The sequence below is a fragment of the Dermochelys coriacea genome, chromosome 8 (genome assembly GCF_009764565.3).
Source record: "Dermochelys coriacea isolate rDerCor1 chromosome 8, rDerCor1.pri.v4, whole genome shotgun sequence".
In the NCBI taxonomy this organism is placed as follows: Eukaryota; Metazoa; Chordata; order Testudines; family Dermochelyidae; genus Dermochelys; species Dermochelys coriacea.
The window spans coordinates 79,765,295-79,824,394 of record NC_050075.1 but is presented as its reverse complement, the minus strand read 5'-3'; the positions used below and the strand labels follow the sequence as shown (position 1 = coordinate 79,824,394).

General features: G+C 40.6%; 2 protein-coding genes across 2 annotated transcripts; both read right to left on the bottom strand.

The window, feature by feature from the left end:
• Positions 1-1,282: 1,282 nt before the first annotated feature.
• On the bottom strand, positions 1,283-12,501 carry CTBS (chitobiase). Its single transcript, XM_038414182.2, has 7 exons — positions 12,051-12,501; positions 10,629-10,767; positions 9,486-9,694; positions 8,418-8,589; positions 6,007-6,104; positions 4,213-4,374; positions 1,283-3,003 (listed from the first exon to the last, which is right to left on the bottom strand). Exons 1-7 carry the CDS (start codon positions 12,198-12,200, stop codon positions 2,818-2,820), a joined length of 1,116 nt encoding a protein of 371 aa, XP_038270110.1. The 5' UTR covers positions 12,201-12,501; the 3' UTR covers positions 1,283-2,817.
• An 872-nt stretch (positions 12,502-13,373) lies between these two features.
• On the bottom strand, positions 13,374-47,817 carry LOC119860517 (vitellogenin-2-like). Its single transcript, XM_043491456.1, has 35 exons — positions 47,778-47,817; positions 47,520-47,540; positions 47,179-47,330; positions 44,492-44,743; positions 44,158-44,319; positions 43,840-43,988; positions 42,905-43,055; positions 42,627-42,784; positions 42,375-42,540; positions 39,935-40,060; positions 38,587-38,805; positions 36,916-37,133; positions 36,701-36,798; positions 36,122-36,246; positions 35,464-35,565; positions 34,822-34,941; positions 34,527-34,716; positions 34,024-34,117; positions 32,880-33,065; positions 31,423-31,567; positions 30,571-30,799; positions 30,308-30,483; positions 27,453-27,842; positions 26,640-26,690; positions 26,368-26,469; positions 24,728-24,940; positions 24,481-24,623; positions 22,508-22,646; positions 21,530-21,665; positions 20,028-20,214; positions 17,458-17,552; positions 15,806-15,903; positions 15,562-15,721; positions 14,332-14,493; positions 13,374-13,626 (listed from the first exon to the last, which is right to left on the bottom strand). Exons 1-35 carry the CDS (start codon positions 47,815-47,817, stop codon positions 13,508-13,510), a joined length of 5,274 nt encoding a protein of 1,757 aa, XP_043347391.1. The 3' UTR covers positions 13,374-13,507.
• Positions 47,818-59,100: the final 11,283 nt, after the last annotated feature.

The window sequence follows — 59,100 nt, the reverse complement described above, 5'->3', positions numbered from 1 at the left end:
TTCATACAAAACATCCAATTTACTTCTTAGTTTTCAGCACTCTACCAATGCTTACTTTGTTGGTGTTTTGCATAATCACAGGTTTCAGAGTAGCAGCTGTGTTAGTCTGTATTCGCAAAAAGAAAAGGAGTACTTGTGGCACCTTAGAGACTAACAAATTTATTAGAGCATAAGCTTTCGTGAGCTACAGCTCACTTCATCCGATGAAGTGAGCTGTAGCTCACGAAAGCTTATGCTCTAATAAATTTGTTAGTCTCTAAGGTGCCACAAGTACTCCTTTTCTTTTTGTTGGTGTTGTGCATTGAGTTTTCCTAATACAATTCTGCAGCAAGCAGTCCACACAAACCTGTTTAAGCTATACTGTGTTCAACAGTTAAGTTTTATACACCCCCAGCAGTGTCCATTTGCACTTCTCCAACAGTTATAAAACAGTTTTTAAAGGTTTTATGATGGACACTATGTTAAGCACTTTTCAACTAGTAGAGAAAGTACACTAGAACCTCAGAGTTACAAATTGACCAGTCAGTCAACCACACACCTCATTTGGAACCAGAAGTATGCAATCAGGCAGCAGCAAAGACCAAAAAAAAAAAAAAAAAAAAGCAAATATAGTACAGTACTGTGTTAAACAAACTACTAAAAAAAAAACCAAAGGGGAAGTTTAAAAAAAGATTTGATAAGGGATCATTTGAATTAAGATGGTTAAAAGCAGCATTTTTCTTCTGCATAATAAAGTTTCAAAGCTATATTAAGTTAATGTTAAGTTGTAAAATTTTGAAAGAAAATCCATGTTTTGTTCAGTTATGAACATTTCAGAGTTACAACCTCCATTCCCAAGGTGTTCATAACTCTGAGGTTCTACTGTAACATCAGTTGCAAGTTATAGCATAGTCAGGGCCAAACTTGACAGTGTTAGGTATTTAATCCAAAATCCTGATAAAGGAGGGGGGAATGTCAGACTCCTATTATTTTACTGTGTCCACATATTCAATAAGACAATATCAACATTTAAAAAACAAACCCACACTTAGTATATCAACTTAAGTGCATACCCGAGTAGTCCCACTGACTTCAATGGGAATACTCACAGCATATAAAATTAAACAGATGTGTAAATGTCCACAGGATATGGGCCTATCTTTGTAACAAATACACAGCAGGACTAGAAAACAGTTTTCCTTTCTTCTTTCACTGCAGTATGTTCAAAGACAAACCATAGACTCAGAAGATTTGGATTACACCTCACTTTTAAAATGTTATATACAGAAAATGTCTCCAAAACTGTTTAGTAAATAATTTATTTATGAAATAATCCTTGAAACATTAACACAAATATTGTATTTTGCTTCTAGGAAGATGAAAGTGCCATGAATGGTTCTTTTCCCTCAGCCTTAATATTTCCTTTCCATTTTAAGGAAACTTCACTGACATATGCGCGCACATGCACACTCACTCTCTATAAATGTTTGCAAACATCTTAATATTTCATTCAAAGTTCTCCTGGCACAATGAATTATCATCAGAAAATATTAGGACTAACCTGAGATTTTCTCCTTCTGAATATTTTCACATTTTATAAGCAACTAGAAATGAATATAGGGTCCTTTTATTCAGGCTGAGTTGTGTGTAAAGAAATGTGAAAAACACCATGCTAGATCAAGGAATCTATCCTCTTAGTTGTCAGGAATCACAGCATTTAAAGACAAAAAACATCTATTAGATTATCCAGTCCATCTCTCTACTGATACAGGATTGTTCTCTCCGCAAGATCTACATAAAATTGATCTAAAGACAGATTTTTTCAGGGTACCATGTTATAGCCAAATTCTAACCTCACTTTTATCCATACAACTCCATAACTTGAACAGAAACATGATTTATCCACACAGGCAAGATCAAACCACAATATAGCACAAATGAAGCACTAGCACTAATAAATACTGTGCCCCAAAACAGATTCCAATGTGTAGATGGGCACCTTTTCTGCAAAAAAAGTGTTAAACTAGCCAATGTGTGTGCACGTTTCCCATAGCTAGTAGTACCAGTTACTGACATGAAGGAGGAGGCAAATAAACCTCTAAATACTTAGAGAACAACATCTATTCCTCTGATTATGAATTAAAAGCACCATGTAGACTTTACACTAGCATCAGAAATTACGGCAGTATGGTGACTACAATTATCTAGTTCAAAAATGTAGACACCTAAAAATGCTAATTATGAAATCAATGTGTTCAGACAGGTCATAAGAAATTCTTATCATATACACTTTAGAATGCTGCTTTGAGAAAAATGGGCTCTCTTTGAAGCCCAAGGTTTTCTGGCTTTTGAAGTTGTAAAAAACCTCAATGTTATGTAAACATAAAAAGAATATTTAATTCTTCAGTTTCATTGGCAACAAAGCTAAATGCTACAAATAATTAAAACCTTCACAACCTTTACAGAATAAAGAACAGTAACTGGTTATGATAAATCATTTATGCTGAGCAGAGCACCTCATTCTCATATGCTCTCTTTTAAATGGTTCAACATACATATGTTGTTAATATATATTATGAGTGTCGAGTTCAAGATCTGATGCAATTATGAAAGTTGTGAAAATGAGAATAACCAGAACCTGTTAAAACAGTGTTAATGCAATGTTAAATGCTTTCTAAGGTATAAAAATACTGCCTTAAGCACAGACTGACAAGATGAAGTTTTGCTTGTAACCAGTGCATGCTTGCAAGACATAAGATAGTATATTAGCCATAACAACTACCAATTAATCTTCTACATTCTAAATCCAAAGGTAGTGTTCACTATCTTATATAGTTGCTATGGTCTCAAGGCTCGCCACATTGCTTCAGTCTGCTGCTCTGCTACAGGACTTCTGGAGTAGTCAAGACAATTTCCATTCCACATGCCAATACCCCTTAAACCACGTTTCTTTGCAAACATTGCCTTCAGGGAAATGCTCTGCGGATTATCGTACCATACTTGATGAAAATGACCAAGAGAGTCCTATAAAAAGTTCATCAGACATTTGTGTTAGCATATAAAAAACACTGTATACAGAGAGGTTAAATGCAATGAATCAAAACTATAATTATAAATGAAGTAAAAACTCAGATGAATAAAATGTGTACAGTGCTTTTCCAGACTTACATTTAAAAGCTCTGCAAACAAGACAATCTAAAATTTCCTTTCCAAAAGTGCAAAGAAGCTTCTGAAAAGGGTGTGTGTGTGTGTGTGTGTGTTTTAAAACAAAAACAAAAAAACCCCACAACTCCAGCTATCTTTCTTCTACAATGCACAGACCAGTAAACATCTCTACTTTCTTACTAGTATTTTTCTCTGATCTCCAGACAAGCAACCACAAATTAGTTGCAAAGATGTTTGTATTAATTTTGGTTAAATTAGATGACTACATCTGTGTGTATTTTAATGATAAATTTAATTTAAAAAGCTGATAATATCAAAGGCTTGGTCTAAGATTTCAATCATGCAGTCTAATATAAATGAAATTCAGTCAGAGTATGTGGTTTTGTTCCTAGCAATAAACATAGGTTTAGAGAAAGTTATGGAATTTTGCTAAATAAAAATTATATTGCTTTCAACTGGTGATGACTTTTAAGAGCTTTTAGTCACCAGTGCACTAAAGTTATACAAAATTTAATACCAGGTAACTGACAATCCATCACCAACAGAACCATAAGAAATATTTACAGCTTTAGAAGTGCACACCAATAATATATGGGCTCAGTCTTCCACTGCATCCAGATGGAGTTTGGACACAGTGAAGAGGGGACGCCAAAGGGAGACAGTTGAAGCTCCCTGATCTTATGCCACCCTGCACCAGCCAAAATTAAGAGCAGCTGGGAGCCTGTTTTAACTTAGATCACTGGCATAAGATTCCTTAGGGGCCTTACGACAAGGGAGGATAGGCATAGTGGAACTCTGTCCTACCAAACCCCCTTCCTGGCATTATATGCATCCTCCCTCTCAATGAGGAGGTGGTAGGTTAGTGCAGGAGCCAGCTCTGCCCCTTCTGCCAGCCTTATGTCAATGGAGAGTTCCCCTGCACAAGTTAAGCTGGAATCCATTCACTCTGCAACACATGAGCATCCAAAGTGGACAGATCACACCTGAGAATCTAGCTTTATGAGAACAGAACTAAGGTTCATGTACATTTAGTCCACAGCTCAAATGTTTGTCTAGGAAACTGCTTACCTTATATTCATAATATGGAGCCTTCTGCTCCTCATCCCACAGGCTCCCAGAAATAGAACTATTCACCTGCTTCATTATTGTTCCATAGGTGACCTGACGCCCTGCAGCATCACTGCATGGAGCCCCTCGGAAAGGAATATTTGGGAGGGAACAAACATGATCCTGAAAAAACAGGAGTTCTGGTTCATGTTTCTTGGATTTATTAAACTCTTCAGAAGGGATAAGCCTGGAAGAAAGTCAGAAAGAGGCACCTGCCAAAAATAACTCAATATTCACACCAGATATGGATTACTATCTATCTGTTTCAATAAAATGTAGAGAAAGAAGTTCGATTGAAGTTCAATTTCATTTAATTGAAATGAGTAACTTCCAGCTCCTCATACTGGTCTACTGTGGGAAACAACACTAATATTCACTTTATATTATTTGTATAATAAAATTAAATAAATAAATACATAAAAAAAACAAACAAACAAACAACAACTCAATAATACTTTGTACTTGTAGCCCCCTTGCTAATTTGGGGGCTTTAGAGAAGCAGGTCTCACAAAGAGGAGCAGAGGCACAGACTGGATCTTCAACTGAGACTGCTTGACTCACCTATGCTTGAGCCCCAGTGTCTGTAGGGGCTGCCCCAGGAACCTGACTGACATGCCTGGACAATCAACTGCAGGTCCCAGAGAGCCTTCATATGCCTGGGCCATGTGACTGAGCATGGCAGAGACCATGTGAGGAGGGAGATCTGATTTCAGGATGTCATGCTGGAAGAGAAGCAGCCTCAAGACAGTGTCTCTCTTCAGTAGAAGGGGAGATGGCTATTTTGACTCTCCCTATCAGTGGGCCTGAGACTGACCTGGAGCCCCTAGCTCCACAACAGAGAGACCAATCCCAAGATTCTGCTGTACCAGTGAGCACTGAAAGCCAGCAGAACCCGACAGTCAGGGCTCAAAGCCACCAGGGACACTCCATTCAACTGAAAGGAAGGACTATCAGTTTCCCAGGAACAGATACCAGCCATCCACAACAGACTCCAGTCCCTCCACCCCCCAAAATAAGACCTCTAGGGAGCACTGGTGGTGGCAGGGGGAGGGGGAATTGTCATATCAATTTAGTTTGTGGGCTTTTATTTGCAGGATCTGGGGGGGGGGGTAAGGAGCTTATTTATTTAACATCTTTGATTCCTTTGCCTGTTCTCTTCCCCTTCCTTTTAATTTACCCCATCCTTTTCAGGAATTAAATGCTATTTATGCAATTCCTTGATTTATTGTACCCATAAATTATAATATCCTAGAGGTCATAGGGTTGATTATGGATTTGCGCACCTGGACACAGGATGGAGGCACCAAGCACTAAGAACTCAGGGACCACTAGTCCTAAAGGGGGTCACCGAATCCCTGCAGAGGGATAAGAGGCTCCACTACCTTCAGAAGGGATCAGGTTTCCCCACAAGAGGGAGCTACATACTTATATAGCTCTTTTCATCCAAAGATTTCAAAGCACTTTTGGGTATCCAAGTATCATCATCTTAATTTTACAGAGGAGGAAAGGGAGGCACAGAGGTAAAATGACTTGCCTGGAATCACACAGTAAGTTACTGGCAGAACCAACCAGACCACTGATATCTTAAGTCCCTATCCTGTGCTCTTATCTTAGAGACCACACAGTCTTTGCACTTCTTAACTGTAAAAAAAAAAAAAAAAACAAAAAAAAAAAACCCCTACCAAAAATTATATAGCACATCATAGAAAAAAAAATATCAAAAACACAGTTATGATAGAACTGCCATAATCTTACCTTAGACAAATCCAGACATCTATAATCATAGCCATACCAGGGAACACCCATCACAAGCTTCTTTGGCTCAATGCTCATGTTAACGTAGTCATCATATCCTAATTTAAAAGAAAATATGAATTAATATGCATGCTTCTTTTTTCTGCTGTATATATTACATTGGCAAGTTAGTAAATATAAGGTAACGTAGTTAATGCAAATCCATAAGGGTTCATGGAAAACAGACCCTTCCACTGAATGCATCCGATGAAGTGAGCTATAGCTCACGAAAGCTTATGCTCAAATAAATTTGTTAGTCTCTAAGGTGCCACAAGTACTCCTTTTCTTCAAACTAACTTGATATCTTTTTTGATGAGATTACTAGTTTGGTTGATAAAAGATAACAGTGTTGTCATAAGACTTCAGTAAGGTGTGTCACTTGATATATACCACATTTTGATAAAAAACCTAGAATGATATAAAATTAACATGTCACACATTAAATGGATTAAAAACTTGCTAATTGATAGGTATTAAAATATGTAACTACACATGGGAAATCACTTTGGAGTTGGTCTGTCTCCAGTGGGGTTCTGCAGGGATTGTTTCTTAGCCCTACACTAAGAACATAACTGTTTAGCATTTTTACCAATACCTGGAAGAAAACATACAATCATAAATGATAAAGTTTACAGACGACACAAAAATTAAGGGAAACAGTAATGAAGAGGACAGATCAGTGATTTAGAGCAATCTGGAACGTTTGGAAAACTATGCACAAGCAAACGGTGTTTGTTAATACAGATAAATGTAAATGTATACATTTAGGAACAAACAATGCAGGCCACATTTACAGGACAGGGACTCTATTACGGAAGGCAGTGACCCTGAAAAAGATTTGGGAGTCGTGCTGGATAATCAGCTCAATATGAGCTCCTAATGTGATACTGTGACCAAAAAAAGCTAATGTGATTCTGAGATGCATAAAAAGGAGAATCTCAAGTAGGAATAGAAAGGCTATTTTACCTCTATATTTGGCAATGGTGTGACTGCTGCTGGAATACTATGTCCAATTCTGGTGCCCACAACTGAAGAAAGATATTGATAAATTGCAGAGGATTCAGAGAAGAGCCATGAGAATGATTAAAAGATTAGAAAAAAAATATAGTGATAAACTTATAGTGATAGACTGAGCTCCGAAGAGAAGGTTAAGCAGTGACTTGACAACGGTCCATAAGTATCTACATGGGGAACAAATATTTGACAATAGATTCTTCAAACTAGCAGAGAAAGGTATACCACGATCCAATGGCTGAAAGTTGAAGCAAGACAAATTCAGACTAGAAATAAGGCATAAAAAAAAAAAAAAACCACTAACAGCAAGAATAATTAACCACTGGAACAATTTACCAAGAGTCTCCATTGCTGATCATTTTAAAATTAAGACTGGATGTTTTTCTTAAATATATGTTCCAGTAATTACTCTGGGGAAGTTATATGGCCTGTGTGATGCAGGAGGTCATAATGATTCCTTCTGGCCTTAGAATCTATGCCTAGAGCAGATTTCTCAACCCTAATGAAGCAAAGGCTATCAAGGCAGATACTCAAAATACAAATACATCTACAACTCTCTTTCCAATGTAATTCCTTTGGTATAACATCCTTTTACTGTTTGATCTTCCATATGATTAATTTATTAATAAAGAAATGTCTAAAATCATATAAAATTAAGTACTAAAAAGACTCAAGTATCAACTTTCTGCAAGACATTAGGAAGCTCCAGGGAAGCGCACCAGTTCGCTTTCATAGCCATGCTTTCATATGATACCCTGGCCAGCAAGGAAAAACAAAGGATGTTTCCGTATATGCAGAAAGCTGCCAACATTATTGAAATATGAATTCTAAATACAAGAAAGTTCTACATGATGCACAGAAAGGAAACAAAGTTTAACAGCAGAATAAAGCAGTTCAAGATGTTTCGGTAGCTGATAACCTGAGCAGTTGTAGGGTGACAAACTGCATGAGCCATTAACCTGCTGTGGAACCCTGCACATTTAAATAATTTTCAGTCAAGAAAGAAGTTAAATGGGTGCAGGTGGAGCCTTAGGTAGGTGCCATTTGTGCCTATGCCCTAATCCAACTCTTGCCCATGGGTGTACCTGAATCGCACTGAGGGTGACATATATAATTCAGGTGTCAAATAGCACATAACTGCTCTATGTCCATCCATGTTGCCACAAAAATCTGAGGTACCTATTCCCCCAATGTGAAAACAGTTCTCTTAGTAGACTTTAGTAATATCAAAGGCTTCAAGAAAACAAATAATGCAATCAAAAGGCATTTAATATATTTTAGGAAAAAGGTATCCCCTTCCAATAATGGATTTTAAAAGAGAAATGTGCCAGTTGCTAACATAATTGACTGATTCTTACCTTCTAAGGTCTGACTGTAGGGAGCATTGGCTCTTGCAATACATTTTGTCCAGACCTGACTCTGCTCATCATAAGACATTACGAACAAGAAATCACAGGCATCTGCAATCCCACTGTAGTTGTAGCATCTTTTGTCTATGCATGCTGGAGACCAAGCCACATCAAAGGTGACCTGATAGAGAAAACCACAACTTTAAATCTAGCGTGGAATTCATATATTCTATTGCTTTGCTGTTTTGTAAAGCAGAGCTATGTAAAATTTAGTGGGATGTTTTAAAAGAATGTTGCGCTGTTCGATACTCATGGATTGTAAGAGGAACTGTAAAACCCTGTAAAATAATTAAATATTTCTGAGTTTTCAGAGCAATCTGCCTTTACAACTATAAAATTAATATGCATAAAAGAGGCACAGTTGAGACTAGTGGGCCCGAAATCTGATTCACCTTTTTTTAAAATATGTCTGCAAAGTCTTCTATGTGCGTGTAATTTAATACACGCACACAAAAATAGAATTACGAACTATGACCAATGATAATCTATTTAAGAACATGACAGAGAACAGGCAAAGGATAAAGATAAAGATTTCCTTTGCTAAAGATTTAACATCTTTGATTCCTTTGCCTGTTAAATCCTGCTAAAAATTTATCAAGTTTTTCTCACATCATGCTGAACTTATCAGTATTTTCAAAGTTTCATTAAGTCATACCAACAACATAAAAGTGATTTACCTCTGGCAGCCAATACACCAAAAAGGTCTATAATGAAAATACTGTCAATCCAAGCAAAATTCCTTCTATTTTAATATTTGAGTTCCATAAAGGATGCATTTTCAATTATCCTTCGGAGAAAAAGAATACAGCCATTTTTGTTCTGTTTGTACAGCACCTAGCTCAATAAAGGAGTTTATATATGACCATAATAATATATATAATACAATGTACACTTGGGAAACAGTGCCAGTGGCTTGCACAGAATTTTACAGACAAGTGCTCTTTACATTATGGAATAAATTGCCAGGACATCACAGATTTAAAATCTATCATTTTATAAAATAAATTTTGTTTTCACCTGTGATCCTGGAATTTCTCTATGAAAAGCATCAGTAGTTTCTTTAACCAGAGCTGTTAATGCATAGTATTCAGGTGACATCTCATGAACTTCTTGCTCTATGTCTATATTAATTCCATCCATATACTGCTTTTTGGCCAGGTCCACCTGTTGTGTTATCCAGGCTGTTCTGTTAGCAGAGTCAATAATTTCCTTCACAGGTACATCTCCTAAACAAGAAATCTTAATAAATTACCACCTACTTGAATAATGATAGATATTGGGGCTGGGGGGGAATCCTATTCTGCCATATACTTCATTTCCATGCTATATGTGGACTGTATAGTGGAGACCAATTCAAGTGTGGGGTAATTTGGTATTTTTTTGGTACAGTTTCCTTGGGAGATCATACTATGCTGTGAGATTATTCCTGAATTTTTCTTCCCACTACTTCCGGTTATTCCTTCTTTAGCCACTGTGAACAATTGCTCTCCCTTCCTCGAAGCTGACACCTTTCTGATACTTCTAGACATAGTGACTCACTCTTCTTGTTTCTTTTAACCTTTCCTTTTAAGCGATCTCTCCTTCTTCCCACACCTTTGTTGCCCTTTTCTGTCTTTTTTGTAATGAGAAGTCCAAAACTCTGGGTACAACCTGTAAGTGTGGCCACAAATGAAGGATTTCATATATAAAATAAACCCCAAATATGAACAGCATTTTCAGCCTCATAGATATTACACTATTTTTTTCTTAACATTTAATACTTTACACACACCTTCCTCCTAGTATATATTTGGGGCTATTCTTGTCCAAGAACCTTTAAGACTGAGTTATAGCTCTTTAATTCAAGATTTGATTTTTAAGTATTATACAAATACATGGAGCATAGACCCGACACATGTCCTGCATATGCTTTTCCTCTTCTCATTTCTTCCTCTCCATTCCCATGTGACTTCTACTGGTCTCTTTCCCAGTAGATCCTTTATTTTACTGACACTGAAATAGTTTTGTTACTATAGGGGCAGAAAGAATTGGAGTTTTGCCTGTTTTATACTTTAAGAAAATACTGGGTGGTAGTGTATTATGACCCTATGTAAAAGGGGGTATATTATTCCCTTATAAATTTAATACATAAATGCCCACATTTCCCTAACTGTAACCAACCTTTTAGAACTACCCTGGCTCCTTTAGAATGAGCATAACACAATAGCTCAGGGTCATACTTTCCAAAAGTTGCCACAGTTGTAATCTGTGACCAATCATAGAACTTCCAAGATTTTCTTCCAACATCAAACACAAAGACCTGCAAAAGCAGAACAAAAAGTAAGTGACTGGAAACACACCAAATGTCAAACTCTCATGACGGTTTAATTTAAATTAGAGATGCGTCATTCCTTTCCTTGCATCCTAAATACATTCTAGGTAGAGTAAAAAGTTAAATTATTCATGCTTCTTGAAAGCCAGCTTGTCCTTTACAGATCTAGTGCCTGCCAAATTCAATAGCTGACTGGTCTCAAAATGCAAACGAACTGGCAGGAGCTTTGACAGGATCCAATGTCATTTCCCAGTAATTCATGCTGACCCAGTTTATAAATTTTTTGTCCAACAGAAGCTGCCAGATCAAATAAACCTACCCTAACTGATTAGATTAATTGAAACAGTTTGCTAATGAACTAACATAGACTCATTTAAAACTTCAGGAAGGTCATCGGGGATTACAACTCATTTTATTCTATTAAAAACAAGACTGTTTTGATTTAATGGGCTGGATTTTGTAAGAGTTTGAATAAATCATCCCTGTAATTTAACAGTAGACCAACATTTGAGGGTCTACTCTAATCGATTTTCAAAGTTTCATATGTAAAGGTGTAATGACCAGAAAGATACATTGGGGCCCAAAAAAGAGAAGCAACCGATTAGCCACAAACACCTGAGTAATAAAGACAACGAAATAGCTCAGCCCCCAACTCTAGCTTCTGCCCGACGAGGAGTCACAATTCATATGTACTTCAGCCTCAACCTGTCAGCTCGCTGGCACTGCCAGGGTGGTGCAGAGTCCCCGGCCATAACCGTCCCCTTAAAAGGGCAGTCAAATGCCCTGGACGAGCAGCGAGTGGCCCGTGGGAGGGCGGCGGCCTGCGGGACTTTGCTTCGAAGGCGCCACCCCGCCCACGTCTCCAAGCCCTGACGAGCCATTGCTGGAGCCGGCTGGGGGTGCTCAGGAGCCTCTGCCAGCCCCTCCGTAGCCATGCGACACCCCGCGGTGCGGCGGGCCCGCAGGCAGCCCGCGTGGGAGGGGGCTGGCGGCGGGGCGCGAGACGCTCCGCCAGGGAATGGGGCGGTAAGGCCTGCACGACGCCGCCCGCCAGGCCGTAGAGCGGCTGTAGGCCCCAGCCAGGGCCAGGCCACTGCACGGCAGGCGCCAGGGTGGGAGGCCAGAAGGGCCGCACCGGTGAGCTGAGGAGGCTGAGGCGCGCAGCGCGGACTGGACGCGAGGCCCTCTGGGGGAGGCGGTGCGGGAATCCCCGAGACGGGCAGCCCCCTTCCCAATCCCAGAGCCCCTTGCGGCGCTCGGAGACGGGATACCTCGAACTCCCGGGCGCCGGCGCTGGGGCGACAGAGCGCGGGGTCGGGGCAGGGGCACGCGCCGCCGCTCCAGCCCAGCCGCAGGAGCGCGAGAAGGAGAACAGGGCAGCCGCGGGACACGCACGCGCCGGCCCGCCACAGCCGCCTCATGCTGAGCACTCTCGCTACGTGACCCTTCCCTGACCCGGGCACGCGGCAGCCGCTGCCGCGTCTCAGCTGGGAGGCGCGCTTCCGCCTCGACTCCAGCCACGGGAGCGGGCCACGCCCCCCTGCTCTCGCTGCTGGCCACGCCCCCAGCCGCGCCAGGGGCCCCAGGGAACCCCGCGCCGCCCGCCGGGGAATCTGGCTGACCAGAGGCGGCGACGCCGGCAGCTCCGGGGCTGCTTGGGAGGGGAGGCAGCCCGAGTCCGGGCTTCGGCGGGGGCGGGGGCGGGTTGTGGGGGAAGCCCGGCTCCCGGCCCGGAGCTGGGCGTGTAAATAACGCCCGAGGCATGGAGACTCAGGCCCAGCCCGTCACTGACCGACAGCGAGCCCCGCCCTCCTGCGGATCACGTGCCGCTCGCCAGGCCCCCCCCGCTGGCCCGGTTAGCGGCTGTGGAGGTGGGAGCCTGGAGGCCCTTGTGCCTCTGCCAGAGCGTGGCCCGTTATTTCCCCTTCCCCCCGCCCCACACTTTTAACAGATGGAGAAACTGAGGCAGAGGGAGCAAGTAGTTTGGCAACAGGCTCCAGAGGAAGTAGGCGCGAGGGCCACCCCTGGACGGGCTCTCAACTATCGCCCGCTCCCTGCTGCCCCCCTCCTAGGGGCCTGGCAATACTGGAGCTGGAGATATGCCGGGGGCAATCAGGCCCCACGGAGCATTTACTCTAACATAGCCTCGGACTTTGGCTACCTCAGTTATTGGTACCCAAGAGGTCCAGGCCTGCTTTTTACAGGCACTGAAAATATGTAACACAAATGTAAGCCCATAGGAACTGCATGTGCTTAGCACTGATGAAAACGAAGCCTTGGGGGTGTGTAAAATTAATTATCCTAAAACTGGGACACACAAAATAGGCCCCAGTCCTGCGATTGGCACTGCATGAGTAGGCGCCTGCACAGTGCCCGTTGCAGGATTGGGCCTTGGAGGCAACTTTTAAAAGTGTAGCCTTAAATGACCGCTGAAGGTTGCTGCATAGCGCAATAATATAATTGTGTTTTATTTCTCTGATAAAATAATTATGTGTAGTCAAAAAATAAACCTGAACAACTGTTTTTAAAGTACAAATATTTATTAAGGGTAACCAGAATTGTTTTCAAAATTTTAAAATATTACATTGAGAAATCATTTTATAAAATAATTCAGTGTTACTTTCACTGTCTGAAACAAAGTAGTGTATGTCCATAATTGCAGAGAAGGAGTATGCATACATCAAAAAAAACCCACCATTAGAGGTATCTAAACCTGTGAAATGTAATGTCATGCTGCACACTTTAGTTGTTCACAGGAACACACTGTATGAGCATCAACTGTGTTCTCCAAATCCTCAGACTTCTGGTCTAACCTAATCTGCTCTTCATCAAAGCTGGCTGTGGAGTCTGAAAATAAAAAAATGGGGGAGGGGAAGTGATGTGAAAGTTATTTGTATACTTTCCCTGGTCTCAAAAGTGCTAATTCAAATGGATTATCCATGATTATACAGTTATAATGCATTATATATATATAATTTTATATAATATAAAATCTGCATTTTGATCACTTTAAGAGTAAAGCAAACATCTCAAAACCCTAGGCCAAAGCAATTAAAAACTAAAAAAAAAAGTTGTAGGAATCAGTTTTTATGCAGGTCCAACTCCCACTGAACTAAATGAGAGTTTTGAATGCAGAAAGACTCCAGGGTCAAGCTTGTCATTTTAATGAGCATCATTATTTGGAATCTTATTTTTTTAAAAACAATACACTTTTAAAAATCATTTAGGCTAGCTTCTCCTACCCTTACCCATGTTGAAGTAACATTGCTCTGCAAGTAGACTTTACTGCTTTTTTTTCCTCCCAAAATTTAGGGTTTGGGGGTATTTGGGGCTTTTTTCACATTAGAAATAACACATCCTCTCTTCTTTGTGCTGAAGATTTTTGATAAACTCTTTGAACAACATGAATAACAGTGTCAAAGGAGGCTGTAGCCTGGACTGATGCACTTCCTCCCATAGCTGATGGGATAGGGGATGCTAAGTCTTCATAGCGTCTAACAATCGGACATCCATCATACACCTCCTGAAAAGGTATGGAGTTTTGAGACTTACCAGCTGGCACACAATGGAAACCAACAAAGACGGGGGCTGTTCTAGTTGCTGAACATCCTTTCACACAGCGCAAAACTGGCTCGACTGAATAGCATTTTGAGGCCACGTTTTCAAAACCAACTGGCTTCTCAATTTTGATGAATGTGCGCTGCAGTTTACAAGCTACAAGAAGTCAAATAATTGGATTTTAAAACCTAAGCTCTAGAAAGCATATACATTTCCCCCAACTACAACTGAGCATTACATAGATTAATCTGTGAAGTCAAAGAGATCTAAACAAAGTAGCTCAGTGATAAATAATATTTTAAATTTGCTCCCACTGAAGTTGATGGGAGTTTTACCATTGATTTCAGGAGGAGGAGGATCAGGCACTAAATTCTGCCCTGAAGAATGCCAACGGGATAACTACTGCATGTCTGTAACAAGAGGCATCCTGCAGTAACAGGCCAAGACAGCTCAGGGCAGGTGTTATGTTTTGCAGGGTAGGGTTGCTTCTTTGTGCAAGTGTGATGCACGTGCCTGACCTGCTCCTGGCAACATGGACGGACTACATGCTGCTCAACTTGGGGCACAATTACATTCCTTTTCTTCCATGTCGCATCACACCCCCTTTGGCCATAGAGGGCATTCTGACTTCTTACAGAGTGTAGCTGCTAATACGTTTTTGTACATCATGGCAAGATGTCATGTGCCCCCACCCTCTATCCATTAAAATGCTGTCCCTCTATAGCTCCTAATCAGTCTAGTGTAATTAGGAGAGAGAAACTTTATATTTTTGATAGACAATAAAAAGATGAAAGTAGCAGAATACAAATCAGCAATGAAGATATGCCCAATAAAATGCCTTTAAATTATATCTGTTTTTCATAGGCATTTACTGGTTCTTACCTGACTTACATTGCAAAAAGTCATTTTTGTGTTTATATGATTTAGCACACACACATCCCTCATGTAGATACATGATAAAAACTAAACTTGTATAACAATGCAACAACACAAGACCTTGCAATAAACTACCAATCTCAGGAAAATGTATTTTCTTTTATCTGTGAGCACCAATTACATTGATAGTGAAAAGCATGCACTAGTGGCAGATTGGCAGGTACTCTATTGTCCACCTCTGCTTTAGAACTTGGATCCAGTATAGCACATATATCTAAATATTGTAGCTATTCTTGAAGCTATTCACTTGTCACTCATGGTAATACATATATTTTAGAATCTTCATACCTCCAGCACAGGGCTCTTCTGAGAGAATCCAAGAATGAGCAAAGCTCACTGCATCTTTAGTTACATAGCCACTAGGCATTTGATATTTCTGTTTACTCTCGCCGTCATATTTTCCACAAATACCACATGTTTTTCCAGCCATCCAGAAACCAACTTGAATCTGTATGAAAACAAAGGAAAGGTCAATTTAAATGTTTATTTTATAAAAACAAAAACACTAACAGTGAAGAAAAAAGTACTGTACCTTAAGTGTATGTCCATCATAATAAAGTTTATCTATACCATACTCTGGGGCTTTTACTGATAAGCCGTCCTTCTCACTGCTGATCAGTATGTATGCATCTGCAACATAATAGCAAATTGATCTTTCTTTGAAGGCAAAAGTCACTCTTTTAGAGCCTGATCCAACTCCCATTTAAGGAAGAGTCTCCCGTTAACTTCAATGGCATTTGGATCAGGCTCTTAAGTTGACAAGTCTCTAAAACCTCAATCCTGAAATCAGATTTGCAAATGAGTACCTCAGCTCCTATACAAAACCCCAAAGAAGTACAGGTGCCAAATTAATACTGCTTTGTTAGGCTCTGTTCCTGCAAGCAGGTCCAATGAGGATCTTTGTCAAGAGATCTAATTGCAGGATCAGGGAATAACACAGTAATTATTACACATTAAATCAATTTGAGAATAGCTGTTTATAAAATATACACTGAATACAGTCAAAATGTACAATTCCTATAGTAATGACAGTTGTCTATGGAGAGGAATGGCATGCCCTAACATTTTTCTGGCTGCATGTCACAGAAAGAAGCAAATTTTTTAATATAATTTATGGGAAATAATTTTTTAAACACCAATACAATCCATTTTAACTGTTTAAGTGAGCCATTATTTGCTTCAAACAAACAAACAACACCCCCAAATCAGAAAACATAAATATTGGAAACTATAATAAAAAATATGGGATCAGATTGTGCCAATTGCTTAGAGTCCAAGCATGCAAAACAGGAATGGGGCACAATTAATAATGACCGCTGCTCTGGCAGAATCCCAGAGACACTTGGCAACACCTCCCCACCCCACACGGTGGCCAATATGTTAGCCAAGATGCTGCAATACTGTAGCTGCTGTAACTCCATTGCTCTATTTCGACAAATAGAGCTGGGCTAAATTTTTGTACAAAAAATTTTTGGGGCAAAAAAATGCAGATTTGGCTTCACCAAAACATTTAACAAATCCGTGTCAGTTTTGCCAAACTGTTTTGGTCAGAAAAAAAAACTAAAAATAAAAAATCAAAATGTTTGGTTTCAACATTTTCAAAATGAAATGTTTTATTTAAAATGACTTTTTGAATCAAAATCTTCAATTTTTATTTTTAAAAAAATCAATAATGTTTACAAATGCTTGAAACCTTTTCATTTTGGGTGGAATGAAAAGTTTCATTTTACCCACACGATATATTTACGTTTTTGGATAAACTCGGGATGCAAGATTATGCAGATCCAGTGTCCCTGTTTTTTGCCCATCTTCTTTGCTGCCCTCCAAAACAGTCTTGGTGGAGCCAGTGCAAAGAATCACTGTGTGGCATGCAGAAGGTGCACAGGCCACCCTGTACACATTGCTCTGTCATGGTCTGTGTGTTCCTTGCCTACCGCCAATCGAATTCTTAAGTAGTGCCAAGGGCCTTGGTCAGGCTCTCTAGATCAGGGTGAATTTTATCCTGAGAGCATTCTGCAGAACCACGCTCTTAAATATTATTCCCCAGCCACAAGTCTGATAATGTTGTTGGGTTTTAATTAAAATACTGCTGCTGCATTTATGGGGCTGGTGTGGTTCTCCCTCTTTCTTCAAATATATAGCAGGAAAGATTAAATGCAATATAAAATATTCTGTGTCACGTACCAGAATTAGATGTGTATGGGAGAATCTCTGCTGGGGTTTGAACACCATTGATCATCAACTGGATGAGTCCATTTGAAGGATACATGTCAATCTCACTTTAAAAACAGAACAAAATTAGTTTAAAGTAGGGGTGGGCAAACTAAGCCCTGCAAACTACGGTCCAACCCATCAGATCTTTTAATTCAGCCCTTGAGTTCCCATTGGGGAGTGGGGTCAGGAGCTTGCCCTGCTTCACATGTGCTGTGGCTCTGCGCAGCTCCTGGAAGCAATAGCATGTCCTTCTTCCAGCTCCTATGCATAGGGGCAGCCCGATGGCTCCGCGCACTGCCCCTGCAGCTCCCATTGGCTGGGAACTGCAGCCAATGAGAGCTGTTGGGGCAGCGCCTGCAGACGGGGCAGCACGCAGAGCTGCCTGGCCGTGCCTCTGCCTACGAGCTGGAGTGGGGACATACCGCTGCTTCCAGGAGCTGCTTGAGGTAAGTGCTGCCTTGAGCCTGCACCCCTGACCTCCTCCCATACCCCAACTCCCTCCTGCCCTCTGAATCCCTCGGTCCCAGCCTTCTGCATCCCAAACCCTTCATCCCCAGCCCAACCCCACAGCCTGCACGCCCAGCCGGAGCCCTCACCACCCCCCACATCCCAACCCGCTGTCCCAGCCCAGAGCCCCCCCCGTACCCTGAACTCATTTCTGGCCCAACCCCAGAACCTGCAGCCACAGCCCTCACCCCCTCCCTCACCCCAACCCCCAATTTAGTGAGCATTCATGGCCCACCATACAATTTCCATACCCAGATGTGGCCCTAGGGCCAAAAAGTTTGCCCACCTCTGGTTTGAAGGAATGTTTCCCTTTTGTGCTACTTAACTCACAATTCGTAAACACTGTAGCTCTGACCCTGCAGGGTCCTGAGTTCTTTTTCAACCCTGAAGTGAAGTACCCCAACACACTATAGGAGCTAAACAGATACTTCTATAATAATTAAAGTGAGTTGATGGTGCTCCACATTCCACAAGAAAATTGGGTTCTCTGTGGCAAAATTATGATCTCTCTAATTATCTGAAAATACTGCATATTGTAGCATTTTTCCCCAGTAAAAATGTGTTTTAAAATTTTATTTAGACATTACATTTATCATAAACAGTTTAGTTCTTCCAAAATATTTTAGCAATCATGATACACTGTTCATAATGTTTAAATAAGAATTTTTTACAGAGTTAGAAAATAAAAGACTGTTTCCTTATTAAATTACCACTTTAAAATAAAAATGATCCATAAGAATGGAGATTCAGTCACTTTTTTCAAATGTTCCCAAATGAGTTCACCACTCCTGAAAGGTGATAGCCTATTTGAATTCTAGGAAGCAGTAGGCGGAGCCCACCAAACTAAAGGCTCATGCCCATCAGGTGAGAAAGGGACCATAAGATCCAGGATACAAACGATTACTTAGGACAAAACATGACACAAACAGGAATGGTAGTGCAGGTCCAAAGTGTAAAACAGGGGTACTGTATGGGGACAGCGAGCAGGGAACCCCAGACAGCACCCACTGCTCTGTGAATGAGTACAAGGAGTCAGTAGATGTTTCCCAGAGGAACTCCTCCAGGATGCATGAAATGACAAGGGAATGGAAAAAGGCTCCACTGTCATAGAGAAAGCCCCCAGTGCAAAAGGTGCTAGACCAGGGGTTCTCAAACTGGGGGTCGTGACTCTTCAGGGGGTCACGAGGTTATTACCTGGGGGGTCGCAAGCTGTCAGCCTCCACCACAAAACCACAATTCATCTCCAGCATTTATAATAATGTTCAATATAAAAAAAGTGTTTTTAATTTATAAAGGAGTTCACACTCAGAGGCTTGCTGTGTGAAAGGGGTCACCAATGCAAAAGTTTGAGAACCACAGTGCTAGACTGACAGACTTGGAGCCTGCAACCTTTTATTTTGCCACAAAACAGGTACAGCACACTGTAAGCTTCCCTATGCTGCCCCAACTTATACCTTATACTAGAGGAGATCACCTACATTTCAAGGAAATAAAGGACAACTCTCCCATATTGTTTTTTGTGGTACATAATCATACACACATTATAATATCAAACTTTTCTATTACAGTGTGCAATTCTGCACAGTTGCTGCTGCAATATAAGACAATGTGTGTCCTAAATTGACTTGATAATGGATGTGGAACATTAGGCATCAAATAACGGATCACCTCTAAAATGAGAGAGTAGTTTAGTTTCCACCTACATTCAAACGTGTCCGCTCTGCCAAGATTGTCAAGTAGGATGCTAACTAGTATAATTGCAATCCTTGTACGTGCTCCCTAAGAACTGAACTGAGACAACCAACTAATTTCTCATAGTTTAATGAACAGTTGTCAGTTGGTAAAGATTTTTGGTTAGTACAAACCTCAGTTGCATTTAAAAAAGTGACCTACAGGTGTAAAGCTCTGTGTGTCTTTCAATTGACTTCAATAGTCATTGGATGGGCCCTCTGCCATTATCAATCCCCATTAATCCTCAAATTCCCTTGTGATCATTTTAGCATCTAATTGCCACATTCTCTGGAATTACTTACTGACTGGCAAGTTTGATATTGATTGCTTTAAGGTGAGCAGACTCTTCAGCTTTCTTCATCATCACCAGGAATTTCAGTTCTGGGCTACAATCTTGGGCCAAGACATGGTAGCAATTTGCAGGCATTGAGTAGTTGAATTCAACTTCATTGAAGGTTGTGATCATGTTTTGGGAGACTGAACAATGACCTGAAAAAAAAGCCCACCATTAGTGAGCTTTTTTCATTTTAGGTGTTCAAATGTAGTAATTGGTTTTTTTAATTTGTTCGGCCAGTTTCTGCTCTTGCCTACACTAGCATAAATTCAAAGTAACCCCATTCTATTGAATATTTTAATATTGGCTCCAGTGTGAGAGCAGCATTTGGCTCAGCACTGCACACAGGCAAGCAGAAATATGACCATGATACGAACACTATGAGATAAATTCTGCTCTTACTTGCTCTGGTGCAATCCTATAAATTTGGCCTATTGACCACAGTAACCTTGATGTGATGTAAATGAGAGCAGAATTTATCTCACCATGTTAATAATAATTACCACATCATTGACTTCAGAGAAGTAGCACCAGAAGATGGAGTTCCATGACAGAGTATTTGACATCTTATATGGGTTTATTGATTATACTGAGTTTTATCTGGATTAGTGCTGCTTAAAACCAAATCCTCAGAATATCAGCATTCTCCCCAATCCACTTTTCACTGAAATGGCATTCTCAGAAATTTTCCTACCAGCTTTGACTTCAATAAAGTAAAATCATGGGAATTTGTCCCAGTGGGTTTACGCTCGTGTAACTGAGAGCAGAATTGGCTCCTATATGTTTTCTTATTAAGTTTCTGTAACAAATGTAGAGACCAATTCTGCAGTCCTCCACATTGGGCCAAATTCAGCGGTGATACAAATCTATTGACTTTAGATGAATTGTGTCCATTTGCACCAGTGCATAATTTGGTCCTTTCATTGAAGATTTTACCTGAGAAAGGATTGCACAACTGGGTCCTTAATATTTCATTATTGAAAAAGTAAACCCTTAAAAACACAAATAAAGGAGGTGAGATTATGGCCAAGATTTGCAAAAGTGATTTTGGGTGCTCTTTAAGGAGTCTAAAGCTTCTTGCCCAAACACTGAAGTACTCAAAATGATTGATCACTTGTAAATCTTGGTCATATATTCCAATCTAATTTTATCCCAGGATTCTTAAGAGATAATGAATCTGACACAAAATAATGTGCAAATTTAGGAGAATGTGTGTTTTTTATTGCTGTCAATGGGCAGAATCAAACCTTAATTCCTGATCTGGATTTGAATATTGTAGTCATTAGTACAACATATGGTACACTGAGCCAAATTCTGCTATCATTTACACCTGTGCAACCTAGCTCACCTTGATTATAGATGTAAAGTTTTTGTTTGCAGTTCAATTTTTTAATAAATGTAAAATAATTCCAAGTAATGAAAAAAAATGAGGATATTAGTGCATGCCTTTGAAGATGATTAATTACTGACCTTTAAGACTGTCAATGACTGAGGATGGTATTTTAGTGAAGAAATTCCAAGCAGGATACTGCAGCACTGAAGTTGATATACGTGGATCTAAAGGAAGTGGCAGTGGAAGGCTAATGTCTCTGCCATAAATTGTGAGCTGAAAAGGAAACAGAAAACAGATTAAAATATAGAATATGCCAAATTTCTGCAAAACCTATATTTTTATGGTAATATTCAAAGGGGGCTGTGTTATGCATTATCTTTTCACTGATCGAAATCTACATGGTCACAAGTGAAAAGGAACGGAAGTCCCTATTTGTCTACACTACACAATGACTGCACAGGTGGCACATATGAAGTCTCTGGAATAACAAAAGGTGATGTAGATTAGCTCTGAGGTTCATTAATGGAGCTCTTTGAGGAAACATATACCACAGACCTCCACTGCCCAAATGGCTTGGGACCTGTTTACATGAGAGAGAAACTTCCCAGGTCTGAACTACCAGAGTCAAGATCAGTGAAGCCCCAGACTGGAGCTATATCATTTTGAAAGGGCTGCTGATAGGACATTATCTGTCAGGGGTCCTCAACAGTAATGTGTTCTCCCTGTTCTTGGCTCAACAGAGCCTGGATTTGTCAACCGTCCAAGCATGCTGTCCTCTTCCCGGATATTTGAGGAAGTGGTACTCTGAAGGCTGAACTATTTTTTATTAGTTAGTTAGTTGTTTGTTTGTTTCTTTGTGTATTTGTTATGCTGGCGCTATTTTATTTGTTGATTTGTTTTTTATCCATTTGAGTAGGGAAAAGTCAATTACAAGATACTTTTATTATGAAATAAAATTATGTAAAAGCAGCAAGAGCGTGGAGTAGGAGTTTATTCCTGTTTTTATAAACTGAAAAAAATATTTGTGGCTCAAGCCAAAACTCTTAACCTTCAGTTTTGTGAGCACTAAATTCTCCAGCAAACCTCTTTAAAAAAAAAAAAAGTAAAATATTTACATCAGGTAGCTTGAGAGCAACATCACAGGTTCTTGGAGAAGTTAGAGCCACAACCAGAGTAGCCTGTTGAGAGGGATTGTTCTGTTCCCTTTGGGAAAATCCAAACATGTATGCAACTCCTGGAACAAATGTGTAAAACCTGGAAGAGAGAATAAGTGATTTAATTGATTTTCTGTGGAGAGTTTTATTTAAATTCCATTCATACTGAAACACTCATAATGAAATAAATGCTGTATTTGGCATCGGTTAGAGAGCAAGCCTGTCACCGAGCAGTGCATGTTAGTATGTGGTACTGTGCAGGGCAGGAGAGGCAGCAGTATCAAAAACACTGAAAATTGCTACTGAATTCAGGAGGCCGCATGACAGCACGCAGTAAGTGGGGTGGATAGCCAAGCTGTGTTAAAGACGTTCAATGTTGAGAATTGGGCACCCCCAATCCATTAAATACCTAAAAAACAGACAGCTTGTTATTAAAGCCCCACTACGTGTTAATGGGATCCATTAGCAGGGGCCCTTACGCTCACTTGGATTCTCACTGTGAAAAGATGAGGACCTCATCATCAGTCCCTATTATAGGTTTGGGTCCTAAATAGAGCCATACAAAAAATTGCCTCAAAACAAGTGTTGCCTCCAAAAGAATAAGAATGAACTCTGTTACACTCAGTCCCTTGTTCATCCTCCACAATAAGTGCCTGTATTGTACATGAAAAAATGCATTCAGAACAGAATTTTCCAGGTATTCCATTGGATAGTTTCTATCTAGGGTAGCAAGAGCAGATATCAGCCTAACCAAGTAATCCAACCTAGTTTAAACTATGTTCTCCTCAAGTATCTGGTGGTAATCTGTTAACCAGGCAGCTACTATCCCAGTGTCTCTAACTAACATGTACATGTATGTATTCAGGTATCAAGAGAAGTTGCCATCTGTGTGTCTCCATGTTGGACAACACTGAAAAAACCCCACTGTAGTGTGGCTGTGAACCCATAAAAGAAGCCTATTCTGAATCTAGCAATGCACCATTTTCTTATAATCACTGCCACATTAATTAAAAAACGAGGAGTACTTGTGGCACCTTAGAGATTAACAAATTTATTAGGGCATAAGCTTTTGTGGGCTAAAACCCACTTCAACGGATGCATGCAGTGGAAAATACAGTAGGAAGATACATATATACACAGAGAACATGAAAAAATGAGTGTTGCCATACCAACTGTAACAAGACCAATTAATTAAGGTGGGCTATTATTAGCAGGAGAAAAATACCTTTTGTAGTGATAATCAGGATGGCCCATTTCAAACAGTTGACAAGAAGGTGTGAGTAACAGTAGGGGGAAAATTAGCATGGGAAAATAGTTTTTACTTTGTGTAATGACCCACCCACTCCCAGTCTTTATTCAAGCCTAATTTTATGGTGTCCAGTTTGCAAATTAATTCCAATTCTGCAGTTTCTTGAGAAACTGCAGAATTGAAAAACTGATAATAGCCCACCTTAATTAATTGGTCTCGTTACGGTTGGTATGGCAACACCCATTTTTTCATGTGGTGGGTTTTAGCCCATGAAAGCTTACGCCCAAATAAATGTGTTAATCTCTAAGGTGCTACAAGTACTCCTCGTTTTTTTGCTGATACAGACTAACACAGTTACCGCTCTGAAACCTGCCACATTAATGTACTCTAATTAGTATTTAATGAACTTTGTGTTTCAAATGGACCTATTGTGCTGCTCTAAGAGAGACTCATGCTAAGGATTACACTAAAAAAAAGTGAATTGGAGACTAAATAAAATAGGAGAGACCAATGTGTCTCTGATCCTTTGAAAATTTCCACATTCAGGAGTTTTGCCTGTGTGGGAACTGCAGGATTGTGCCTGTAATGGTTGAACGTTCATTGCTGATTATGCATTACCCAGTTTGATTATGTTGTAAAATAAGTAAAGAATTTAGATTTCAAAAAATGATGAGTCAAATCTCACCATCTTGCAGCTATTTTGATTCTTGAAGGAACTTTAGGCCACTCTAGCTTGATCTGTGTGGCTGGGTAATCAGCAAATTGGCCAGTTACAACTTTTCCAACAATCCTGTAGTCCTGGCAATCCTGGCCCCATTTTAGATAACCCTAAGAGAGAGGAATAATTACTTTTATTTTCAATTTAAAATATAAAAACATAGTAATATCAATATAAAACATTTACTGTTGGTCAGATTATGTTTGAACCTTACCACTGCTTTATAAGAATTTACTATTGAAGCATCAGCACAGAGTTTCCATTTACTTGATTCTGAGATGTTTGACACAAACACTTGTATCCTGGGTGTTGTGGAGTGTAAGTCTGTGTACATCACAAGCTGGAAGCCTGCCAGCTTTCTGTCATTTCGAATAGCATGAAGAATAACAGCCAGTATTGGAGGTTTACTGTCTCCCAAGAATTTAGGCTAAAGTCACAGGAGAAAAAGTCAGTTGGATCATTTTTAAAAGTAAAGTAAAGTACTACACTGCATGTCAGATAAATTAATATTTGTTAAAGGAATGGTCTTTATTAAAAAAACATGCTATGTGCAGTACTTGGCAGAATCCTATCCAGAAATACAGTGAAATCCTTTAAGCATGTGATCCAGCCCATTGAAGTCATTGAGAGTTTTGCCATTGACTTCCAGGGGAGCAGGATCAAATCCTAAACAAGTAAAACAATAATGGAAAAAATCTTTTACAAGAGCAATTTCAGTGTAACAGAAGGAAACATGGAATAGAAATGTGACCTGACAAAGAACAGATCTTTTAGATTGACAAAATTTGGGATTGAGCCGGCATTCTTTATTCATTCAAAACTCATAATGAAATCAAACAGCACAGGATCAGATTCTTTCATTGTACCAAACTGAAAGTTAGTTAATAAAATAACTGCCTTCTTAAACAAATACATTTTAACTTTTAAAACCATAATAATTTATGTCCACAGACAGATCTGTTCAGCATATTTACACTGCACAGAGAAAACATTATATTCATTAAGGTCCAGATTCTGTCTGTCATTCTTACATTGTGTAATACCTGACTATGCACATAGAGTAAAATTTTCAAATGTCCCCAAGTCCCATTAACTTTCAGTGGAACATAGGTTCCTAAATGTCTATGTCACTTTTGAAGATTTGGTTCCTAAATCACTTAGGTGTTGTTGAAAATTTTACCCATGGCCTTGTTGAGATGAATGGAACTATCTGCAGAGAAAGGCTCTACTAAACATGCATCAGGACAGCAGAATCAGGACCTAAGCAGTACAGGATGCAATCCGCTGACAACACAAATCAGAAATTGCTATAGACCTAATTCAGATACTTTTATACATGTTGAGTAGCACTTCACAAGTGGTCCCATTTATTTTAATGGGACTACTCACTTAGTATGCACTATTCATCATGATGTGCAAGCATATCTCTTAGGTTCAGTTAACCCACCTTTATTGGACATAGTAGTAAAAGCTATTCAATGACAACCCAAGGCACAGTACTTCTATACTGGCAAGAAAGAGAGTTATAATAATTTATATACAAAAGAAAAGGAGTACTTGTGGCACCTTAGAGACTAACAAATTTATTTGAGCATAAGCTTTCGTGAATCAGCTCACGAAAGCTTATGCTCAAATAAATTTGTTAGTCGCTAAGGTGCCACAAGTACTCCTTTTCTTTTTTGCGAATACAGACTAGCACGGCTGCTACTCTGAAATAATTTATATATTATTTAATATAATAACTCACTAATTATATCTTTCCTTTACTAGTATCAGAATTTTACAATAGATGGAAATCCGTGGCAGTGTTGACAAAGTTTTCACCTGCTTTCGTTTCTTGTTGAATACACCCACCTGAGCACTTGCTGTGTAGCTGCCTTCATCACTACTCTCAGAAGAACTAGAACTGGAGGAAGAAGAGCTACTGCTGCTGCTTGGGACTTTCTTTCTTGGATACTGCAACAATTGAAGAATCATCCTTAATCAAGTGACTTACCACGACAGTTCACAGAAAGTGGTTCCACAAGTTACTTTTAACACTTTTCTTCTCAGTGGACCAAATCCTGCTCCCCCTGAAGTCAGTGAAACCAGTGTTTGGCCCTGCATGCACAGAGCAGAAAATGTACCTGTTCTCTGTGTGCCGACATGAACCGATACTGATAAATTTCTGGATCAGCCTGTGAAAATAAACAAGAAGTAAAAGTAACTCCCATAAAAGCTGCTTTGGGTTACTGCTCCAAAAGGTGCAGCACAAAATATGGCAAAATATTAGGTAAGAATTTCAGTAATAAAATATACGCAACACTCAAATCTGAGTGACTCAGAGAATCTCAGAAGTTAGAGATGGAAGAGATCTATATTAGGTCACCTAATCTATAACCATGATGGCAGAGAGCAATCCTGTACAATGTATTTTTATTACTTTGCCCAGTGCTCCATATACTTCTAGTTTCCAGCCTCACTCTCTGTATAAACTCTCTTGTATAAACAGGGAAGTAAGAGTAAATTGTACTAGTGCCACTGGACTCTCTGGGTCTAATTCTGCCCTCAATTATGTGAGTTTCAGAGTAGCAGCCATGTTAATCTGTATTCGCAAAAAGAAAAGGAGTACTTAGAGACTAACACATTTATTTGAGCATAAGCTTTCGTGAGCTACAGCTCATGCATCCCATGAAGTGATGTGTAGCTCACGAAAGCTTATGCTCAAATAAATTTGTTAGTCTCTAAGGTGCCACAAGTCCTCCTTTTCTTTTTGCGAATTATGTGAGTGTAACTCTCATTCAAGTCAATGAAGTTACTCCTGTGACGGGGCAGAATTGGTCCCTATATAATTAATGCATAATGCATAATTTCCTGATTTATTATAACAAAGTGCATAAAGTAACATAACTATTTCCAGAAATATAATTCGTACAGACTTAAGAGTCTGAATGAGTTACCTGCTGTTTGGAATACTCGCTGTCACTGCTGCTGCTACAGCTCCTCACTGGTTTGTCACTTTTCCCTTGCTGTTCTTTGTTTGCAGCATGATCCTCTTCACTGCTACTGCAGCTTCTGCTGTTACTACTGTCACTGCTACTGCTGCTGCTGCTGTCTCTCCTGCTGCTTCCTTCCCTTTGTCTAGGTTGCCATGTTTTGTCTTTCATGTCTGTATTCCTGTATTTGTCATCAACAGAAGAGGAGGAGGAGGAAGATGATGATGAGGACAATGATGAGGATGAGCTGGATTGATATTTAGTAGCTGGATCTGTGCGAATTTCTGCAATTTTGATTTTATCTTTCTTGGCAGCCTGCTTCTTAAGGTGCTGATGTGCACTTCTGTTTGCAGCCTGCAAGTCCAATCAAATGTTACTTTGAAGAATTATATCAGTTAGTGAGACAGATTTTTAAAAATTCATTTTCCTATCATATTCAGTGCAATGTTATTGAATTTAAAGCCACTTGCATGTTCTTGACTTTCCAGGAATAATAGCTTCATTGCTTTGGGAATTATATATCATGTGTCACGAGGAAAACATTCAGGCCTCCTATTCCCCTATCTTGGAAATATCCATCTAAGGGTTAGGAGATTGTGTGATTCTTCCTCCAAATCATTTGGCAGGATTAACCCTGCCTCTTGACGAACAGGGCACTTTGCCCCATAAACTTAGCCTTTCAGATGCAGGATATCCACAGGACACAGGAGAAGTTTTTGGAGGCCCAAGATCTCCACACTGCTCCCTTGGCTCTCATCCTCCTTTGTAGCACAGTCAATTTCACATTCTGTATCTCATCATATACTAGCACAATGCAGCAATGTTTGCATTGTAAATACTGAGAGCAAATGTTTCAAAGTATAGAATCATAGAACTGGAAGGGATCTCAACAGGTCATCTAGTCCAGTCCCCTGCACTCAAGGCAGGACTAAGTATTATCTAGACCATCCCTGATAGGTGTTTGTCTAACCTGCTCTTAAAAATCTCCAATGATGGAGATTCCACAACTTCCCTCAGCAATTTATTCCAGTGCTTAACCACCCTGACAGTTAGGAATTTTTTCCTAAAGTCCAACCTAAACCTCCCTTGCTGCAATTTAAGCCCATTGATTCTTGTCCTATCACCAGAGCTTAAGAGAAAAAATATTTCTTCCTCCTCCTTGTAACAACCTTTTACATACTTGAAAACTGTTATCACGTCCCCTCTCAATCTTCTCTTTTCCAGACTAAACAAACCCATTTTTTTCAGTCTTCCCTCATAGGTCATGTTTTCTAGACCTTTAATCATTTCTGTTGCTTCTCTCTGGACTCTCTCCAATTTGTCCACATCCTTCCTGAAATGTGGCACTCAGAACTGGACACAATACTCCAGCTGAGGCCTAATCAGAGTGGAGTAGAGCAGAAGCATTACTTCTTTTGTCTTGCTTACAACACTCCTGCTAATACATCCCAGAATGATGTTCACTTTTTTTACAATAGCATTACACTGTTGACTCATATTTAGCTTGTGATCCACTATGACCCTTAGATCCATTTCTGCAGTACTCCTGCCTAGACAGTCATTTCCCATTTTATGTGTGTGCAACTGATTGTTCTTTCTTAAAAGGAGTACTTTGCATTTGTCCTTATTGAATTTCATCCTATTTACTTCAGACCATTTCTCCAGTTTGTCCAGATCATTTTGAATTTTAATCCTATTTTCCAAAGCACTTGCAATCCCTCCCAGCTTGTTATCATCTGCAAACTTTATAAGTGTACTCTATATGCCATTATCTAAATCACTGATGAAGATATTGAACAGAACTGGACCCAGAACTGATCCCTGCAGGACCCCACTCATTATGCCCTTCCAGCCTGACTGTGAACCACTGATAACTACTTTTTTGGAACAGTTTTCCAACCACCTTATAGTAGCTCAATCTAGGTTGCATTTCCTTAGTTTGTTTATGAGACAGTCATGTGAGACAGTATCAAAAGCTTTACTAAAGTCAAGTTATACTGCATCTACCGCTTCCCCCCATCCACAAGTCTTGTTACCCGGTCGAAGAAAGCTATCAGGTTGGTTTGACAAGATTTGTTTTTTACAGATCCATGCTGACTGTTACTTATCACCTTATTATCCTCTAGATTTTTGCAAATTAATTGCTTAATTATTTGCTCCATTATCTTTTCGGGTACAGAAGTTAAGATGACTGGTCTGTAATTCCCCGGGTTGTCCTTATTTCCCTTTTCATAGATGGGCACAATATTTGCTCTTTTTCAGTCTTCTGGAATCTCTCCCGTCTTCCATGACTTCTCACAGATAATCGCTAATGGCTCAGATATCTCCTCGGTCAGCTCCTTGAATATTCTAGGATGCATTTCATCAGGCCCTGGTGACTTGAAGACATTTAATTTGTCCAAGTAATTTTTAACTTGTTCTTTCCCTATTTTAATCTCTTCTGATCCTACCTCATTTTCACTGGCATTCACTACGTTAGACATCAAATCACCACCAACTTTCTTGGTGAAAGCCAAAAAAACAAACAACAAACAACTTCTTTATTTGAAATGTAATAATAAGATACTGAATAGGTCTGATTTGATTAGGCTTTTAAGTCTCCTTTCCTTCCTTTTTAGTTTAACAAGCCTAAACTACCTCGCACTGTCCCTTCAGCATATACTTTTTTACTCTTTAGAAAATATTTACTGTTCTAACTAAATCAAACTGTTTTTTTCCTGCAGATTTCCCTCTAATTTTGTAGGACCATTTATTTTGTTTCATTGAATGGGATTTTTGTTGTTGTTTAATTATCTTTCATTTCAAACCAAGTCAATTACCTTAAATATACTTTCAATTCCTAGGATCTTCTTCAGTTTCGTTTGAACCACGTCATCTGGAGTTGAATCATCATCTTCCTCTGACACTAGGGTTACCAGCTGGATTATTCTGAAAGCTGCCCTGGATCCTGCCTGAATCTCCAGCTGTATTTTGTCAATAGCAGCATCTCTACGGACTAAACAGCAGACACATGCATTAAGGGATATACTGCTTTAGTTGTACTGATGCGGAGAAACAGAAAATTTTGTGCATAATACAATACCTGGTTTTAAAACTAATTTGATTTCACCCTCTCCAACCAATCTGTGTAGAAATGTATCTTTTAAGAAAGCAGCATCTCGTAATTGAAGATTAAGACAGGTTTGGCAACCCAAACTATGTAATTTGCTACAAAAGACTAGTGCATAAGATCTTCCTCCAGCTCTGCAGTGAAATTCCTCTTCTGAGCCATAGGAATATTTCTCAGACATCCCGTCAGAAGCTGTTCTTTGCTGCATTAAACAGAAACATGGCAGGCTTAAGGGGAATTGGAGAGAGAGCAAAAGTGACTCAAAAACTGGTGCAGGACTCCCAAGCAGCAGCTGGCCCCCTGCTTAAAGGGGATTCCCAAGCACGAAGGGCACTTAGCAAAGCAGAGCCTGGAGCTGTGTTACCATTTGCACTGATTTCCACAGGGCTTGGGAAGCAAAATGCACATCCTGTTCCCTGCCCTCTCCATTCTGCCTGAGGCCTACACCTTCCATGTGGATCTGATGGCCCAGGGAAGCCTCTCTATGGAGTACTGGGAAGAGGAAGAGAGCCCCATGCTTATGGATGATCCCGCCTACTGTGAAGAAACAGCCAGATCTGTACACTTAGGGTCTGCTCTGCACTGAAATGAGAGGAATGAGCAGACCAAGAGTAAGAATTCCATCACTTGGCCCATTAAATTCTACTGCAGCGATGTATATGAAGACTGATTTCAAATGGTCTGAACACCTAAGTCCCATTGACTTCAACAGGAGTTATGGGAGCTCAGCACTTCTGAAAATCAGATCCATTATCTATCTATCTATCTATTCATCCATCCATTATCTATCTATCTATAATATACAAATACAGGAGTGTTAATTACCGTTGTGGCACCATTTCTTGAAGTCCTTTCTGCCGATTTAAAACGTTGCTCAGAGACATCCAATACAGCTTCTTCTGGTAGAACTAACAATCTCTTTGCTGAAGTTATCTCTTCCACATTTCTTGAAATAGCATAAACTTTAGTCCTGTGGGGATAGGCACAATACACTACTTGTAAATGGCTCTATCAATAATATATTTTATTCTATTCTGATTTTTCACAGGCCTGCTATTTTTAATCCAGAAGAGATAGAGATGATGCTTGGCAGAAGAAAGCAATGTGAAGAAATAACAAGGATTTTGACTGCTCTGTTTGTTGGTGGAGTCTACTCATCCCTTTCAAAAGACGTTCACAATCTTGGGGTTGTTGGGGGCTCTCTGTTGCTGTTGGATTCCCAGGTAACCATAGTGGCTCAGAGTACTTTGTTTTATCTGTGTATAATAAGGGTAATCTATGACTTCTCCTTGATGACTTTGCCACAGATACTGCCTTTGTCATGTCCAGATTGGACAACTGCAATGCACTCTACTTGAAGCTGCCCTTGATGCTGTCCTTCATCTACTTTTAGTGAAATGCACACTACAGCTGTTCTCCATGTACTGCACTGGCTCCCCATCTGCTTCTGGTTGAAATCTAAGGTATTGGTTCTATACTGCAAAGCCCTTCATGATTTTGGATCTGGCTTTTTTAGAGACTGTCTCTCTCCGTAAGTCCCACCAAAACTGCTGAGATGAACTGATGTGTTTTGAAGACATTCTGTAGCTGTGATGACTTAAGGATTGGAGATAGGGCGTTGGTAGTCTAAGGTCTCACCTATGGAACTCCTTCTCTCAACTAGCCCTCCAGAACTTAAATTTACTGCCCTGCTGAGTATAGTTCAAGACACATCATGAACAATGGCTCTGCCGTGGGCTATTTATGGTTAATTAGAGTTGATACAGTATGTTGCTTAATGGGGACAGTTCAATTTCATCAGTTTCATATTTCTAGATGCTAACAGCATGAGCGCATAACAATTATTAACTAAATAAAACGTTAGAGTAGTTGAGCTCTGTATGAGCCAAACAAAGGATTATAAAGGCAGGGGCATTTAGAAGTGCAATAATGGCAATTACTCTACAAGTTAACTTGTATTTAACCACCAGAAGTGCACTGGGCCTGATTCTGTAATTCTTACTCTGAGTACTCAGGCAAAGCCCTCAATGGCTTCATTGCCTGAGTCAGGATTTCAGGATGAGGACCATTAAATGACAGAGGACTGAAATCGCCGGTAAAGCTGAATACAAAAAAATACATCCTGAACATGGTGAACAAAAGAAAATATTTAGCATTCTATAACTATCCTACTACAGCAAAGTCTTAGCAAAAAGCTGTGTCTTTATCATTTTATAATAAGTAATTCACCATCAATTGTACAGAAGAGTTAAAACTAAGCAAACTAAATATAACTGCTGTACCTTGCAGTCACTAGCTCAGTTTCCTGGTGGCATGGAGTTGTTTCAAACTTCAAATTTTTATCTTTGATGTTTATTCTGGCATAAAATTTCATTGGGATGTTGGCACGGAACTTGGCATGAAATTCAAGACCACTCTGAAAGTACTGTGTATTGATTCCCATCATTGCCACTGTATGCGTGTATATGCTGAAAGAGAGGGAAAATACAAACATGCCTAACCATATAAATCGATAAATATATACTTAGCAAGCACACTTCGAAATGTAGAATTCCCTTTATATAAATATCCTTTTTTGGAAATGAGAGTTTGCTGCTATAAGAGGAAAAATGTCAATCTATTGACAGATAAAGAGATATACCATATATGTGGAGGTGAGAACCATGTAACGAATTGCAGAGTCATTTGATAAATGAATTTAACATGGACCATTAGACCTCCTCACCTGCCCTCTTCAGTTCTAATCCATCACCCCAGTTCTTATTCTAGTATTAGAAAACTCTGAGCTCTTTCAAACGGCTGCTATTTTTAAAAAAACAACTAGCTCCAAAAATATTTCTTCTTCTCCCTCCAGCCCGCCCTTGCAAAATTACACTAGCCTGAGGCCCAGGATGACCATATTTAGTGCTGCATCAGTAGCAGCTTTTTTATATGTAAAATGTCATGACTTTACATCTGGTATCACTCATCCCTGAGGGGTAGAAATAGAAGCTTTATGAGACATGGTAGAATCCCAGCTTTCCAGTTTGGATCCGGCACATACTGATAGCACTGCAAGATCTGGGATAACATACTTTACAATCATGGCATTTTTTAGCTATAGAAAAGCTATTTTATGTCTTCTTTAGAGATACTGTATTTAAATGGTTTGCTCTGAGGCCTGGATTAATGATGACTAAATCACCCAGCAGTGTAGGCCCAAAAAAACATAATTCCAGGATATTTTTTTAAATGCTCTGTAATGTATGTGACAAATACAGAACATGATGATGTAGTGTGGAATAAAAGGTTTATCAGCACCTGTTTGGATTGACCTATATAACTTACACTTCACCCTTGTAAATAATTCAGCTATCCTAAATCTCTGCCAATAAAATTATACCATACTATCATATTTATATACAGATATATCCTAGTTTTCCTCACCTTGGGTTGATATCAGCATGAAGTTGCACATTGGCATCAAAGAACTGCAAAGGTTTAAAAGTGCCAGATAAAGAGGGGGACATATTTACACCAACTGTAAAAAGACAGAAAAGAATTATAGCAATGGCAAAACAATATATTAAGGGTTCCAAATTGACAGTTTTGTTAAAATAATAATAATTAGCACTTAGGGAGCACCTTTTCATCTTCAAAACACTTACAGAATTAAGGGCCCAGTTTTACCCTTGTAGTGCCTACTGAAATGAATCAGGAGTTACACCCCTGTATCCAAGGGCAGTATTTATACCTAGCTAATTAATTCTCACACCACGTATGATGTAGTTATGTATTACTACCTCCATATCAGAAATCGGGAAGCCGAGGCAAAGAAGGTAGGCGACTTGCCAAGACTACAGAGGGATTTAATGTTAGAGCAGGGATTAGAACTCTGAAATCCCTACGTGTTGAGGTGAAACCATTAAATGATGCTTTTCAAAACTCACCACTGGCCATAGCGTGTATCAGACCAGTACTATATAAACTGAGTTCCAGTGGCAGGCCAACACAGGTAGGGACAATGTGCCGAACTTCTCCTGCCAATATCGCCTGTGTCCATTGTCCTGCAATGCCTCTTTGGATTTGATTGATCACTTTCTTCACTAACATGTGCCTATCTGATGATTCAGTCAGAGCCTGCAAAAGGAACAAAGATCCAAAAAATTAAGTAGAGGGATCAGAGGAGCGGAAGGAAACTGTGGAGCCCCTCAGACAAAACAGAAAAATAGGAGCAATCAATACCTTCACTGTCTGTTGAATGAGCTCCTTGTTGATGTCAGCAAAGGCAAGCTCATGGCCAAATACTTTTACATAGGCTGATATGAGTGGGTTTTCAGGAGGCAGTTCCTTCCATCCCAGAACCTAGAGAAAAAATGTTGCTTTACATATAGGACTGTATTAACAAATACTGGGTCAAATCCTGAGGATGTTATCTAGGCTTATTCAGGCAAAACTACCATTGACCTCAGTGTGAATTTGCCCATTTAGTACCTGGGTAAAGACCATTGTAAACAGTGGGCTACACCCAAGAAAATGCTAATAAAGAAAAAAATTCTATACAGCAATAATTTTTTTAAAGAAAATTGATATACTGTATTTTAACATGCACTTTAATGTTTGTATTAATTATTACTATCATCATCATCTGTACTAGCCCCAATCAGGGATCAGGGCACCCTTGTGCTAGGCACTGACACATATACAGTGAAAAGATGGTGCCTATCCCTAAAAGCTTGCAGTGTATGGCTAGATATGTCATTTGGGGCTTTCTCCTGTACTCCTCACTCACTCACACTGCTGTGGGAGTTTTGGCTGGGTAAGAAATGCAGTACCAAGAATTCCAGTAATATATTTCAAATAGATGTGAAGAATGAATACACATACCGTTTTCCCAAGCACCTTCAATTTTTTGTATGTGTCATATTCAGCAAAGGGGATGTTCTGTTTCCTGATGAGCTCTGTTAGGCCTTGTGATTGGAGAGCCACCTATGCAAAACAAATAAAATTAGGCAGACCAGAATATGACACAGTTAAAATACAGAGAGTGGAGGAGTATCAAACATTGGTCTTTACTAGGTGAAAGCCATGAAAAAACTAGTAATGATGGAGAGAGAAAATATGGAGGGTCAGATTTAACCATTGTCATGAGCTGTCATGACTCCATTAAAGTCAATAAAATTGCTGCTGTGTATCCAGTAATGGATCTGGCTCAAAGAGTAGCAGGAAATCCCTAGTATAACCTTTACACACATGTATGTTAGGCAGTTATGGTTCAGGTTTACAGACAGATATTCAATGAGCCTTCTGAGATTTCCTTTACTTTTGTTACATTTTATTTCCACCCTGAATGCTTTGATAGCCTCTCTCGTCAGAGTCTATAAGCCTAGAGGGCCAAGGACAATTGCAATCAGACTCCCTCCCCAAGCCTTCCATCTGCACCAACCCCTATTCAGGGCTGTGGTTAAATGCTGCAGTCCATCCAGAAGGCTTCCATGAGAAATATTTGTATAGGTTTGATTGTTGCTCTAAATGTAATATTTACCTCGATAAAATCAGTTGCGGTATTTGCATAGTATCCTCTCAGTTTCATAATTATCGCAGATGGTAACATACTGCTTGGACTGTTCATGAGATAGATTCTTCCAATTGCGCCAGCTCTATATTCCGCTATAGTAGAAATCAAAATACAGCAGAGATTTGGTTTTCATTGTGGTCCAATGATATCTTGTGCACATATGGTATAGTCACTTTCTGTGTGTAATCATGTAAATGAGTCTGTCAGCATTGATTTCTATAGGATGCCCAATCTTCACATGCAAAGTCTCTCTGAGGGGAGAATTTGGGATCATGTCCTTTCTGGGAGGTGAGGCAGCAGATCTGAGGAATATTGGGTGTCTACACAAATACCTCAGTCCATAGCTGAAGTCTAGCGATCCATAGTATTCTCCATAGATCCTGAGACATCTGTAGTTTAAGAGGTCTATGTGCTTTTCCTACTCCAGGAATGGACAAATTCCACTGCCAATGGCAGGATTTCAGTTGAAATTCATGGCTTTTCTATGGGAATTTTCTAAGAATATAATATTAGCCAAAGCAGTTCCACAGCATATCTGGTACTCACGGTAATAGCCGCCAACATGAATAACCTTGCTGTAACGATAGCTCAGCCTGTCAAGTCTTGGGCTCAGTAGTTTAAGGGCAATGTTGCAAGCAGCAGATCTAAGTAAAATGGAGATAATTCTCCACAGTAATTGAATTCACTTTGCATTTATACTTATAAAATTGTAATGAAAATCACTACTTACAATGGAAAGTTTTACTTCTCTTTTTACTCACACATTATAGAGCTGTGGTATCCTGTTTATTGCCAAAACCTTCATATGGGAATATGTGAAACTGGCAACCTGCAAACTGCTCTCCTTTAGCAGAGCATTAGCCATAGTTGTTACGAGAGGAAGAGCAGGCTTAGTTTCAAAGATGACAACACAAGCCATCATTCGGACAGTAGGAGTGAGTGAATGGTCCACAAAGATCTGGAGAAGAATTTCCTGTACCTGGAAGGGGGGGAAAAACACATTTCCAGGTCCTAATAACTTCTTAGGGTGTATTCTCCCTTTAAAAGAATGCAGTTTGCACTGGTGAGTCACTCACATATATTGAGGGGAGAATAAAACTGAAAGTATGGCCGTCTTTGCAACGTAGGCGCTGATGCACAAAGATAGGTAGTGTTGGGGCACAATGAACAGAAGTGGGGGGGAATTGCCATTAATAATATGCCCAGTCTTGCAGCTTACAATGACCTAATTCCAACTGATATCAGGGAGAGTATATTGTGTGCAATAGGGAAGGATCAGAGTAATTTGTATTCACCATTGCTTACACTACTTGCTATCAGTGGGACTTCCATACATAGATTGTAGTCACTCAGATACTACAGTAATAAGCATGGTATAAACACACAGACAGACAAATAGACAGTGGATTAGCACACACTCTCTTTCTCCCCTGTATTATTTAAGTTAATAAAAGATCACAACATACGGTATAGGAAACAGAATTCTTTTTCATCTGCAGTTTATAATTCTGATAAAGAATCCTAAAAAACAAGAAAGTGACTATGCTTATTACATTTTTATAGTTTTAATTTTTAGAATGAGATCCCTTTTCTACTTAAAATTCCTACTGATGTCAGTGTGAGCTTTGCGTGGACAGAAACCACACGATCAGGAATGCCTGTAATACTGATTATACAATTTTATTTGATTTTTTATATATCCTCACATTGATCAACTTTCTGCTTATGCATTAATCTATTATCTATGTCCAGCCATATATATGTGAAGAGCTAAAGGGCAGATCCTCAGCTGTATAAATTGCTATAGATAGGCCCATTGGTGTCAATGGACCTATGCTACTTTACACTAGCTGGGAATCTGCCCGTAGTGCATTCCGTAGCAGTGCTAGAGACAAAACAATCAACAAACCTGGTGAATGGAACCATTTTTTAAAACCCATATCATGAGCCATGCTAAAATGATGCAACAGTGTTTTACTCTTCTGAATTAAAATAAGACTATTTCTTGTCTTAATTTTAAAGTCTCCTATAGTCACAATATGGTATATTGTACCACTGATTCTACTACTACGAACCTCCGTTGCAAATTATTTTGGGCTCAAACTTACTTCCACCGCAATCAATGGTCAAACTCTTCTTGATTTCAGTGAGACCAAGGTCAGAGGGCGCAGTCTTTAATTGTGTACATAAAGAGCATGACAAGTCTAGAAGGTAAGACTTTAAAAAATGCGAACCAGATCCCCAGTTGGGGTAAATCAGTTTAGTTCCACTGAAGTCAATGGAGCTATTCTGACTTACCCTGGCTGAGAATCTGGCCTTGGGTATCTAATATTACATACTGACTCCACAAAAAGTATGTCACGGACGTGACCTGCATTACATCCTGTATTCTTTATGTCCAATGAGTTTGTTTAAACAATAGTTTCACTTACTTTTGAAGGGTCTTTCCTGGCTATTTTTCTCAAGGCCAAAACAGCATCAGTATAAATTCTAACTGGAAAAGCCATCGCGGCAGGTGAAAATATTGGCAAGAACTTCAGGATGCGCTTGATACTGGCTGGTTCTCCTGCATTGCCAATGGCTTTCAGAGCCAAGGCCATGTCATCTTCATGGTTCTTGCTGATTGCCTCAGCTGCAAGATCATGGAGGGGCTGCAAACAAAGCAAGAATGTGTAGCTTTGTTAATTCAAATAATAATCTCGCATGTACACACTGCCATCCTTGCCCACAGGGAATAAAAAGCCTTTCGCTCCAAGACCTTGCTCTCTTCTTTGCACATTTCATTCCCAGGCTCCCATTACAATAGTGCTGAATACAGAGAAGAGCAAGTAGCATTCACTGACTTAGACTAGTGTAACTTTCCCTGCGTTATACCTGGGCCAGGTTCATCCCTATTCACCCACCCAGGGAGTTGCAAAATGCACCTCCCCAGACCAGCCTGGCCCCTGAGCCCTGGGGGAATTCACAGAGAGGGTCATTCTCTCAATGATTCTATTGCAGCTTCCAGAGCCCTATAAAACAGGCACCAAATTCAGTATTGACAACACCCCTGGCAATCTCTATTAGAGTCCATTAGGTGCTGCCAAATGTGTTCCCCTATATTCTCATAACTTCATTTGAATGTTTTCTGCTTTCCAGATTCATTGGGTAGGAATTACCCATATGACAAGGACAGACTACTTTTGTACAGACTTTCCTTTGTTTAACCCTTTTGTGCTGGTTTTCAAGGTTTAAACACATTCTGATGTCAACAGACCATCTCAGTACTCTGGTACTTCTGAACATAGGAATACCTCCATAGACTGAAGACAATGATCAGAGAAGACCTGGGAACATTGTACAATCATGAAGTTTCTTCTTAAGATGATCATTTTAGGAGCCATGACTTGGGATATGTCTGGAGCTTCATTTATAGTGATATTGAGGAGTAATGTTACCACTGTAAAGTAGCATGTACTATATGTAGGAACAGATACCATAGTACTCTTATTATAATCGGACAAATTGCCACTCGTAAATTCAATTTCAACTTGTTTACAGAATCCATCTTCCTTATGGACTATCACTGCTTGCATTCAAAATTCTGAACGGTTAAGGTTTTTCAAAGAGCTTCCATTCACCTTCTAATTTTGTTTGCGATTTTGCAGTTGATCACAGCTGCAAATGATGGAATTTAAACCTCTATTGACCTGATTTACATACAATTCAGTGGGAACTAAACTAGAAGCAGTTTCTGAAATTTCTTCAGGTGTTAAAAAATCTGAAATAAAACCCACTCACCTGAAGAATTGTATTAGGACAAGATGATGATATAGAACAATATCTGTTTATCATGGAACCATATGCCAGGTAAGCAAGCTTGCGAAGCATAGGAGCTCTCTGAATTCGGAAGCTGGTCACTAGATCCTGCAGAAGTAAGAAGCAGCACATCTTAATATTGGTATCCAGTAAAAATCATATTTAGTTGAATGTTCACCTTACCTATTAGAACAAACCAGAAACTATCTTGGATTTTCCTAGGTATTTTCAGTAAAATGAAAACAGACTTGTAACAAATTCAGACATACGACCAGGATGTGAAGTTGCTGTGATATTATTGACGGTAACTAATTTCCCTCACATATTAATGATCAGAGTGGGTCTAAATTGTCCAAATTTCTATTTTTGGCAGAAAAAAATGATGAAAATTTTCATAGATTGGAGGGGGGGCGGTTGACCAGCTATCATCAAATATCCAAGGTGTTTAAAAATTTTCAATGATTGAAAAAATTCATCAAAATATCAACATTTTTCTAATGACCCTGAACTTTACAGTGAACTGCTTTAAAAAGGAAATATGTCACATCCACCACATATCATTGTGTAAATTCACTAATAAAAGTGGATTGGGGTCTGCTAGTAGAAGGAGGACCCAACACATGGACACTACACCACATGCAAATATCCTGGACACCACGATCAGCTTCAACAATGGAACCTTATAGACAACTATATATAAGAAACCCATGTATCATCACACCTATATTCACAGATCCAGTAACCATCCCAAACACACCAAGAAATCTGTTATCCACAGCCAGGGACTCAGATATAACAGATTATGCTCTAAGGGGAAAGTCCAAGATGTACACCGTAACCCACTTAAAACCGCCTTCACCAAACAAGGACACTCCCCCAGAGAAGTAGATCAAACAGGCCACCCAAATACACCAAGAGAATCTGCTTCAATACAGAAAAAACACCTGCTTTGACTGCACACACCTAGTTGTTTCCTGCCACCCTGTACTGGGGTCCATACAGGGTATCATTCAACAATTACAATCCAGACTCGATGGGGACGACATCTGGAAAGAAATCTTTCTTAAGCCCCCTCTTCTGGCCTTCAAACAACTGTCCAGTCTCTCCAGGCTCATCATCAGAAGCAAGCTCCACACATACCAGGTCCTACCAACTCAAAGCAGCACCAGACCCTGCCATAACAGATGCAAAACCTGCAGACGTATCTCCACTGCTATAATGATTTAAAAAACGCCACAACTCACCTTTCAAGATCAATGGGTCTTACACATGCCTGTCACAACATGTAGTGTATCTCATCCAATACACTAAATGCCCCAGTACAACTATGTGGGTGAAACTAGACAATCACTATATTCTCCAATGAACTCAAACAGAAAAATGTTAAAAGATAAAAACACCATATCAGACATGAGTGAACGCTTTTCACAAATCGATCACTCCATATCTGACCCCTCAGTTCTTGTCCTCAAAGGAAACTTGCACAACACCTTCAAAAGATGAGCCTGGGAGCTTAAATTCATAACATTGCTAGACACTAAAAATCATGGTTGTCATAAAGACACTGGATTTATGGCTCATTGCAACAATATGTAACCACTACCCTCCTGCTTTTCTATCCTATGGCTGCAGTGATGTTAACTGGACAGGTTTCAGAGTAGCAGCTGTGTTAGTCTGTATTTGCAAAAAAGAAAAGGAGTACTTGTGGCACCTTAGAGACTAACAAATTTATTTGAGCATAAGCTTTCGTGAGCTGCAGCTCACTTCATCCGATGAAGTGAGCTGTAGCTCACGGAAGCTTATGCTCAAATAAATTTGTTAGTCTCTAAGGTGCCACAAGTACTCCTTTTCTTTTTATTAACTGGACACTTCACTTTGAATAGTCTCTTCAAATGTAACTACTTCTGGTAAACAATCTCTTCCAACCTGTGTTTTGCATGACAATAAGGGCAGATCTACACTGCAGCATTACTTCGGTATAACTACACCTCTCAGGGATGTGAAAAATCCCCACTCCTGAGTGATGTAGTTATGCCAACCTAAGTGCCAGCATAGACAATGCTATGTCGGCAGGGGGGCTTTTCCTGCCGACATAGCTACCACCTCTCCATTGGGGGATTAACTACGCCAATGGGAGAGCTCTCGCCAATCAGAGAAGAGCATCTTCATTAAAGCGCTACAGCAGTGCAGCTGCACTGATGTGGCTGCGCCAATGCAGCATTTTAAGTATAGACTTGCCCTGAGTACCGGTCCTACACCTGAAGAGCAGCTCTTTGAAGTTCGAAAGCTTGTCTCTTTCACCAACAGAAGATAGTTCAGTAAAAGATATTACCCCCCCCACCCCACCCCCACACACTCTGTTTCTCTAGTAGAAGAATTATAAGACAACAGAATGAGGAATGATCCTTTGTACTGTACTCACTGCTACAGCTTGTAAAGTGTGGTCATCAGCTTTGGATAAATGGAAGGCGAGAGCGATAGTCAGAGCTGATTCCAAATAGCTCATGTCCTCATTATGAATTTTTTGCTTAAGGAACATGAATGTCTCAGTAGTTCCTGCTGCACAGATTGCGCTCAATAACCAGCGCCTGTAAACAAGAGGAGGCATCTATTATTTTCATTGTCAGAATTTCTCTATTCAGAAATGTTGATTGAGAGTGATACAGTCAATTACCGATATTGAGGTTTATCAGCAAATTGTTTCCAAAGAGACTCAAGGTTTTCAGGGGTTGCAACACGACAAAGCTGGATAAGTTCTAAGAACTTGACTGGAGCTTCTCTATTGTACCCTTGTTGATCACGCTGAATTAATTGTTGTAGTATTTCTACTATCTGATAAAAAAACAGAAGACAGAAGGGATTACAAGATATCGTAAGTGTCTGAAATAATTTCCTGATCTTCCATTAGCTTTATAAATAATGAAAGAGCCTAAAATATTAAGCATCTTATACCTGTGATTCAGGATTTTTCATCTTTATTAGATGAATTGGCATCTGGAGTAGTTCTCTTGCAAAATGGTAACGAAGACTTCCATAGTTTTGCAACTGAATTTCTGATGTGCTTGCTTGACTGTTTCTAATATCATTCAAAGTAAGTTCTTGTCTGCAAGGAAAAGAGTGAAATGTAGCCATAACATTTTACTTTGGGTGCTCCATTTGTCTAAGCTAAATCCAGTGGATATTATAGCTGAATGAAAGACTCCCAACAATAACTTCACATTGTCTGTAAATGGATCAGAAAATTCTCAAATTTATTCATTATTTATTCAAATTTATTCATTATTAAATCCTGAAAAATTTCTTGAGGTTATCATTTTACATTTGCAGATTGTTCACAAACTGTTCAGTAAGACTATTAACAAGTCACTCCATGTTGGTTATTTATATAAGCCATCAGGGTGTTAGGAGACTTAACTGAAGTTTGTAAACACATGGAGATCTCTGGCTAAAAATATCAAGTGTAAAATATGAGCATGTATGAAACTTGCAACAACATGAACATTTTTACAGTAAAAAGTTTATATTTAAATCTCACAGCTTCTCTATCATTTTAACAAGGCAAACTGAGGAGAAGCTAGTATTAACAGCATCTTATTGATATTTACATTTCTCAGATATTTCAGTTTACATGTACGTGACATGTACCCTATGCAAAAGTGAAATGCCACATACAGCAATTTGGGCTGCATTAATTACAGAGAAGAAACTTAGATACAGGCAGAGACACATAGGACCGGATTACTCCTCTGAATGCCAAAAACTAACAAAAGAACCATCCGGTTGCAGCAATTTTCGTTTTATTCCCAAAGTCTTGGTGGATGTATTTTAAAGGTATTCTTCCCGTTCTGATCATTATGCTCATTTACAGTGTAATTGCTGAGGCCTACCTTGCCTCCATGACAGCAACACCAGCAGGTTCACTGAAAGGGGAAATCTGATAGACCTGCTGAGACACAGCTTGTGTGATCAGTGTGCCAGCATTTGTGTATTTCATTTTGTAGGTGAATGCAGTTGTTCCTTTTATGATCTTTTCTTTCTAAAAGGGCAAAGTAAATGAGAACAGACCATTGTTTAACTCCAGATTTATCATGAATGAGCCAAATTCACCATTGAAATGAGTATACTCCATCTCTGTTTAAATCAGCTCAGCGATACGTGTATACACCTGCAGTTAATTTGGCATTATATGTCTATATGTTCCATACCAGTGGGCAGGTAGCACAAGGGCGGATGTAAGCCATTCCAATGTTCTTCACCACTTTATCCTGGCAGTTGTTGAGGTCTTTGGTTTTGAATACTGTGACTCGGTTACTCTTCCTGTCTTCCTGGATAATGTACCTTGTATGGCAGACACCTCCAATCCCGGCCTATAGAGATTGATAGAGCTTAATTGCATTTCTCATTTGAAACAGACTTTCATTCCAGGACAAGGAGCAGGTGAACAGTAACCTTCCTGGAAACTGTATCTGAATCAAAATAATTTTATAATAAAAAATGAATGTTCTTATGACCGACTAGAATTTGAAAGGAAAAACAAACCTCTTGCAAGTCATATGCGTTCTGTGACTTTTTGACAGTTATCTGCAACATGTTCAGAATCCCTCTCACTAGGTTAACACATGTGACAGGAGTCTCTTTGGGGGCATAAATGTTCCCAAACTGCCCTCTGTTGTATTCAAACTTAAAGAGTCGGGTGAGACATGATGCAATTGTCAGGATGAGTTTGGAAGATCGAGTGAATGGATCTCTGGGCCAGATTCCATTGTATTCATCCAACTGTGGAGATAGGATCTGAGAACAAAATTCAGAAAACACACCTGTCAAAATTTTTGTCAGTTAAAAATATTTCCCCAAGCGAAGAATCTGAGCTCCATCACAAAGCCACTTGTCCAAACATTGCATAAAATGATCTCCTTTCCTTTCCTATACTTGGGTTTGGGATGAAGCTGTCAAGACACAGTTTCCACAAAGGATTTCTGCCCACCCAAAGTTCTGACAGAGAATAAAACAAATCTTGCAACCTTCATTAGTCCCACAAACCTGGTAGTGCCATCTGAATGTTCAAGTGGCGAGTGAAAACCCTGATTACACAGACTATCTGCTGGGGAGGGAAATACCTTCCCTATCCCCAAAGCTTCAGTCAGCTTTCACACAAAGTGTTCTGGGAAGTGCAGCCAAAACACTGCTTATGTGTGCCTCCATATACAAATGTTTAGAATTACAGCTGCTAGCCACTGTGCTGCACAAAAATATCATTGGTTATGAGAATAAGAGGACCATTGTTTTTAATAGGGGAGGAGGAAGGATCTCTGGTTCCTACCAACACAGATATTATGCCCTTCCCTCTGGAGGTGTCAACCAATTATAGTGCTAGCAGCCTATAAAAGGTGTTTAATTTTACTGGTACTTGCTTGTAATCTAGAGACATGAGGGGAAAGGGGTTGTAAAAACAAGACATTTCCTATATATAATTCTAATTTTATTCTAAGCCTTATTTAATGACTGCTGCTAAGTGTGGATTGCCCCTTTGTCATTTTAATCTATGTCAGTATTCTGTAATTCAGAATCCCTGCATGTTGCCCTCAGTAATGTAAAGACAGAGCTACAGAATCAAGACATTTAGGGTCAATTTTTGGTTTCTTTTTAACCAGTGAAACTCTTAGAGTTCAAAAAAAAAAGGAGTACTTGTGGCACCTTAAAGACTAACAAATTTATTTAGTCTCTAAGGTGCCACAAGTACTCCTTTTCTTTTTGCGGATACAGACTAACATGGCTGCTACTCTGAAACCTCTTAGAGTTCAGCTGGGTTTCCCCAGTATAACTGTGATCAGAATTTAGCAAAGTGAATAAATATTTCTAATAGATATTATATTATTTCCATTCAGATCTTTCATTGTGTTATCATTATCCTATCGTAGGGTGAGGTACATAATAAATTATGTTGGTGTGGCACAAATCCATTTGTTATAGTAAAAGTAACAAAGAAAAATAGCTTCTGGGCCTAATTCTGGCAGTGTTTATATATATATAAAAAATATTCCCCCACATTTGTCTCTTATTTCCATTTGTTTAGATGCTTAGACCCCTTTTCTCTTGCCATGTTTTAAATTGTTGAATGTATTTTTTTCTAATGAATAGGAACACTCCTAGAGCTGGGATATTATTGTTGTAATTCTCCAGTTCTGAATAAAAATTAAAGCTAAACAATATTGAAAAAACAGATCGAGGAAACAGGAAATAACACCAGGCATGACATTTTATCTACAGCATTCAGCTTTTCTCAAGCTATGGAAAAGATATGACAAAATGGGGTTATTTCATTCTTTAATTTTTATTAACTTTCTTTTTAAAACATCCTGTTTGTCTGATAAAGTATTTGCACAGACAGTTGTTTTAACAAATGCCTCTGGTATTTTTCAAGCATTCAGGGTAATTATGTGAATACAGCCTTCAAACAACTTATGTAACTTTGTTTTGAAAAGCATCTATAGATCTGGCGCCTGCTCCTGCTTCCTTTGAAATCGGTGGGAATTTTGCCATTGACCTCTGTGGTAGTAGAATCTACCCCAATCTGTAATTTTCCATACACAATCTGAGTTCTCCAAAACTTTTTGGGTGCCTACTGCTGTGGAGTGCTGAGTGCTCTGAATTCCTCAGCTTCTAGCAAAACCATCAGGAGACAGGGCATTCAGCAACATACAGGATCAGCTATGAGGCCAATTCTTAGGTCTGGCTCAGTACAAAACCCTGGTGGGGGGGGGGGGGGGGGGGCAAAGAAGGATTTATATCATATTCATCACCACCACATCCTGGGGCCACCCAGAGACCAGTCAGCTCCTAACACAACTAAGAGCAGCCTTAATGCTGCTCTAATTTGAAACACTCTGCAATAGCTCTGCATGGTGTCAGCCAAAGACAGCAGCAGCACTACAACACTAAGTCATGCCCTCTTTCCCCAGCCACCTCCTTAGCTGAGCACCTACACTTGGAACTGGGAGGGGGTTATACAGCTGAACACACTGACTCTGCACTACTTGGGGATTCCCCCATGCCGGGGGAAATCCTTAACTGACTGGTTACGGAGTTAAGGGCCCTAGGATTCTAATGTGGTTGTTCTCTGGGTGCCAGTCCATTACACAGGCCTGGATGTATTACTATAACTTCCATTACTATTTAATGCATCTTCCTTTGCTTGATTGCTTTCCTTCATATACATTGTCATTTACCTTCAGCATGTGATAGTTGTGTGACAATCCACTGATCTCTACTTTGCATGTCAGCCTTAGCCCAGCTCTTGCCAAACCTCTGTCTTGCAGACCATGCAGAATGAGGCCTTCATAGCTGTACAAGTAGGTCTTGCTGTTGCTAAAACCAGGTGCTAATAAAAAAAGTAGTTGAAATATCTACTTATGCCAACATTTTTGTGACATGTTCATCATCATCATCACAACAAAAAGTCACTTGCCCAATTCTACCCCCAGAAAAACAGGAGACGTTAGCAGGAGATGTACCCGTATATATGATGGCAGAGTTAGGTCCATTAATTTAAAATGAGCAGTAGACTTACCAATGTCATATTTCTGACTCCCTGTGGGGAAAAAAAATCAAATGGATATGTAAGACACTGAAAACAACTATTTTGACTTCACATTTAATAGACTGACTTATCCATAAAACTCCAATAAAGCTTGTGACTAGGGCTTTAAAAAGTGCCTAAGGGAGTTCAGCTCCATCTCACATGGAAGTCAATGAGATTTGGGTGCCTAATCTCTTCAGGCCCCCTCTGAACTTCCCTGCCAAGTATTATTAAAAAAAAAGAACTTACCCACAAAAGTGAACATCAGTGTCAGTATGATTCTCCTCATGATGAAGGTGAAAGAAGCCCTCAGGGGAACATGCGGCTTTTATAGAAGAAGAATTATTAACTGGTGGGCACTGCTGGGGTGAATTTTGTTGAGTTATCAACTTTTTATCAAGTTACTCAAACAATTTTTTTCCGATGCTGTTGACTTTTTATTCTGAACTGAAGGTATCGTTGGCATATTCCCACTCTGATCATTCCACCTGAGCCATTTATACCTTTTGTAAATAACTTTCAAAACAGAGCTGCTTTTTAGACTTTTTTTAAAGGATCGTTTTAAAACAAAATATTTAATTCATAAAGAAAATTGTTGATGAGCCTTATTTTCTGGAAGTTTCTGGTGCTGTAATGTTTGTGATAACTTTGTCCTGGTTATTCTGACCTGACATAAGTCACAAGAGCTTATCTAACTGATAATGGCTCAGAAGAATTGTGCAAAAACACCAGACAAGCGGAGAATCACAAGGTTGTTGTTACCTTAGTAACCATATTAAAAAGTTTCATTTTAAGTACTATTTGTACATATACTAAAGTAACATAGCAATATTAAACTTGCCTTATTGTTACAACGGCTATGGCCGGAAAAAAAGGTCATGAACTTTTTCGTCTCTGTTTGCTATAAGAAAGAGGTGTTAATAACTAAGATATGTTTATACTGTATTGTAAACCTGGGATGCAGGTTTCAGCCCAAACCCCCCATTGGCCTAACACAAAATCTTTCTGGCTTGGGTTAGTAAACCCTCAGGACCCAGATCCAGGCCAGCCAAGAGAAATATGGGGCCCTGGAACATCAGGTTCACTGGAGGCCTCACCCCCTCCCATTTAACTTTATTAATACAGAAGTTACAGACTTTTTTTGGGGGGGAGGGCACCTGAGCTTGGGACCCCAGTACAATTGCCCTCTCTTTCCCTCCCTGTCATCAGCCCTGCCCCACAGACCCCTCCCCTGTCCCCAGGGACGGGTCCAAGCCCGAGTCCTACTGTAAATCAGATCCAAGCCTTGACATGTTGCAGTGTGGATGCAGCCCACGCTGCAGACCTGAGTCACAAGAGCTGTGTAGTACAGTATGGATGCATTACCACAATTGTGAGACCTGGGGCCAACAACTGTAAATCCAGGTTTACAATGCAGTGTGGATATTCAGTCCCAGGTTTGGAAACCTCAAGTCCGCAAGTGAAGAGCGCAGGGTTTATAATGCAGTGTAGACATACCTATAGGTCAGAATGTTTCTCTCCACTCATGTGGGCAGGTTGACCTGGGTTGCACAGTAAGGGAAGTATGGTGGGGAGGGGGAGCAGCTTTATCCCAGCAGGAATATTACTGGATCATACAGAATCTGATCTATTCTGATGCATGACTTATTCATATTTGAATGTCTGATTCTAAACATCCTGCCAGAATTATTATGTCAATGGGATTACTTCTGTAAGTATGGGTAGCAGGAGTTGAGCCATGAGCAAGAGGGCTGTAATTTTCACATTTCAAGTGTCCCTTCTTTTTGTTTTCAGGCAAAATGCCTAGATTTAATTTATTATTCTTAGCAAATCCAAAATACAGTTTATTTCAATATGGAGCGACAATTCACTGAATTTTATATAAATTGAGCTGTCAAGCTTATCCAAGTCAGATGATTTAGTTTTACTAAATTAAGTTTTTTTGTCACTAGTGTAATTTCCGATATAATTGAATGGTGGGGATTATTTTTAGCTCCTAAAATTTTCTCTTTTTTATAAGGTCTGAGAAAATGTAGATGTTGCTCCTTGATCAGCAGTTTCTTCTGAAAGGTTTTTCTAAAAAATACATAGTAACTATTTCACCAATAGTCATTTGTAATGATAGCATTAATCCCAAATCTGTTTTTCCTCTTCCTATAAATATTTGATAAGAAAAGGTAATATTTCACTCCATACAAAGAGAGAGAAGCCAGCCTTATCTTTCAGAACTAAGAGCGTTTGTATCTGAACTGAATAGATTTGAAAGGTGTAATTCATCCTAGATTCATAGACTTTAAGGCCAGAAGGGACCATCATGATCATCTAATCTGACCTCCTGCACACTGCAGGCCACAGAACCTCACCTGCCCACTCCTGTAATAGATCCATAACATCAGGCTGAGATTATGAAGTCCTCAAATCATGATTTAAAGACTTCAAGTTACAGAGAATCCACCATTTACACTAGTTTAAACCTGCAAGTGACCAGTGCCCCAAACTGCACATGGCGAAAAGACGAAAAGCCCACAGGGTCTCTGCCAATCTAACCTGGTGGAAAACTCCTTCCCGACCCCAAATATGGCGATCCTTCCATCCCCCGCACAAAATAACTGGCTTTGTATGAGACACTACGTAAGAGAATTCTTCCCTGGCAGGCTGCAGCAGCAGCTGCACTCTCCATGTTCCCTGCATGGGGGGTTCTTGGCTAATGTACCATGCTGATGGATCCCATGGGCCCCTATGCCAGCCTTAGCTGCCTTTTCCTGATCAGCCTGTTTGGAGCTGATGTCCAGCTCTATTCGGTGTCAGGCGAAAGGTGCAGAGGCTCTTCCCACTGTAATATATTGTAGCCTTCTCTCTTTAAAATTAGTTATATGTAGTCACTGGAGGGCCTCCCAGTGAAAGAGGTCTTTCACATGATGCAGGCACCCTCAGGGTCTGCATGCTCAGAGTCTGTAGGAGCCATCTTGTTATGTATCTAATAAAGACAGTTGTGGGTTAAACTGTACATCCCTGGTCTCACTTCCCAAAATACAGAGGCTGTAGTATACTCACAAGGAAGACACTCTCGGCTCCCTGTCCATGCTAGAAAGCATGACATGATGACAGATGTGACCACAGTTTGCATGATGCGATTGTTTTTGTCAGGCGCACAGTAGATCAAATTACTACACACAGACAAGAAACTGCAATTAGCGGACCAGCAGGAACCAAACAGAAGCTACAGAGTACCGAGACACACTGGCCATGTCTACCTTCAAGCTGGGAGGTGTGAGTCCCAGCGTGTGTAGATGTACCTGTGCCAGCGCTGCTTGAGCTAGTGTGCTAAAAATAGTCATGTAGCTGGGGTAACATGGGCAGTGCCAGTTACTTGGACTAGCTGCCTGGGTACAAACCCAAGGAGTCTGGGAGGGGTAGACATACTCAAACAGCTAGTCAGATTTGCTGCCCAGGCACTGCTCTTTTTAGTGAGCTAACTCAAGAAGAGCTAGCGCAGTGACGTCTATGCAAGCTGGGAATCCCACCGCCCAGTTCAAAGGTAGATATAAATAAGACTTTAACAATGGCCATACTGAGCCAGACCAATGGTCCATCTAGCCCAGTATCCTGTCTTCCAGCAGTGGCTGGTGCCAGATCCTGCAAAAGGAATGAACAAACAGAGTAATTTACTGAGCGATCCATCCCGTATCATCCAGTCCCAGCTTCTGACCATCAGAGGTTCAGGGATACCCAGAGCACGGTGTTACGTCCCTGACAATCTTGGCTAATAGCCATTTATGGACCTATCCTTCATTAACTTATTGAATTACTTTTTGAATCCACTCATACTTTTGGCCTTCATGACATCCCATGGTAACAAGTGCCACAGGTTGCCTGTGTATTGTGTTAAGAAGTACTTCCTTTTGTTTGTTTTAAACTTGCTGCCTATTAATTTAATTGACTGACCCCTGGTTCTTGTGTTCTGTGATGGGGTAAATAACACTTCTTTATTCAGTTTCTCTACACCCAGTCATGATTTTATAGTACCTCTATCATATACTCCCTTAGCCCTGGCCTACACTAGGCGTTGAGGTTTAATTTAGCAGCGTTAAATCGATGTAACCCTGCACCCGTCCACATGACGAAGCCCTTTTTTTCGACTTAAAGGCCTCTTAAAATCGATTTCCTTACTCCACCCCTGACAAGGGGATTAGCGCTGAAATCGGTTTTGCTGGGTCGAATTTGGGGTACCATGGATGCAATTAGATAGTATTGGCCTCCGGGAGCTATCCCAGAGTGCTCCATTGTGACCGCTCTGGACAGCACTCTCAACTCAGATGCACTGATCAGATAGACAGGAAAAGGCCGCGAACTTTTGAATTTCAATTTCCTGTTTGGCCAGTGTGGCAAGCTGCAGGTGACCATGCAGAGCTCATCAGCAGAGATGACCATGATGGAGTCCCAGAATCGCAAAAGAGCTCCACCATGGACTGAAAGGGAGGTACGGATCTGATCGCTGTATGGGGAGAGGAATCCGTGCTATCAGAACTACGTTCCAGTTTTCGAAATGCCAAAACATTTGTGAAAATCTCCCAGGGCATGAAGGACAGAGGCCATAACAGGGACCCAAAGCAGTGCCGTGTGAAACTTAAGGAGCTGAGGCAAGCCTACCAGAAAACCAGAGAGGCGAACGGCCGCTCCGGGTCAGAGCCCCAAACATGCCGCTTCTATGATGAGCTGCATGCCATTTTAGGGGTTCAGCCACCACTACCTCAGTCATGTTGTTTGACTCCTTCAATGGAGATGGAGGCAACACGGAAGCAGGTTTTGGGGACAAGGAAGATGATGAGGAGGAGGTTCTAGATAGCTCACAGCAAACAAGCGGAGAAACCGGTTTTCTCAACAGCCAGGAACTGTTTATCACCCTGGACCTGGAGCCAGTAACCCCCGAACCCACCAGGCTGCCTCCCGGACCCGCCCGGTGAAGAAGTGTCCTCTGGTGAGTATACCTTTTAAAATACTATACAAGGTTTAAAAGCCAGCATGTTTAATGATTAATTTGCCCTGGCATTCATGGCTCTCCTGGATATACTCCCAAAGCCTTTGCAAAAGGTTTCTGGGGAGAGCAGCCTTATTCCATCCACCATGGTAGGACACTTTACCGCTCCAGGCCAGTAGCACGTACTCGGGAATCATTGTAGAACAAAGCATTGCAGTGTATGTTTGCTGGCGTTCAAACAACATCCGTTCTTTATCTCTCTGTGTTATCCTCAGGACAGTGATATCATTCATGGTCACCTGGTTGGAATAGGTGGTTCCGCAGTTTCTTTGAGTACTTGTGGCACCTTAGAGACTAACAAATTTATTAGAGCATAAGCTTTCGTGAGCTACAACTAACACGGCTGCTACTCTGAAACCTGGTTGGAATAGGGTGCTTTTCTTAAGGGGACATTCAGAGGTACCCGTTTCTGCTGGGCTGTTTGCCTATGGCTGAACAGAAATGTTCTTCGCTGTTAGCCACGCGATGGGGGGAGGCTGAAGAGAGTAAGTGGCGGGCTGAAGAGAGGGCTGAAGCTGAAAGGTGGCGGCAGCGTGATGAGAGGAGGCAGGGTTCAATGCTGAGGCTGCTGGAGGATCAAACTAATACGTTCCAGCGTATGGTTGAGCTGCAGGAAAGGCAGCAGGAGCACAGACCGCCGCTACAGCCCCTGTATAACCAACCGCCCTCCTCCCCAAGTTCCATAGCCTCCTCACACAGATGCCCAAGAATGCAGTGTGGGGGTCATCCGGCCACCCAGCCACTCCACCCCAGAGAATTGCCCAAGTAACAGAAGGCTGGCATTCAATAAGTTTTAAACTTTTAAAGTGCTATGTGGCCTTGTCCTTCCCTTCTCCACCACCCATCCTGGGCTAACTTGGTAATTATCCCCCTATTTGTGTGATGAATGAATAAAGAATGCATGAATGTGAAGCAACAATGACTTTATTGCCTCTGCAAGCGGTGATCAAAGGGAGGTGGGGAAGGAAGCTAAGTAGAGTGAACCAAGGGGCGGGGGTTTCTTCAAGGAGAAACAAACAGAACTTTCACAACGTAGCCTGGCCAGTCATGAAACTGGTTTTCAAAGCTTCTCTGATGCGCGCCGCACCCTCCTGTGCTCTTCTAACCGCCCAGGTGTCTGGCTGTGCGTAGCCAGCAGCCAGGAGATTTGCCTCAACCTCCCACCCCGCCATAAACGTCTCCCCTTACTCTCACAGATATTGTGGAGCGAACAGCAAGCAGTGATAACAGTGGGAATATTGGTTTCGCTGAGGTCTAACCAAGTCAGTAAACTGCGCCAGCGCACTTTTAAACATCCAAATGCACATTCTACCACCATTCTGCACTTGCTCAGCCTGTAATTGAACAGTTCCTGACTACTCTCCAGGCTGCCTATGTATGGCTTCATGAGCCATGGCATTAAGGGGCTGGGTCCCCAAGGATAACTATAGGCACTTCAACATCCACAACGGTTATTTTCTGGTCTGGAAAGAAAGTCCCTTCCTGCAGCTTTTGAAACAGACCAGAGTTCCTGAAGATGCGAGCATCTTGTACCTTTCCGGGCCATCCCACGTTGATGTTGGTGAAACGTCCCTTGTGATCCACCAGTGCTTGCAGCACTATTGAAAAGTATCCCTTGTGGTTTATGTACTCGCTGGCTTGATGCTCCGGTGCCAAGATAGGGATATGGGTTCCGTCTATGGCCCCACCACAGTTAGGGAATCCCATTGCAGCAAAGCCATCCACTATGACCTGCACATTTCCCAGGGTCACTACCCTTGATATCAGCAGATCTTTGATTGCGTTGGCTACTTGCATCACAGCAGCCCCCACAGTAGATTTGCCCACTCCAAATTGATTCCCGACAGACCGGTAGCTGTCTGGCATTGCAAGCTTCCACAGGGCTATTGCCACTCGCTTCTCAACTTGCTCTCATCTTGGTATTCTTGCGCCTCAGGGCAGGGGAAAGCAAGTCACAAAGTTCTATGAAAGTGCCCTTACGCATGCAAAAGTTTTGCAGCCACTGGGAATCGTCCCAGACCTGCAACACTATGCGGTCCCACCAGTCTGTGCTTGTTTCCCGAGCCCAGAATTGGCGTTCCACCACATGAACCTGCCCCATTAGCACCACGGTGCCCACATTGGCAGGGCCCGTGCTTTGAGAGAAGTCTGTGTCCATGTCCTCATCACTCTTGTAACCGCGCTGACGTCGCCTACTCACCCAGTTTCACTTTGCCAGGTTCTGGTGCTGCATATACTGCTGGGTAATGTGTGTGGTGTTTAATGTGCTCCTAATTGCCAAAGTGATCTGAGTGGGCACAATGCTTGCCGTGGAATGGCGTCTGCACAGAAAAAAGGCACGGAACGATTGTCTGCTGTTGCCCTGACAGAGGGAGGGGAGACTGACGACATGGCTTACAGGGTTGGCTTACAGGAAATTAAAATCAACTAAGGGGGTGGCTTTGTGAGAAACTGAATGGCCGCCTCAAGCATAGAACTCAAAACCTCAAGGATAAAACTCAAAACTGGGTTTAGCAGGCCGTTGATTTCACAGAGGGAGGGAGGGAGGGAGGGAGGAGAAAATAAATACAAAACAAATCTGGTCTATTTCTTGTTTTGAGCCACTTCATCTATCTTTATACATCATGCTGGCAGCAGACTGTGAAGTACGACCGCTAGCCATCATCACCTCCTGGGTGCTTGGCATTAGACAGTGCAGTATGACTACTGGCCATCGTCTTCTGCTAGCTACAGATTAAAAGACAGTGCACTGCCGGTAGGACTCAATCGCCATGAGACGAAACAAGGGAAATGACCTGGCTGAGTCACTCCCATGTTTGCCCAGGTGCCCGGTTAAAAGAGCACCCAGGACTACGTCAATGACGGCTACCAGTCATACTGCACTGTCTGCTGCCAAAAGGCAATAAATTGCTGCTGTGTAGCAATGCAGTACCACGTCTGCCAGCACCCAGGAGACATACGGTGATGGTTAGCTGAGCAGGCTCCATGATTGCTGTGGTATGGCATCTGCACAGGTAACTCAAGAAAAAAGGCGCAAAACGATTGTCTGCCCTTGCTTTTACAGAGGGAGGGAGGGAATGGGGGCCTGATGATACATACCCAGAACCAGCCGCGACAATGTTTTAGCCCCATCAGGCACTGGGATTTCTACCCAGAATTCAAATGGGCGGTGGAGACTGCGGGAACTGTGGGATAGCTACCCACAGTGCAAAGCTCCGGAAATCGACTGTTGCCTCGGTACTGTGGACACAGTCCGCCGACTACATGCACTTAGAGCATTTGTGTGAGGACACACACACTCGACTGTATAAAACGCTTTCTACAAAACCGACTTCTATAAATTCGACCTAATTTTATAGTGTAGACATACCCTTAGTCATCTCTTTTCTAAACTGAACAGTCTCAGTCCTTTCAATCTCTCCTCATATGGAAGCTGTTCCAGAATCCTAAACATTGTTGCCTCTCTCTGTACTTTTTCCAATTCTAATACATATTTTTGAGATGGGGCAACCAGAGCTGCACACAGTATTCAAGGTGTGGGTGCACTATGGATTGATAAGTGGCAGTATGATGTTGTCTGTCTTATTATCAATCTCTTTCCTAATGGTTCCTAACATTTTTTGACGGCCGCTGTACATTGACGGAATATTTTCAAAGAACTCTCCATAGTGACTCCAAGATCTCTTTCTTGAGTGGTAACAGCTCATCTAGACTCCATCATTTTATATGTACAGTTGGGATTAGGTTTTCCAATATGAATTACTTTGCATTTATCAACATTGAAATTCATCTGCCATTTTGTTGCCCAGTTGCCGAGTTTTGTGAGATCCCTTTGTAACTCTTCACAGTCTGCTTTGGACTTAACTCTCTGGAATAATTTTGTATCATCTGCAAACGTTGCCACTGTTTACTCCTTTTTCAGTCCACTTATGAATATATTGAACACTACTTGTCCAGTACAGATCCCACAGAGACCCTGTTATTTACCTTTTTCCATTCTGAAAACTGACCATTTATTCCTACCCTTTCTTTTAACCAGTCACTGATTCAGGAGAGGACCTTGCTTCTTATCCCATGACAGCTTACTTTGCTGAGGGACCTTGGATCACCCTTGTCCACGTTTGTTGACCCCCTCAAAGAATTCTAATAATATTGGTGAGTCAAGATTTTCCTTTCTGAAAGCCATGTTGACTCTTCCCCAACAAATCATGCTCATCTATGTGCCTGATTATTCTTTACTATAGTTTCAATCAATTTGCCTGCTACTGAAGTTAGGCTTACAGGCCTGTAATTGCCAGGATCACCTCTGGAGTCTTTTTTAAAATAAGGCATTACATTAGCTCTCTCCCAGTCATATGGTACAGAAGCTGATTTAAGCAATGGGATACATACCACAGTTAGTAGTTCTGTAATTTCACGTCTGAGTTCCTTCAGAACTCTTGGGTGAATACCATCTCATCCTGGTGACTTATTACTGTTTAATTTATCAATTTGTTCCAAAATCTCCTCTAATGACACCTCAGTCAGGGACTGTACCTCAGATTTGTCACCTAAAAATAATGGCTCAGGTTTAGGAATCTCCGGCACATCCTGTGCAGTGATGACTGATGCAAATAATTCATTTAGCTTCTCCACACTGCCCTTGTGTTCACTGAATGCTCCTTTAGCACCTTGATTGTCCAGTGGCCCCACTGATTGTTTGGCAAGCTTCAGGGATCTGATATACTTTAAAAAAAAATTGCTGATGGTTTTCATGGCTTTTGCTAGTTGCTCTTCAAATTTTGCTTGTACTGCCTAATTATTTTACACTTGACTTGCCAGAGTTTATGCTCCTTTCTATTTTCCTCACTTGGATTTGACTTCCAATTTTTAAAGGATGCCTTTTAGCCTCTAACTGCTTCTTTTTACTCTGTTGTTAGGTATGGTGGCTTTTTTTTGTCCTCTTGCTGTTTTTTTTATTTGGGGTATACATATAGTTTGAGCTTCTATTATGGTGTTTTTAAATAGTCTCCAGGCAGTTTGCAGGCATTTCACTTTTGTGACTGTTCCTTTAAATTTTCATTTAAATACCCTCCTCATTTTTCTGTAGTTCTCCTTTTTGAAGTTTAATCTATTGTGGTGGGTTTCTTTGGTATTTCCCCCCTACTAGGATGTTAAATTTAATTACATTGTGGTCACTATTACTAAGTGCTTCAGCTATATTCAGCTCTGGGACCATATCTTGAACAGCACTTAAGACTAAATCAAGAATTGCCTCTCCCCTTGTGGGTTCTAGGACTGCTCCAAGAAGCTGTCATTTATGGTGTCTAGCAATTTCATCTCTGCATCCCACCCTGAGGTGACATGTTCCAGGTCAATATGGGAATAGTTGAAATCCCCCTTTATTATTGGGTTTTCTGTATTTGTAGCCTTGCTAATCTCTCTGAGCATTTCACAGTCACTGTCTCCATCGTGCTCAGGTGGTTGGTAGTATGTTCCTACTGCACAACCTGACCAATTTCTGGTTCCCCTGGTCTACTTCCTACCCCACTCTGCCAGCATTGCTTTGTCAGCATCAGGCTCCATCTCACTGCTTCATAGTTGGGTGGTATCCCCTCAGGTCACTCCTCAGGACTGCCTGGGTCAGTAGTGTGTTGGTCTACTCAGCCGCTGGTCTAGGATCATGCAAAGGGCTCAACTCTTTAGCAGAGACATCCACCTCCTTCCCTGGTCCAGTATCAACTGAGCTACAGGGCCTTCCCTTTATACTTCCTGTCCCACCCCTGCACTTCCTGTGAGGGGGCAGGGCAGGTTTGGCTCCACTCACTACACAGTGTTACAGGGTAATATAAATTGAATAGTACACTCAGCAGAGCCATGGTACTCTGCCATGTATATACGGAATGTTCCTATGAAGTTCAAGCTTGATACAGAGGCCTAAGCTAGTGTTTTACCAAATAATTTTTTGAAAAAAAGATACCAGGTCCCATCCAGACAAAGCAGCCTGATGTTGTGCTCACAGTATATGGTGGGTCCAGCATAGACTCTGAATGAGAAATCAACCTAACAGCAGCAATAGCCAAGGCCAAGGCCATGGGCAGGACCAGTTCTTCATCATTAAGGCATCTACAATACTACGGTTAGGCAGAGAAGCTTACACACAGCTACACCTAATACACAGAATAAGTACACTGCACATCCAGCACCAAAGAAGAATTGACTGCACAATACCCACAAATATATATATATATATATATATATATATATATATATATATATATATATATATGGACCAACTACCTAGTAAAAGCATGTTAACTATTCTAGATGAGAGAGATGGATACTGGCAAATAACATTAGATAAGGAGTCATCTGAACTATGCACTTTCAATACACCCTAGGGAAGCTATAATTTTTTCCATCTACATTTTAGAATAAAGTCAGCTAGTGAAGTGTTTCAACGAAAACATAATGAAATATTTGGAGATATTGCAGGCTTACACGTAATAGTGGCCAGCATGCTAACAGTCGCATCAGTCTCAGGCAGAACATGAT

Coding starts and splice junctions, on each gene's coding strand:
- CTBS (XM_038414182.2), bottom strand. CDS start 12,200: ATGAGGCGGCTGTGGCGGGCCGGCGCGTGCGTGTCCCGCGGCTGCCCT. Junction 10,768..12,050: donor CCGGCGCCCGGGAGTTCGAG/GTATCCCGTCTC, acceptor CTGCTTTTGCAG/GTCTTTGTGTTTGATGTTGG. Junction 3,004..4,212: donor CTCCATATTATGAATATAAG/GTAAGCAGTTTC, acceptor AACTTTTTATAG/GACTCTCTTGGTCATTTTCA.
- LOC119860517 (XM_043491456.1), bottom strand. CDS start 47,817: ATGAGGAGAATCATACTGACACTGATGTTCACTTTTGTGG. Junction 44,320..44,491: donor ACGCATATGACTTGCAAGAG/GTTTGTTTTTCC, acceptor CAATCTCTATAG/GCCGGGATTGGAGGTGTCTG. Junction 30,800..31,422: donor CAAGAAATGGTGCCACAACG/GTAATTAACACT, acceptor TGTTTAATGCAG/CAAAGAACAGCTTCTGACGG.